The sequence below is a fragment of the Schistocerca serialis genome, chromosome 5 (assembly GCF_023864345.2).
Source record: "Schistocerca serialis cubense isolate TAMUIC-IGC-003099 chromosome 5, iqSchSeri2.2, whole genome shotgun sequence".
Classification (NCBI taxonomy): Eukaryota; Metazoa; Arthropoda; class Insecta; order Orthoptera; family Acrididae; genus Schistocerca; species Schistocerca serialis.
Window position 1 is genome coordinate 396,074,645 of NC_064642.1, and position 72,089 is coordinate 396,146,733.

Here is a 72,089-nt window from a genome sequence, read left to right on the forward strand (position 1 = left end):
GGACAAAGGGTGCTCGTGAAGTCTTTCCGTCTCTCGAACAAACAAAAAATGAAATGCCAAAAATTCTATTCTGTTTACAACGGCCCGTACCGTATAAGGAGAGCAGCTCACCACAATGCTTAAGAATTGGAGACGCTGAAAGGAAAGAAGTCCATAGGACTCCACCACATCTCTCACATAAAGGAGTTCGTGGAATAGTAGTAGTGTAAGGGGTGTACATAGTAGAATGGGAAAATACATGAACCTTGCTGTAGCAGTAGTGTAAGTGGTGTACATAGTAGAATAGACAAATATATGAACCTTTCTTCGGGGAACAGTAATCGTTGCATTAATGGATTAAGATTGCTAAAGTATTAACACGCTGCGTTCTCTCGCATAAGAATTTACTGCTGCTATCCTTTTTGGTTTATGTTCGCGACTTACAATGTCGATGGAGTAGGAGGCACTACCATTCCACGAGCAATGTTTTTGTCCTTTCCCGTCCGGTGTCCATATTGAGGGATGATGATGAGTGAGGAGAGGTCGAATAAATGGGCGCATAAAAGAACGTGCTCCTAGAAGCGTTCTGGAAAGTCGTGATACGCTCCATAGCGGCCACAACCAGTTCGCGAGACGTTCATAACAATGCTTGCAAGCACGCGTCAGTGCACTGCAAGATTGTCGTATATTGCGCGATTTAGAGGATGAATATGGGCAGTATTGTTTTTACAGTGGTGCGCCAGCATCGTTGTCTTGCAAGTCGGGGTGAACCAGTGAGCGTTCGACTCCAATGGTGCACCAGACGGTAGAAATGCTGGCATAAGGCCTACCACGCCAATGTGCTGGTTGGGGACTTAGCATGCTGCTCGTGACTGTCACAGATGAATAATCAAGAAATTATACTTGGAGATTCGTGACATACTGTGTAGCTGGTGTGTGGTGGGCGACGGAATCCACAAGAGGAACCATTCCTGGCTTGGTCATATTACATTGCCTCTGGAAACGGGTGCTTTGATCGCGAAAACCGCATCACATAGAAAAAGAAGTTGTAACTATAATTTTACTGTCTTGTATAGCCATGGCTAACCCAGCCTCAGGAGTTTCAGTGAGGCGTAGTGAGAACTCAGAGGCCATGTCGTACGACGCGCACATCACTGTCGTCAATAGCGGCGAGCACCGAGACATCTCAGCATAACAGGAATTATGTAAGAGTATTGTATAATGCAAAAAAAAGAGTACCATATACTAGGATAAGTTAAACTTTAAGATTTAACAATAACTAGATCCTTAATATTGTGGGGGGTTTTCTACCACAAGTGTCCGGCGCGCGCCTGTTGGGATGCTATTTTTCAGGCCACCAAACCACAGACCCAAGATGGAGGGACGACGGGCGAGCGAAAGTAGAATAGTTGCATGTTCTTTATAGCTCAGTAAAACTTCAACCTGCATAATAGTATAATTTATTCAAAAGATATAGAATGTAAATCGTTGGCAAATGGTAGTTAATTCTTGAGCATGTCTACTATCGATTTATATAGTAATATTAGTGCGCACCCGCACATTTAGTTGTTCATCCAATATAGCGTCACACTCCATGTACAGCAGTGAGATCAGTCTCTACACAAATATCAAGATAGATTATTTCCACGTCTGGATTAGATATACCAAGATTTTGTTATAATGATAGCCATAGATTGATAACTATAAAATTAAGAGTGTCTGAAATGACAGACCATCAATGTATCGTTATGTAAATTTATTATAACTTAGAAGGTCATGGGAAAAAGTTAGGCATAAGATTTTTGTCAGAATTGTGCAGATGATGGGAATCGTGCAATGCAGAGGCCAGCCGGAGCAAAAAACAAGAGGTCATCGGCTATCTGCAAGAAGGGGAGCGTCAGCGCGCCACCTGACGAGAAGGGTGTGGGAGCGTCCGGTCCTACAAGCTGACAGTCACCGGGCCGTATACCTGAGGGATTAGGCGGCAGACAGTCCTCGCCGGGCCACAAGCGAAAGTGTGGTTGGCCGTTGACACTGACACGCGACCAGCACGCAACAGCCAGCTAGCTCTCCGGACGCGGCAGCCGTTTGGAGGGATTCCCTGCGGCAGACCACGTTGTCGTGAGTACACGAAGATCACATAAAGTGTCAGAGCCTGTGCCTCATGTGCCTCAGGACAGAAAGGGACGCTATATAATCACCTATTTGAGTTTATACAGCTCACTAGCATTGGCCGATCTGCATACACAAAGCAGCATCGTACCACAAACTCTAATAAATGAATTGTCTCGTTTCTAACTTCTCCTCTCACTTAGAGAGCAGTTGTAGCAATTGTCACTCCTAGTTCGACCCTGTCTGGATGACCTCACACACTTGTGGAGTCACACCACGTGCCATCATCCCTCGTCGAACTGCAATATTGGGAAACGTAAAGTACTGTCCAGGGAGAGAAGAGACCTGGACTAGTGATGTATCCCAACTAGTAGACCTCAGAGACAATTAATCGACGTGGGGAGAGCCTATCACTATGTCTTCCTACCGTACTGCCCTGATCATACGCGTGGGTCTTGCTGCAATCTCAACAGCGTACTGCAGATGCTCCAGCACACCCTATTGCTGTTGCAACAACGTAGCAACAACACCCGACGTTTAGCCCTATGTGATGTCAGTATTGTGGCCCCATCCCAAGAGCCCCCCTCCGATGCTGAAGACATGGAACCACGTGAATCAATGCATATGACTCAACATATCAACCCCCTCAGAGATACTAACGAATTTGTGAAGTGCTTCGAATATTTCTAACAATGTGATTTAGTACCTCATTCTCAGCACAGTCGTGAACATTGTGCAATGTGCAAGCACAACTTGACACCCCATGAACCTTGTTTTTTTTCCTTAAATTTCTTTCTCTAGTGTTGTTTTTGTAATGTATGTTATACCTTGTGTGTGTTTGTGTTTTGCATTGTAATTCTTATGTAAGTAATAGAGTAGGGCACACAAATTACTGTATTGTTCTCCGCACCATGTTTTTTTGTATTCTGTATTTATTGTTGTGTGTATGCAAACAGTGTGCCTGAAATCTCCATAAACTGAAGCATTGTGAATGGACCATCAGTTCAGGGAACATTTTGTAAAGGTTATTCTTGCTGCAGGGACACAGAATGAATCGGAGGTTGTAATTAGATTCTGAAAGCTCACAAAGAGATTGTTAACTTAAATAGTAACATGTGTGATTGAGTTCAGGTTAGTTTAATGATTGATATTGTTGTAACATCTTGGGCATTTAATTGCGGAGCACTCCAACTCTGATTGTAAAGAATAAACTGCTCTATATTTGGCACACATGCCCGGGCCATATTTAGAGCGTGAATGTCTGTATGAATCGGTGTTTGGAAGGGGCTCCCTGGGTATGGATGTGTGATGTGAGTGTTAGATTTCCATATTAAGAAGGTGAAGTTGGCTACATCACAAATTATCCTCCCTTTATGAGCTGCATTTTCTGTTGCAGTGATTTTTGTATAGAGTGTGGCTTGTGGAGTCAGTTTGCAAGATTGTTCTTTAGCAATTGACTCACTACCTTGCTCCTAAGTGAGCCAACCGCTCACCAATTACAATCTAAAATGGCGTAGGGGCTATGAGAGGTGGCATGAGCCCCCTCTCATATTTATCTGAGCGATCTTCCTCTCTAATTGCATGCGATGAAAAGTCGCTATTCCTTCACACGCAGACTTCCCACGCAGCGTCTCTCGTCACCCGGATGGTCTGGTGACAGGCGGGCACTGCTGATATCGAAAGGGTTAAGGTGACGGGTGTGAGGGAGTCGAGTGAATGCTTTCCAGACGCCGACATTGTCATAAAAGCGGCAGCAACACGCCCACAGGGGCCTGACGGAGCGGCTGGGCTAGAGATTCCGTTACTTCGCAGAAACTTAGTGAAAACCGTTTCTGGCTGGCTACCAGTGAGGCGTGGGAAAGACTTGTGTTCCTAGGCAGTCTTGGCGGGCCAATTCCCGCGTTTTCTGCAAAATCGTAACTGTGATTGGCTTGCTCAGGGTAAAGCTCCGTGATGTAGCAAAATCGGCGCTGAAATTGGCGCCAAGAATCTCCATTCGCGGAAAGGCAGTGCTTCGGCAATAGAGTGGAATTTTCCGCCGGTTTTCGAGTTGCTGATTGGAACGTTTAACCACAGCCACTGACGTGGGGGCGGGAATGTTCTGTGTTCGGTTTGTACAGGTGCTCTTGGGAGAGTCGGCTCTCGCCTTTCGGTCGGAGCAGGCTACAAGACTGAGCTCTCGCTGCTCTGGACTGCCTGCCTTCCGTTGACTGTCTAATATACTTTTATTAATTGTAACTCTTTGACGAAGTTGCTAAGGTTCGACTTTAACGTAACTTTCCGAGTACAGTTGGCAATTGAGCGTTCTGCGTACAAGTGGCCTATGTTGTCTGTCTTGAGCAGTTTTGGCTAAAGTTGACTGTACTGGAGTTACTGTGTGACTTCGCTTGTTAACATCAATCACTGTACCGTCAGTGATTGTGCGGCGAGCCTTCCTCGTCTCCCTCAGAGGCGCATTTGTATTGCTAGGAAGTCTTTAGCCTGGAACAACCAGACCATGATAATTTGTGTCGGGCTATACTCGCGACTTTATCATCACCACGGCGGGACATCAAAGCAACCAGCCATCGCCTCCGGTACGCCAGATCGTGTTCTTGCAGTTAAGAAAGCTTGGTAATGTATGTCCTCAGCACTGGCAGATTAGGGATTTTCCTAGGTGATAATCAGAGCTCAGCAGAGCGCGCCTGTTCGTTTTTTTTTCTAACTTTGTCCAGTCTTGGATGTTCATTGTCTGAGTTCTCACTACTGTAGCAGCAATTAATGTTGCGTTGGCTGTGTGTTTCTCTTAAGATTTGAGTTGCAAGGAATTGGCTCCACATACCATTTCGTCATAAATGTCACAATCTAGTTTAGGGACAGCTTCACCTTCACAGCATTTATTTGAGTATCCAATTTGAGCCAGTTTGATGTATTGTAAATGTTCCATGTGTCTTGTTTATTATTTTAAGTTTAGTCATAATAAGTCATATTGTTATTTTGAACAGAACTTTCATTCTGTTAATCGGTAGAGCAACCCTTTCATTTCTCACTACATCAATGAAACTTTCCTTTATTTAACTTGTTTATCGATTTAAATTATTGCAGGTGCCAAACTCTTTTCTACTCCACTTGCAGGATCGATTACAGTCAGTTCGCGTTTCTTTTTAATCCATGTGCAACAGCAAAAGTCGGAATTAGAATAGGGGGGGGGGGCTTAGAGCATCATTTATATATGAAGATTGTAGAAGAATTTAGCGTTAAATACATTGCTAGCCCCGGCACCTCGCAAATGTATTGGGCGAGCTCCAGCAGGGGCTACTGTCAGACAGCCTGCAGTCATACAGACAGCTTCTGGGCCTCTGTCCACATCAGTATGAATTCCGGTTGCACAAGTGTACGCAGTAAATAGGGCTTCACGGATAACTCAGAGCACACAAGTCATATATGTGGTGGCTCGATGTATTGATTGCTTGATATAGCTGACGCTTTTGACAACCTTTGGTGGCCTGCGCTATTCGCAAAGGTATGAGAAATGCATATCTCAACAGCTTTATAGGAGTATGACAGCTTCTTCGACTATTGGGGATACAGAATTGTAGAATGGTGAGCAGGCCACCGAAGAGTTGTCAAGAAAAATCACCAAAGGGTGCCCATAGGGGTCCATATGTGGACACATATTCTGGGATATTGCTGTTGAGCCGCTGATAGACACTCCAGACAGAGATGATAGAGTGTAGGGGATAGCAGCGTACGCTAATGATTTGCTCGTGTTGGAATCGGGAGACTCAAGAAGACACTTAGAACAGAAGACTATGCAGCTCCTCATACACGTCAATGAATGGTGTAATAACAATAAACTTACAGTTACAGCTAATAAAACGGTGAACTTTCTACTGAAAGAAGAACTTCAAACAAACGTCAGCATCAAGCTAAATAACACGACATTACAATGCAAGAGAGTGACGAGATATCTAGGTTTACACATTGACAACAAACTGAAGTTCATTGAATATATCAGAATTACCGAATCTATAGTCCGCTTTGCAGCGAGCTCCTGGGTGCATTGACTGAGGCTTCCAACACCTAAAATCATTGTGGGACGTAGCCAAAGAAGTGTTCTGCTCAGGATGTCGTTGGTCTCCGGAACAACTTCGGCGGAAGCACTATGCGAGGTGATGGCAGTGTGCCCCGTTGATATACCGTCCGTCAACGAGCAAGCATACTGATTGAAGAAAGGCAGGCGCGACAAGGTACCTGAAATTGTAGGAGAGAACGTCACAGAAAGGCACCAGCTAAACGGCTGGCGAAATTATACCTGACAGAGAGGACGGGATTCGACAGAAACCCGGCCGCAGTGGCCGAGCGGTTCTAGGCACTTCAGTTCGGAACCACGCTGCTGCTACGGTCGCAGGTTCGAATCCTGCCTCGGGCATGGATGTGTGTGTGTGTGTGGTGTCCTTAAGTCAGTTAGGTTTAAGTAGTTCTAAGTCTAGGGGACTCAGACCTAAGTTTTTAAGTCCCATAGTGCTTAGAGCCATTTGATTCGACAGAAAAGTGGCATCACGTCTGCACTTTTTCCCCAGACATCAAGGAACGAATGAGGCTAAAATGTATGGATCCCACACATGGAACGGTCCATTTCCTCACGGAGCATGGTCCATATTCAGAACACCTCGAACGGTTTAGTCTCAGTTAAACACCCTTGTTCACTTGTGGAGAACTAGAAACTCCTGAACAAGTCACTTTACACACTGACGTCTCACACACATACGACCCCGAACTGAGTATGACAATACAAGGTAAAGTCTACGACAGCCGGACGATTGGAGCACACTGAATTGCATAACCGATAATGTGCCACGTACGTTACACGAATTATATAAAGAAGAACAAACACATAGAGAAACGAGACAAACACACGAAAACGGGGGCAGGGTACTAGGAATGACACAGACACATACTCAGGCGCTGAAACAGATGCAAACAGTGATGTTAACATACAGACCTATATGTAAGATAAGACTAAATTAAGGAACACGTGAATGGGTCAATTGCCAGTTCAATGTATTTAGAAACTTGTTGAATAACGTAAATGATATAATTGTTTGTTATGCCTGGGTAAAACAATAAAAAAATGGTTCAAATTGATCTGAACACTATGGGAATTAACTGATGAGGTCATCAGTGCCCTAGAACTTAGAACTACTTAAACCTAACTAACCCAGGGACATCACACACATCCATGCCCAAGGCAGGATTCGGTCGCGCGGTTCCAAACTGTAGCGCCTAGAACGGCTCGGTCACCGACGGTAAAACAATATCTGTAATCAAAATTATGTAGTGAGGTAATATGAGAGCAATACAACACATGTATCTACAAACAAATTACCAAATGAGAATCGAAGATATATTTTGCACGCTCCCCCGAATGTGACAGGCTCGATGATTTGCCGAGCCTCACTCTCGAGACAGATAGATGGTGGGATCTCTAACGCAAGTGTTATCTGTTTTCCTATCATCTTTTATTTCTCCTTCTTAAATGCAAGATTATCATTTTAGAATTTTTTCCGAAATTATAATATACCATAAATTGATAGTATGTGATAACCTCTTTCCATCTTCCAAAATTTCTTTATTCTGTTCATAACTCTTTAATTTTAAAATTTTAATTTCTTAATTACTTTCAATTTTGTAAGTATTTAAAGCTTAAAGCTGCTTTATTATAAACCCTATTACAAATAAGAAATATCAAATAAGTTCCACTTTCTGAACATGCACAATTTCATATTGTGAAAATACGACTTGTCTTAATAACTATGTGGAAGGTCATTTGTAAATGTTAACAGCAAATAAAATAAAAATAAATTTCCGGGGTCGGCAATTTAAGTGATGACAGGCGTAACTAGAACCAAACCTAGACCCGTACCTGCCTGAAGAAAGTTGTCGACTCACACAGTCAGCAAACTAACAATAAATCCATTATCTGGGTTGCGGGTGGTTATCACTTGATTAGACTGAGGCCTCTGTAGGGTGACTAATGTTTCTGACCTCTGCGGTTACTGAGGAAAGCTCCTTGAGAGAGAAAAGCTTGTGTTCGTAAATCACCACGGTTTTAGGAAGCATCGCTCGTGCGAAATTCAACTGAGATCCTGCGAACAATGGATAAACGACAACAGGCGAATTCCATATTCGTAGATTTTCGTAAAGCATTTGAAACGGTGCTACGTTGCTGACTGTTAACAAAGGTACAAGCATACGGAATAGGTTGCCAGGTATGTGAGTGGCTCGAAGACTTCTAAGTAACAGAATCCACTGCGTTGTCCTCGACGGCGAGTGTTCATCAAAGACAAGGCTTTCGTCAGGAATGCCCCGGGGAAGTGTGTCAGAACCGCTGTTATTCTCTGTATAAATAAATGATCTGCCGAACAGAATGAGGACGAAATATGCGGATGTTTGCTGATGATGCTGTGGTGTACGGGAATGGTTCAAATGGCTCCGAGCACTATGGGAATTAACTGATGAGGTCATCAGTCCCCTAGAACTTAGAACTACTTAAACCTGACTAACCTAAAGACATTACACACATCCATGCCCGAGGCAGGATTCGACCCTGCAACCGTAGCGGTCGCGTGGATCCAGACTGTAGCGCCTAGAACCGCTCGGCCAGGTGTACGGGAAGGTGTCCTCGTTAATTGCTTGTGGGAGGATACAAGACAACTTAGACAAAATTTGTAGTTGGTGTGATGAATGGCAGACAGCTCTAAATGTAGAAAAATGTAAGTTAACGCAGATGGTGGATTGTAGTAGAGAAGGCGAATGGTCGACTTCGGTTAATTGGGAGAATTTTAGGGAAGTGTGACTCACCTGTAAAGTAGACCGCATATAGGACAGTAGTGTGACACGTTATTGAGTATTGTTAGGGAGTTTTGGATCGCCACCAAGTTGGATAAATGAAGGTATCGAAGCAGCTAGGAGGCGGGATGCTAGATTTATTACTGGCAAGCTCGAAAAACACATATTACGGAGATGCTTCGGGAAAATGGAAATTACTGGAAGGAAGGCGACGTTCTTTTCGAGGAGCATGGTTTTAGAAAATAAAATTTAGAGAGCAGACATTTGAGGCTGACTGCAGAACGATTCTACTGCCGCCAACGTACATTTCGCATAAGGATCATGAAGTTAAGAATAAAGGGGTTAGGGATCTTACGGGGGTTCAAATGGTTCAAATGGCTCTGAGCACTATGGGACTTAACATCTGATGTCATCAGTCCCCTAGACCTTAGAACTACTTAAACCTAACTAACCTAAGGACATCACACACATCCATGCCCGAGGTAGGATTCGAACCTGCGACCGTAGCAGTCGCTCGATTCCGGACTGACGGATCTATTAAGGCGCTCAGTCCGGAACCGCGCGACTGCTACGGTCGCAGATTCGAATCCTGCCTCGGGCATGGATGTATGTGATGTCCTTAGGTTAGTTAGGTTTAAGTAGTTCTAACAAGGGAACCTCCCCATCGCACCCCCCTCAGATTTAGTTATAAGTTGGCACAGAGGATAGGCCTTGAAAAACTGAACACAGATCAATCGAGAAAACAGGAAGAAGTTGTGTGGAACTATGAAAAAAATTAAATAAAATATACAAACTGAGTAGTCCATGCGCAAGATAGGCAACATCAAGGTGAATATATGATCACGAGCGCCGTGGTCCCGTGGTTAGCGTCAGTAACTGCAGAACGAGAGGTCCTTGGTTCAAGTCTTCCTTCGACTGAAAATTTTACTTTCTTTATTTTCGCAAAGTTATGATCTGTCCGTTCGTTCATTGACGTCTCTGTTCACTGTAATAAGTTTAGTGTCTGTGTTTTGCGATCGCACCGCAAAACCTTGCGATTAATAGATGAAAGAACGTGCCTCTCCAATGGGAAACGAAAGCATTTGATCGCAAGGTCATAGGTCAACCGATTCCTCCACAGGAAAACACGTCTGATATATTCTATACGACACTGGTGACGGCATGTGCGTCACATGACAGGAATATGTTGTCGACCAACCTAACTTGTACACTTAGCGAAAGGGTAAAAAGATTCTTCTACCGTGCCCGATTTAGGTTTTCTTGTGGATGTGATAATCATTCTCAAAAAAGTGATGAAAACATAAGAGTTTGTCACATAAACTGAAAATAAAAATTTAAACTTTTCACTCGAGGGAAGACTTGAATCTAGGACCTCTCGTTCCGTAGCTGCTCTTGCTAACCAGGGGACCACGGCGCTCCTGGACTCCCATTGTCCTTGATGTTGCCTATCTTCGCATAGACTACTCAGTTTGTATATTTTACTAATTTTTTTCATAGTTCCACTCAACTTCTTCCTGTTTTCTCGATTGATCTGTGTTCAGTTTTTCAAGGCCTATCCACTGTCCCAACTTATAACTAAATCTGAGGGGGGTGCGATGGGGAGGTTCCCTTGTAAGTTCTAGGGGACTGATGACCACAGAAGTTAAGTCCCATAGTGCTCAGAGCCATTTTTTTGAAGCGCCTAGAATCTTACGGAGGCATTTAGGCATTTTTCCCTCGCTCGATTTGCGAGTAAAACTGGAAAGGAAATGCGTAGTAGTAGTAGTATAGGGGGACAACATATGGTGAGTTGCGGAGTATACAGGGTGAGTCGCGTAAGACGTAACACCCCCAGTATTCCGTTGGCGATTGCACGTATCGACAAGCTGTGTTCGGCGAATCATAGCCGACTATGGGGCACATACTTTGGTACATGCACAATAATCACAACGTTTATATTGACCGAGACAATGAGGCAAGTACATGTTTTTTAAATGGGACGCTATACTTTTTTACCATCATTCGATCGCTCTGGAAAAGACGCGTATAGTGATGTAACGCATGTTGCTATTGTGATTAAAACTTTGCTTAAAAGACACTGGGAAATATTGTACGACTCGCAGGCCAAGTTGCCGTGCTCTATCAACACCGACCCAAAGGAAGGCCTCGGCGCTTGCTGGTGACGTCACGTCAGCTAGGTCCGGCGAACGCCAGGTCTGTTGCAGGCAGAAACGCCTGGGCGTGCTTATCACTATAAATCTCTTATTTTTGGACTAAATGATTGGTATTGTTTTGGATTCTGCAGCTTTATTTAGATGAAAGATTTTCTTACTATCGTAAAGCTACAAATGAAGATCATAGTTCTGTATTACTGAATCCTGTCGAAACAAACGTAGATCAATATGAGAAGATACTTTGCCCCAATGCAAGCTTCGGAAACGTTGCATCCAAGTAACTATATTTACTTGATCCATTTTGATATCGAAATTTACCCCAACCCCCTTACAATGAACTCGTTTCTTTTATTTATTTATTTATTTTCGTTTGACATCGTCACTGGAAATGTGAACTATTTTACATGTGTAAATGTCCAACTGTTGCCAGTCATTAGACTACAGTCATTTTCAACGAAAGGAATTCTAAACAGGAAACAAAATAGCTTCATACATTGAAAATACTGCTGAGCTTAAACTTTTTTAAACATGCACATTAGAAAAGATAAATATTCCCCTTTTGCAATTGAAAGGAGAAACTTTATAAGATAAAAAAATTTTATTTGATAAAACAAGTATCTCTCTTTTGCTTCTTCTTCTGTCCCCCACCCCCTCCCCCTGCGTGTACAATCGCAAGATATTTCATTAACATTCAGTGCTTTTCACCCCATAGTCAACCAAGATACCTAAAGAAGAGCACCAATATGTTCACAATTTCGTTTAAAAGCAACCCAGTACAAACGTAACTTCGTCAGATTTACAAATAAAGTAAAGAAGCACGAATTCTGTTGCTGCTGGGCCATGATTATTATTATTATTATTATTATTTGTATGTCAATCCTTAAAACAGGTGGAGATTGAAGTTCAGGAGTACACTATTTGTAAAGAAGTGTAATGAATTGCACAATTAATTGATTGCAGAATATATCTCAGAAAAATGTGTGTTGGTCAACTACCGCCAATAGTTTCACATTTTCCTGTGTCAGAGAGAGAGACATCACCATTATGAGTATGCCTGCAACAGACCTGGCGTTCGCCGTGCCTAGCTGACGTGACGTCACCAACAAGCGCCGAGGCCTATGCTCTATGCAGCATGTACGGCCTATGCGACGTAGGTAAATCCTCATCCACCCTCTTTTAAGCAAAGTTTGAATCACAACAGCAACAAGCGTTACATCACTATACGCGTCTTTTCCAGAGCATTCGAATGATGGTATAAAAAGGTATAGCGTCCCATTTAAAAAACATGTACTTGCCTCATTAATTCGGTCAATATAAACGTTGTGATTATTGTGCACGTACCAACGTATGCACCCCATAGTCGGCTATGATTCGCCGAAAACCGTATGCCGATACGTGCAATCGCCCCCGGAATAAAGGGGATGTTACGTCTTACGCGACTCACCCTGTGTATGTAGATGAACTGGCCCTTGGCTTTCCATTCCGCCCCAGATAACTGATATCCTCTTTTGTGTGTGTGTGTGTGTGTGTGTGTGTGTGTGTGTCTTTTAGCTCAAAAAAAGGTCAGAGACAGAGTGAAAGGGCCACAGGGGGAGACAGGATGTGGAGGGTCGCCGGTGCGACGCGGCCCCGGCGCAGCGCTGCCGGTCGTGCCGCCGTGTTTAGAGCAATATTTGCTTTTAGCGTGCTCGCCGCCACAAAGTGGGGCGCTCAAACACACGAGCCGGCCACTTATGTCGGTCGGCGGCGGCCCCCACTTGCAGCTTTTCAGCTCCTGAAACCCGCGGCCCCTCCCCGGGGGTCGCCGCCGTTGTTCCCGTACCGTTAAAAATAACCATTTATCGGCGTCTGTTTAGACGGCTAGCTGCTAGCCGCTGGCCACTAGGCGCTCGCTATTTAGGCTGCTGAACAAACACGGGCCGTGGCACGCGCTGAAGCCCGCCGGTGCCGGCACTGTGGCAACGGGGAGGCAAACACAGCCCCTCGTGCAGCACCGAAGCGGACCGCTACATCGGCCAAACCGGCGTATTTAAACTGAATGAGCCGTTTTCGTTTCCAGGCAAACATTTCGTTTGAAGCTGTCCTCTGGCGGCTGGATATACGGGCTACACCGTGTCCAGCCGGCAGCTGAGGGCCATGTTCCGCGGTCCCTGCGACGTGCTGCGGCTTTTATACTCATTCGGAAGCACAGAAGCATCCAATATGTATTACATTACACTTCTCTCTCTCTCTCTCTCTCTCTCTCTCTCTCTCTCCAAGTTACACTGGTGACTGCACTGAACAAATTTCGTGAGCTGTTTGGTCCGTTTCGACCGTAAACTCATGTATGCATTGCAACCACTACCGTACCTGTTTTGTCTGTTCTCACGTTTTCCGAATCATATAACGCGAATTAGAGGTACGACGGAGAATCGGTGATTAGAGGAGCATACCCAGGATTAGAGATTGCGTGCGGAGGGGTGGAGGTGCAGGGTAAGCTCATATTTCTTTTGTTTATCTTTTGTCAAGGGACCCGTGTCAAACTTTCGCACGTTTATAGTTTTAAATATTGACTTTATTTGGAATAAGTGTAGTCGTTGGGATGAAGGTAGTTGTGGGAATCCCGCCTTTCTCTCTGAGCAGTTGTTGGAGCTTTAGGAGGACTCTTCTCACAGATAGCTTCTAATGTTCTTTTCTTTGGAGTGGTAAGCATGCAATTTATTGTTTTTTACAGTAGTATTTACACCACCCTGTTTTGAAAAAAAAATAGTATTCAATGAGCATATACAAACACAAAATAAAAGAATTAAAACATGTAATTTACTGCTCATGATAATATGTGACTCATCTAATTTCCGATAGTCACATTTACATTTACCTGTTGTTGAAGAGAAGTTTAATGAGAAATATGAAGAAGTAAATAAATTCGAACTGTGTAGTTAGAAGTGTAACGTTCTTTTAAAAATCATTTCTGTTGATTATGTAGAATGACTGTCTGAACCTTGGAATGAGTATTGAACTCGAATTATCGTGTTGCGTGTTGTAAGTGTAAGTGGTCTGTTTATGTTATTGTTAGCAAAACCTTACGCGAACTGATTAGGCAATGCAACTCCCAATACCAATGAAGAAATACAGTCACTGCAAAATACGTTCAGCCCCTTAGGCAATGAATCATCTGGTCCTGTTCAAAACTGATTACTTTGGTCCCTGTGCACGTAACAAATAAATTAAATTGTCTTGCCGCAGCAACGGAGTAACGCGATATTTTCTGGTCTCTCATAAAAAATATAAATATGCTTGCTAAGACTCAGCAAAGTGCAGTGCTGGACATAATACTTGAAATGCGCATGGAATTATTTCGGCTGATAAACGAGAACAATTAAGAAATTCCAACTTCTTTAAAAAATATATGACCAGGAGGCGGTACTGATTTTGGTGAATTACTAACACAGAGACTATTTTAGCAAAATTAGATTACAAATTAAGTTTGGCTTTTCAGAAACATCTGACAGTTGAAGTTACATTACTCGCAATTGATTCACAAACAATGAGAATTAAACAGGAAATATTATCTAGCTTCACTAATCCAACATAAATGCAAAACACCAAATTACAACAGCTGTGTTAAAAAATCTTAGAAACATTACAAAGTGAAATATCTAACTAGCCTTTTTTATCAAAACGGTTTACATACATTCTGGGGATACTCAACAATTACAAATTATCAGCCAACTCATTTACACAAACGCACAGGCAAAAAAATAGAAATCATAAATATTTAATATCTTTACCTTTGTTGCATGAAGACTTCTGCTTCCATTTTCAACAATACTGACATACCTACATTAATCTAACTCTTGGTGGCTTCACACAGCACACCACAAAAACTGCCTACTCCATCGTCTTTCCCTCACGGACAGCAACCTACAGCCGTGCGCCTAGAGCTCTCATACTCCAGCATTATAATAATCTCAGGCCAGAGATCTTCGGCTCTGCGGTAGCGCATAGTCAGCGATCCGCATTATCGAGCCTATCAGAGACTTTCATCGTTTGTAGTATACTAGTTTCATTTTAATTTATTAATATTCTTATCTTATTCTGGTGCCACATACAAGTGCGCTCCACTATACTCCTTTCAGAAGTTAGTGTTCTCTACTTACCTGGTATATCACTAAGGACACAATAACCTCTAACTGTATTTTGAGATTTTAATTGCACTTGGTACTTTAAGTAAATACGTTAGTCCGTAGTAGCAATAGGTAAATCACAATTCAAAGCGACAAAGACAAGGCATGACGGAGAATCGATAGGTTGGGGAAGGATAAAAGATAACACAAAAACCAGCCACACATTGAGGCAGATAATAAACTATTAGCATTAATGATTGAAAATCATGTTGCTTCCATCACACTAGAAAATGGGGACATAAATTATTTAGTTTTGGAGTACAAAGGCTCTTTTCATAATACTTTTACACTCCTGTTTGTTGTTCACTTCCTTTCCAAACGATTAGAACATGACATGCTTACGGGTGCATTTCATTTCATTGACGATGACTACCTGCCTGAAGATGAAGCCATAAATGGGTTTGGAATCTATTGCAGATAAAGTAAAAAAGTAACAAAGTTGAGTAGAAAATTCGTACGAAATTGCCTGTGTGCTACGAAGATAAATTAATGACGGGGACATTTTTTTCATAACCCTTTCGCAAACGTTTTCTGTATTTACACATTTAAACTTTTTGCCATCTTTATGACACAGCTGTTTCTAAATTTCACGTACGATACTGAATAAACAGAACACTTGTCCGCTTTTAAGAAATTTTTGGATTTGCTCTGCACGTTTCGTTCACAAATAGTAATAATTAACTAAAAAGCGAACAAGAACGAACCTAACTTACCATGAAAACATGGATTCATGGCACTTTAATTTCCAGTTAGCTTGGTGTTGTCCTAATACAATGATACCGACAGGGTCTCGCTGTTTAGTTATCGTAGGTTACTTTGGTTGTTTGGTTGGTATGTCATACCTGTGGCTTTCGGATAGATCTGCCCCTTTTGAAAAGAGATAACTGTCAGGAGCTTCGTATTGACATCTACATGTCAGGTTCAAATGGCTCTGAGCACTATGCGACTTAACATCTGAGGTCATCAGTTGCCTAGAACTTAGAACTAATTAAACCTAACTAACCTAAGGACATCACACACATCCATGCCCGAGGCAGGATTCGAACCTGCGACCGTAGCGGTCGCTCGGCTCCAGACTGTAGCGCCTAGAACCACACGGCCACTCCGGCCGGCACATGTCAGGGATCGATACTGCACCGACATGAACATATGAAGTTAACACTTTCTCGATAGCTCTGGTTCCGTCAGGAACCCATTGTGCTCGCAGCATGTTGGTATGGCTAAAAGCTGGTTGTTAATCGATACTGAACTCGAACGAATTACATAAAAAAGGATACGAAACTGAAAAACTTACCGTGTCACTCACATCATTTCGAAGTTTGCAGTTTCTTATTTGAATGACTTTATTGAGCGTTGGTATATTACGAATCGGATCTTTCTGCTCCCCAAGTACAAGGTACTATAGACGAATGAAAATTCTTAGCAGTAAAAATGTTTTTAAATATCGCATTTAGTATCTTATCCTCTTTGTTACTTTTTAAAACTTTCTATATTTTTGCTATGATATTCTTGTGTTTTCTGACTAAATATTGTGATCTTCTTTATTAATCCTACTTTTCAATTCTTCGTTTGACGAAATCGCGATTTGCCACACTTCTGCACCGATACTGCCATGAATTCGGTTCCCTATTAGACCAGATGCTAATTTCATCACACAGTAGATAGAATGTCTTTCTCAGGATCAACATTCGAGCTGCCCTCTTGTAGCTCTCTGTTACAGTACGCCAAGAAGGTGGAGCCACAAAATGTCGCACACTATTCTGCTAGGCCATACCAGCGGAACAGCTAGGGTTGCTGAAACATCTCACTAACTGGTCAGCCATTAGTGGAGCTGGCTGCAACATCTGAATAAATGGGGCAACCATTAGTGGAGTTCTTCCATACACGTTACAACAAGATGTATGCTGGGTCCTCATCATGCTCATGCTCAGTCTCCAGTCGCTTCATTTGCACCGTTGGGGATGTGGTGAATGGCACATTACCATGTCATTTTGTGCCAACTGGCTACTAACCTAGTTAATAAGGTCTGTGCGGGCCACACTTGCGTGCAAAATCAGGTGACTCCAGCTCATCGTTTTTCCCCATGTCATACAATTCGGTGTGGGACCAAATGGATTTCCCTAGACCATTTAAAGGGCGTCTTCTCAGATTTTCTGTATGGTTAGATGAAACCTCAATGACTTACACTTTACTGCCCATGACTTAGTTACCGTTTTCGTGATCCAGGACGCACTCTGTACACTCAGTGTGATAATGGGCCTCACTTAATCTTTTCTGGGTTCTAGAGTTTCTGTCAAATAAATGATGTCGAGAAGATGACCGCTCTCTCTTTTCGTCCTGCGTCTGTTTCTGAGATGGAACAGTCGACAATCGATAGGAAGTTTAACACACAAATGACAAAAATAATTGTTGTTCTTGTGGTCTTCAGTCCTGAGACTGGTTTGCTGCACCTCTCCATGCTGCTCTATCCTGTGCAAGCTTCTTCATCTCCCAGTACCTACTGCAACCTACATCCTTTTGAATCTGCTTAGTGTATTCATCTCTTGGTCTCCCTCTACGATTTTTACCCTCCACGCTGCCCTCCGATACTAAATTGGTGATCCCTTGATGCCTCAGAACATGTCCTACCAACCGATCCCCTCTTCTGGTCAAGTTGTGCCACAAACTTCTCTTCTCCCCAATGCTATTCAATACTTCCTCATTAGTTATGTGATCTACCCATCTAATCTTCAGCATTCTTCTGTAGCACCACATTTCGAAAGCTTCTATTCTCTTCTTATCCAAACTATTTATCGTCCATGTTTCACTTCCATACATGGCTACACTCCATACAAATACTTTCAGAAACGACTTCCTGACACTTAAATCTATACTTCATGTTAACAAATTTCTCTTCTTCAGAAACGCTTTCCTTGCCATTGGCAGTCTACATTTTACATCTTCTCTACTTCGACCATCATCAGTTATTTTGCTCCCCAAATAGAAAAACTCCTTTACTACTTTAAGTGTCTCATTTCCTAACCTAATTCCCTCAGCATCACCCGACTTAATTCGACTACATTCCATTATCCTCGTTTTGATTTTGTTAATGTTCATCTTATATCCTCCTTTCAAGACACTATACATTCCGTTCAACTGCTCTTCCAAGTCCTTTGCTGTTTCTGACAGAATTACAATGTCATCGGCGAACCTCAAAGTTTTTATGTCTTCTATATGGATTTTAATACCTATCCCGAATTTTTCTTCTGCTGTGGCTTATTAAACTGATTGTTCAGTAATTTTCACATCTGTCAACACCTGCTTTCTTTGGGATTGGAATTATTATATTCTTCTTGAAGTCTGAGGGTATTACGCCTGTCTCATACATCTTGCTCACCAGATGGTAGAGTTTTGTCATGACTGGCTCTACCATGGCTGTTAGTAGTTCTAATGGAATGTTGTCCACTCCCGGGACCTTGTTTCGACTGAGGTCTTTCAGTGCTCTGTTAAGCTCTTCACGCAGTATCATATCTCTCATTTCATCTTCATCTACATCCTCTTCGATTTCTATAATATTGTCCTCAAGTACATCGCGCTTGTATAGACCCTCTATATACTCCTTCCACCATTCTGCTTTCCCTTCTTTGCTTAGAACTGGGTTTCCATCTGAGCTCTTGATATTCATATGAGTGGTTCTCTTTTCTCCAAAGGGCTCTTTAATTTTCCTGTAGGCAGTATCTATATTACCCCTAGTGAGATAAGCCTCGACATCCTTACATTTGTCCTCTAGCCATCCCTACTTAGCCATTTTGCACTTCCTGTCGATCTCATTTTTGAGACGTTTGTATTCCTTTTTGCCTGCTTCATTGAATGCATTTTTGTATTTCCTTCTTTCATCAATTAAATATTTCTTCTGTTACCCATGGAATTCTACTAGCCCTCATCGTTTTACCTACTTGATCCTCTGCTGCCTTCACTACTTCATCCCTCAGAGCTACCCATTCTTCTTCTACTGTATTTCTTTCCCCCATTCCTGTCAGTTGTTCCCTTATGCTCTCCCTGAAACTCTGTACAACCTCTGGTTTAGTCAGTTTATCCAGGTCCCATCTCCTTAAATTGTCACCTTTTTGCAGTTTCTTCAGTTTTAATCTACAGTTCATAACCAATAGATTGTGGTCAGAGTTCACATCTGCCCCTGGAAATGTCTTACAATTTACAACCTGGTTCCTAAATCTCTGTCTTACCATTATATAATCTAACTGAAACCTGTCAGTATCTCCAGGCGTCTTCCATGTATACAGCCTTTTTTCATGATTCTTGAACCAAGTGTTAGCTACGATTAAGTTGTGTTCTGCGCAAAATTTTACCAGGTGGCTTCCTATTTCATTTCTTAGCCCCAATTCATATTCACCTACTACGTTTCCTTCTCTCCCCTTACCTACTACCGAATTCCAGTCACCCATGACTATTAAATTTTCGTCTCCCTTCACTATCTGAATAATTTCTTTGATTTCATCATACACTTCTTCAATTTCTTCATCTGCAGAGCTAGTTGTCATATAAACTTGTACTACAGTAGTAGGCGTGGGCTTCGTGTCTATCTTGGCCACAATAATGCGTTCACTATGCTTTTTGTGGTAGCTTACCCGCACTATTCATTATTAAACCTACTCCTGCATTACTGCTATTTGATTTTGTATTTATAATCCTGTATTCGCCTGACCAAAAGTCTTGTCACAAATTCCCACTATATCTAACTTTAACCTATCCATTTCCCTATTTAAATTTTCTAACCTACCTGCCCGATTAAGGGATCTGACATTCCACGCTCCGATCCATAGATGCCAGTTTTCTTTCTCCTGATAACAACGTCCTCCTGTGTAGTCGCCGCCCGGAGATCCGAATGGGGGACTATTTTACCTCCGGAATATTTTACCCAAGAGGACGCCATCAACATTTAACCATACAGTAAAGCTGCATGCCCTCGGCAAAAATTACGGCTGTAGTTTCCCCTTGCTTTCAGCCGTTCGCAGTACCAGCACAGCAAGGCCGTTTTGGTTAGTGTTACAAGGCCAGATCTGTCAATCATCCAGACTGTTGCCCCTGCAACTACTGAAAAGGCTGCTGCCCCTCTTCAGGAACCACACGCATGTCTGGCCTCTCAACATATACCCCTCCGTTATGGTTGCACCTCCGGTACGGCTATCTGTGTAGCTGAGGCACGCAAGCCTCCCCACCAACGGCAAGGTCCATGGTTCACGGGCATAATTTTTTTGAGTAAACTCTGACGACCTTCCTTTCTATATATCAGTCGACTGCAGTGATGGCCACAGGCTGGCACAGACCTTAAACATTATTCGACCTCTAAGTTCGGCCTCGTTAGCCAGCACTCCATACTCGAAACAGTATTCGGCGGATTCCCAGGATTCGGCTCGGGTCTCCAGCCAGCCCCTGGTCATAGGACGCCAACCTGTTTGATATCACAACGTGGCACCCATGATTGATTCACCATCAATATCAGCCGTGGCAGCGGCACTTATAAGAACATGCTGTCCCATCTCAGCACCCCATGGTCCCCAGTAGTCCCTCATTCACCTATAACTCAGCCGCAATTCTATAATTTACAATCCTGCTATTGGCCAAAGGAGTCATGGAGACTAAACCCATTCCATTCCCTAAACTCGTCAGACAACGGCCACAACCCAAGTGGTGCTTCAGCTTCCACTCTCAAATTTAAAACGGATACGCCACCAGACGCCTCGGAGTCACACGCCACTTGAGACACGGACGGGACCTACAACCCAGCTCTTCTACCCTGGTCACTCCGACATCTTGGTCCTGTCGTTTTCGATGCTGCATGTATGTTAATGGGGGAGGGGGGAGGGAGAAGAGGAAAGGAGGAGTTAAGTATCTCTGGTTATCGATTGTGACGCCACTGTCAACGAGCATAAGAAATATGCAAGCAAGCGATAATGTTTACAGATCGTCTCGAGGGTGGCGTTCCAAAGCAGTGATGTGGTTCTGATCGTCAATAAACATCTGTGTACAAATACAGAGCCACACAGCCATCAGTCTCTTACTATTCGTGTATGAAACCTGTGATGATGCGCCGTATCGATACCAGTATTACAACTGCCAGGAATTACAATAGGCCGTTTTAAGAAAAGAGATCCCATCTGCTTTGGCCTTTGTCAACAAGCTTCAGACCTCTGCCCTATACTGCGGCAGTGATGGGCACTTTAGTCAAAGCTGTGTCAGCTCCTATGGCCTTCGGATTCCTCTGGAAACACTGATGTCGCTGCGTCTTCCGAGGCTCATCATGTGACTGCTTTGTCCTCAGCCAAACATGAATGGCGGGCAATGTTGTGTTCACACCTACTGATTAGAGATTGTCTTGTTAACGCTTACCAGGAGATATAAGATGCTATTCACTGAGCCAGAACGAATAGTGTCGATTGTAGCGCTTGTGGTAGATTATCCTGAAAATTATAGACAGGCACAGCGGGTGGGCGGGTTGTTAACCGGGAGCTGCACTACTAGGCCGGTAGTTGACCTCCATTAGCGAAGCAGATGGCAAGTCGGCAAGGAAGGCTAGTGTGCACTCGGTATGCTTGCCAGGGCTCCTGTTTTTTTTTTTTTTTTTTTTAATCTTATTGGACTTAACTACTAACGTCATCAGTCCCTAAGCTTACACACTACTTAACGTAAATTATCCTAAGGACAAACACACACACCCATACTGGAGGGAGGACTTGAACCTCCGGCGGGACCAGCCGCACAGTCCATTACTGAAGCGCCCCAGACCGCTCAGCTAATCCCGCGAGGCCCAGGGTTCCTGGTTCCTGTCCGAGATTTTCAAGAGATGGTGCTGGTGGATATTCAGCACCTTGAAACCACTTTCGATTTGTTAGATGCGTAACGGAAGCGTTGAAGACAGACTCGTACACACGGCTGAGGCACTGCTCTCTATTTACAGATTTAGAGCCGAGCGGAGAACTTCAACCACATGCTCAGACGATTTCATGACGACCACGTATGCGGATTTTTTTCTCCACTAGTGATTGGGGAGTTGTAGGGACCCCTGAACAGTTCCAGCGCTACAGCTATTCGAGTACGCAGAGTACCTCGTCGACAAGCTCAACGACGAACTGAGTGCTGTAATCGTAGAAAGAAACAAATCAGGCGCGTTACTCACTCAGAATAGCGATCCGCGCACGTTAGAAAATGAAAATATTAACTGCTGGAGCGTTCATGGTAAGGTCTCAAAATTAGACTCACTTATTAAAATTAATAGCCTACGAGAAACAGAAAACTACTGAAAGTCAGTTACAGTTGCATCTGTATTAAGACCCCAGAGTTAGTTTCGTTTAAAAAAGGGAATAATGTCCACATAATATTAGGAATAGAAGCTGAGAAGCTGTCTCAAATGAGAACTCGTAATCGGCTCCTTCTGTAGTCCCCCTGCCTCAGGAGCTGCTGTGGCAGAAAGTTCTAGAGAAGGACTGCTCATGCGTAAATTTCCTGATCATGTTATTGTGAAAGGACGAGATTTCAATTTTTCAGCTATACAACGGAAAAAAATTGATTAAAATCGGCGCCCTAGGCAAGGGTTCATTGAAAGTTGTTCTGAACGTCTTTTCTGAAAATTTCTTCGAGCAGTTAAAAATCGGTTTGTTAAGGCAACATCTTAGATGTTATAATAATTATCAGACCTTAACTTTTCGAAGCAGTTAGCTGAGAACGAAATCGTCGGGCATAAGGCTGTTACAACATCAGTTATGAATGTTACGGAAGGTAGGGAAGCATTTTTTCTAAGCAAGTGTGACATTAAAAACTTTGTCGATTACGTGAGTAGTGAACATTAAACATTCACCTTATGCAACGAAGGCATCGAGTTACAATGGGTAAAACTGTTGTACAATACGCCTTACACATTATGTACCGAACAAAACTGCGAGGAATGCAAAAGATCTTTCTAAGTTCAGTAGACTATTACAAAGTCGTTTGAAATCAGAGAGGGCCTCGCTACATGAATCAGAGGCTTATTGACAAATGTGAGTCACTACAAGCGCTAGGAGAGCAGCACGAGAAGTGCTCAGTAATTTCGAAAGTAAAATGTTGATGACCGATCTGATGAAAAATAGTAAGACGTTTTTGTCTCATGTAAAGTCAGTGAACGTATCAGAATCATCTTATCACTCGCATACTGAAAATTCTGAAACCGTAATAGATGATACTGATGCGTCAATACTGAATTCGGCGATCAGAAATTGTTTCAGTCTTCCGTTGTCGCACGAAGCTCGAAATAGCAGATATTGACATAAACGATATCGAAATAATGAATCAACTAAAATCGTTCAATGCAGGAAAGGTAACTGGCCCTGAGGAATTACAGGATGTTCCATAGATCCTATTACAGACATTTTAGACAAATAATGAAACCATTCCGTGGGAAATTGCAATATCAGTAGTCGTACGTACGTACGATCTCTCCACTCTAAGTCCACACATTCAAATACTATAACATTTCAGGGCTCATTAGCTACTGAAAATACCAATTATCATAGAATTTAATTTTCGTCTCTTTTGAGTGGAATTTGATCTAGGTCGATGAAAATCTTAGTGTAGCCAGGTTCGGATGACAATTTGGTGGACTATATCAGTTACCAAGAATAACTAAAGTCCACCCGATAGCAAAATCGCCACAAGCTATTTCCTGGCTAGGGTAGGGGGTTTTCTTTGAATCTGGCCTAATAGGGTTGCACCTCTAGACGACAACCTTGTCTCTCAGCGACGTGTCTAATGGAGTTTGTAGGAAGCTAAACCGTTTGCTTTGAGGCGGGGATGTGATGGGCTAGCTATCCGTAATTCGCTCAAAGTTGTAAATCGACCCCTGATTCTTGAATATCCTTTTATTTGGAAGTTATCACTAGTCTTAATGTTACTTCTGGGCCTTGGGTGTTTAACGTGACTGAAAGTCAGAGAAATTAAGACCTTGGATCTCTAATCGAGAGGGCGTCAGGGTACAGCTCCAGGTTCCAGGCGTGATTATTCCGGCTACATAATTTAACATTTAGGAACATTATGAGACAGAAGCGACACGTATAAACAAAGGAAAGCCGAGAAGAATCGCTGTCAGATTCAGAAAGACAAAATAGACTGTTGAATGAAACATTGTGACTACTTACAAAACAAGCGACTGCGTATCATAATTCGTCTAGTCCTTGGAGGTATGCGGATGTTTTCAGCGCCAGGTACCTTTGTACAAGTCACGCAATTACCGTTACCGGCCGGTGGTTTCTGGGCCCGGATTTGGCACCAGACAGAGTCCCAGACGCGTTCCGTCGATTTCAAATCGCGTGACTTTGGTGGACAAGTCATCAACGACTGTAGCACGATTCTGACCCTGTAACGCAGCCGCTTATCCTGCTGTCCTGATGAGTCATGCCGTCGTCATTGGGAAAGATATCAAGCACGAATGAATGCAGGTGGGCCACAGTAATATCATGATGCTTTCAATTACTACCACACCTACAATGGAAGCCTGTTTGAATGCCCTCCATAGCATAATACTGCTCCCACCAGCCTACATCCGTGGCGCGGTGTATGCTTCGTGAGCCGTTTGCTTGGCTGACGTATCTGGACACGACGGGCGACTCAGCTTAGCATGAAACATGATTCATCCGACCAGGTGACACGTTTCCATTGAGCCACGATCCAATGTCGATATCTCATGCTCACTGTAGCCGAATCCAACGATGTCGTTGGATCAACATGGGAAAACACAGTGGTCGTCCGCTGTGGCGACAGCTGTTCAACAATGTACGCTGAACGATGTGCTCCGAAAGACGTTTGTCTACGCAAGCACTGTACCCTGTCGTCAGATCTGCCACAGATTGCCGCCTATCCTGATTTACAGTGTAAGAAAGCCGGCGACCTCCATTTCCTGTGATGAGGATATCACCGTCCTGCAACCACTTGTCACAGATGCTCACGACAGTAGCGCGGAGAAAGCCGATCACCTTCGCCATTACGGAGATGTTCGTTCTCAGGCATCAGGTTTAACGACCTGTCCTTTGCCAAACTTGCTTATGCCACTGGATTTCCCAAAAAGCGACCCGTATCGTCACTGGAAAGATTTCCCCGTCATCTCAGCTCCGCATATGCACATTCCTTACTGCGTCACGCGCCCACAACACCATCACGTGAAATTCTATCTCGTGTTGGGCAGTGATCAAGATGTCTTCGTTCGTCAGTATATTTCCCTCGTTTCGCTAGTTGCAGACTGGCCCTTTATCTTATGCATAGCGTTTCAGCGAGCTTCCAGGAACAACTTTTTCACGTTCCCTGATTTAATGCTCTTTTTCGACACATTTTGTTAGCATAACTTTCTGGTTACAACTCAACTATTCTCTTCACTTACTTGCTGCGTTTTCGTAAAGAAACAGATTAACTCATCTCTCTTGGTCCGTGAAACATTTTTCTTCAAAGTAACTAGGATTCCAAAGACGAACACAAAATAGGAAACTAAATTTACTCTGTACCTCCTTTATACTGGTACGGTGGCGGTGCAACACTTTCTTTTTCTTCTTACCAGACGTGACGTATTCTCTTATTTAGGTACCGGTATGAAATCACGAACTTTCGCAGAGTAGAGTGCGGAACAGTTGAAAATATAATAATATTCCTACGAAGAGAACTTTCGTGAAGTAAAGTGAAGTAAACGAAAATACGACCAAAGAAAAAGCATATTTGATCTGATGATGCTTTCCCAGCTTACTTTCAATTTGTAGAATTGTAGGGTGACAGGCCTGATAACGTCGTATGAACTCCACGACATTGCGGCAGACTAATTACCAGTTTCAGGTGGTCACTGATGACATATGTTCTACTGTTGACGGAGTCCTACATGGGATGTAATGGGTATAAGCGCAGATTTTTTATTGGTGACTGAGGACAGTGAGTATTTACTTCATTTGCAGACTAATAATTATAGTCGTCAGGATTAGTATGTTCTTAGGTTGGTTTGTATCTCCAGGTATATGTGGCAAGAGCAACCCATTAATGCTTGTTTTCCCAGCGGCAGCACGTCAGGTGTGGAAGTGTGGACGCATGAACGGTTGGCCTATGCTGCAGACTTGGTGGTGCTGTTATGACCGTGCAGAAAACATTAGGTACTACATTATGTGATGTGTTTGCGGGAAGACTGTTACACCCACAGAAAAAGCAACCAACACACTGGTGTGTGTTCATATTAAGGTACCACATATAACTGCACTTATACCCGTTACAGCCTCAGTAGAACGCCACGCCGCCAAGAGTGGAACGGCAGTCATCTGTCACCAACGCCGCCAAGAGTGGAACGGCAGTCATCGGTCACCAGCTCAAGATAGTCTGTTTGGCGAAATATCGTCAAGTAATTACAACGTGACCCTGACAGATATCCGATAATTCTACGAAAATGTGTATTCGTAAAAGTGGAAAAATCGTGAATGGTCAATGTACAGCCAACTTTTTTTTCACTTCAACCTCAGCTAACAACGTAGGAAAAGACAGTGGACTTTATAACTTGTAAAAAAAGAGAAACGCCGCAAGAAAATTGTACACCACGAACCTGTTACCAGTTTATAAACAGAAAAATGTATTATCTCTGTTTGTATGTTTTACAGTGTATATTCTGATGATGCTCTTCTTCATTTGAAACTGGTAAATAAGAAACACTAAGTGCGACTTTTGGTTGTTTCCAAAAACTTAAAATGTAGAAACACATTATTATGTGGGAACTATAACTTGGCACGCAGGCACCCTAGTCTGATAGGTAGCAAATAGCGGCAGTCGAGGGATTTTGTGCCACAGTGATTTGCACATCATGTTCGTTGCAAACTTTGCAGTGCGTCGTAAGCCGGTGTTGACTATATTGTTGTCCGCTTTGTTGCTTAGCTGTCCTGTACCTCTCTGTGCTTTGATGGGATACTTTCATTGAGAATTTTTGGAAAATGAGTGGTAACGCGGTTGCTTTTCCATTACGGATGGCCTTGCCCTCTACTCCATTTCGAAAAAGGAAGTCGGTTATCAGGAGCTCGTGCAAGCTCAAAACTCATGTTTCTGTTGACTGCACTGCGTAATTACAGAATATTGAGGCGGAGTTTGTTCCACCCCCCCTCCCCGCATCCGCATTCCACTTCTCTCCGCAGCATATCCCATCCGTTCTCCTCACTCCCCGCATCCGTCACTCGTCAGAAGAAAAGTTACAATTCGCGAATAGTATATGTGCTATTTTTACAGAATGACCACTTTAGATAATCTGCAGATAAAATACGGAAAAAAAGATTGAAAAACTAAAAAACCTGAGAAGTGCAATGTGCATGATTGCAGCTATGTTTACTAAACGCGAAAGCTGTACGGAGATGATCATCCAGTTCCACTGGTAGACACTAGAAGACAGGCGTTATTTACCATAGCGTGTTGTACTGTTAAATTTCCGATAGCTTAAGTTGCTAGAAGAGGTAACAAATACGTTAATTCAACGTACGTACATTCCGTGGAAATACCATAAAGTTAATTTAGAGAGATTACAGTTCACACGGAGGGTTATCAACACTCGTTCTTCCCGTGCACGATTCGCGGCTGGAAAATGGAGGCAACTGACAGTACTACAGAAACTACTCTTCGCCACACACCAGTGTTTGGCCTGTGGAGTATATATATGGATGCAGCCCAAGTAAGTACAAGAATACATGTCCTGTAACGTCATCCATCGACTCTACATAGTGTCGAATTTATAGGGGCAACTTCTTCTAGGTTACTCCTTCGCAGCTTATGAGAGTTTGCTCGGCGACGCCGCGCTTTGGAGTCATTACAATGTGGGACAGACGAATAAATGTCCGACGTCATCTAACGTTATTAATTCCTCGAGGCACAAGGCTAGAATTTTCGCTTGCGTTCTACATTTACGGTGGTGCTTCCACCCTAAGACCATTGCCCAACAGGAGTACAACATTGTCAGAAGAGAGAACAAATGGCTCTGAGCACTATGGGACTTAACTTCTGAGGTCATCAGTCCCCTAGAACTTAGAAATACTTAAACCTAACCAACCTAAGGACATCACACACATCCATGCCCGATGCAGGATTCGAACCTGCGACCGTAGTGGTCGCGCGGTTCCAGACTGTAGCGCCTAGAACCGCTCGGCCAACCCGGCCGGCGAAGAGAGAACATATTGTTAGTTTCCCGAAGATACAGTTCTGCTGTGGTACGGATAACAGGTGTACCTGCTGCATGGAGTGAAGTCGCGCTTCTGATAGAAAGGCAATCCAAAGCTGAAGTACGCGGGACAGTACGATTCTTGCGGGAAAACACCTAAATTGCACTCAGATTTACCGTGAAATTCTGGCGGTTGCTTGGTTGGTTCAGGGGAGGAGACCAAACAGAGATCATCTGTCCCAACGGGTTAGGGAAGGTTGGGGAACCTAAATGAGAATGGCCGGACGCGGGCTTGAACCGTCGTCCTCCAGAATGCGAGTCCAGTGTGCTGACCACTGCGTCACCTCGCTCGGTACTCTGGTGGTATATGGACCAAATGCAATATCGCGTCCAATCGTAGTGGAATGAGGCCAACAATTTGATCAAGACCCCTCGGACAAGGCTGATGAAGATTGGGAAGAAAGGCTATCGACATCGACGACAGGTGACGATGTCTAGTTAATCGAGAAAATGGTTCGCAGCAGTCGCATGTTTTTGGAAGGTGGGGACGTTCACGCTGCTATTCCCGTATGGCTCTGTGGCCAAGGAGCGGATTTCTGTCGTCGAAGATCTGAGTGACAGCTAGAACGTTCCGCCGGTTGTTTACAGAGCTCTGATGATGATATGAAAAATTGTGTTTGTGTCACATTCAAATGTGATGCAGTATTCAGTACGTGTGTGTACGCATCCACAGGAGCCCTGCTTTCTCTTGTCCTTATGGTCCTTAGGCGAGACGTACATTATGTGGTCAAAAGTATCAGGACACTCCCAAAAACTCACGTTTTTCATATTAGGTGCATTGTGCAGCCACTACTGCCAGGTAGTCCATGTTAGCGACCTCAGCAGTCATTCGGCATCCTGAGAGAGCAGAATGGGGCGCTCCGCAGGACTCACGGACTTCGAATGTGGTCAGGTGATTGGGTGCCACTTGTGTCATACATCTGAACACGAGATTTCAACACTCCTATGCACCCCTAGGTCCACTATTTCTGATGTGATACTGAAGTGGAAACGTGAAGGGACATGCACAGCACAAAAACGTACAGGCCGACCTCGACTTTTCACTCACAGAGACCGCCGACAATTGAAGAGGGTCGTAATGTGTGGTAGGCAGGCGTCTATCCAGACCATAGCATAGGAATTCCAAACTTCATCAAGATCCACTGCAATACTATGACAGGAGGGAGGTGAGAAAACTTTGATTTCATAGACGAGCGGCTGCTCATAAGCCACACATCACGCCATTAAATGCCAAACTATGCCTCGCTTGGTATAAGGAGCATAAACATTTTAAGATTGAACAGTGGAAAAACGTTGTGTGGAGTGACGAATCACGGTACACAATGTGGCGATCCGATAGCAGGGTGTGAGTTGGCGAATGTCTGGTGAATTTCATCTGGCAGCGTGTATAGTACCAACAATAAAATTTGGTGGCAGTGGTGTTATGGTGGGTTCGTGTTTTTCATGGAGGGGGCTTGCACTGCTTGTTGTTTTGCGTGGCACTATCACAGCACAGGCCTACAATGATGTTTTCAAATAAATGGTTCAAATGGCTCTGAGCACTATGGGACTTAACTTCTGGGGTCATCAGTCCCCTAGAAACTTAGAACTACTTAAACCTAACTAACCGAAGAACATCACACACATCCATGCCCGAGGCAGGATTAGAACCTGCGACCGTAGAGGTCGCGCGGTTCCAGACTGAAGCACCTAGAACCGATCGGCAACTCCGGCTGGCCATTGATGTTTTAAGCACCTTCTTGCTTTCCACTGTTGAAGGGCAATTCGGGGATGGCGACTGCATATTTCAACACGTTCGAGCACCTGTTCATAATACACGGCCTGTGACGCAGTGGTTACACGACAATAACAAATAACATCCCTGTAATGGACTGGTCTGCACAGTGTCCTGAGCTGAATCCTAAGAATGCCTTTAGAATGTTTTGGGACGCCGACTTCGTGCCAGGCCTCACCGACCGACATTAATACGTCTCCTCACTGCAGCACTTTATGAACAATTGGCTGCCATTCCCCAAGAAACCTTCCAGCACCTGATTCAACGTATGCCTGCGAGAGTAAAAGCTGTCATCAAGGCTAAGGGTGGGCCAACAGCATACTGAATTCCAGCATTACCGATGGAGGGCGCCACGAACTTGTAAGTCATTTTCAGCCAGGTGTCCGGATAATTTTGATCATATAGTGTATATTGGTGGGCCCGTAAACCTCATTTGTGTTCGCCGACCACCATTTCACCACTACTCGCATGTTGATCGAACTGATTAGTAACAAATCTGGCAACACCCCTCCGAATTGCTCCAATGTTTTCGTTTAATCTGATCTGGTGGAGATCCCAAACACTCGAGCATTATTCGAGAAACGTCACACTGGTCTTCTGTAAGCAGTCTTCTTTATAAAGGGCATAAAGGGCGCAGAAAGACAGTGACCAAAAGAGTAGGTCAGAGAGACAGCATCCAACGAAGGAATTTGAGTATAGGAACTAACGGTCGCAACTACACGTTTTCTGCGCTACGTGAATGTAATTGGAACCTTGCGTAAGGACGTCTTTACTCAAAATGAAAAGAAAATATATACCTAAACGAATTGTTTGCACTAACTTACTGTCACTATGAGAAAAGAAAGACTTAGAGGACACACACACACACACGTTGTGATGTAACTGGTTAGTCACATGTCATTAATATAGTTATTATTGTTATCTGAAATTTTCTAGACTGAGGAACAGAGCTTGTGAAGTCTAGTTTATAAAGCTCTTTAGATTCCGTGGTAAGAAACGCCAGCTGATAGGACATTCGGTAGGTGAGAAATGGATTTTCGGGGTGTTTCCCTGAATTCCTCCAAGGACGTTAGAGCAGCATAAGGAGGCTGTTCGAGGTATAGGCGCTTCCAGGCCGCGGTACTGCAAGATGCTTTCTCAGAGCTGTGTCAAATACTCGTACAAGTCGTCCCTGGGAGCAGCCAGAAACGCCTTCGACCCTTCCTGGAATCATAAGCAGAGGCTACCGTTGGCAGCGTGGGAACGAGCTGCATTGTACACCCAGACGAATCGGGGTGAAGCCCGTCCAGTACCAACTTCTAGTCAGTTTACGGACAACAAGTCCTTTCGGAGAAAATTCTGCTGGCTTCCCCTGGAGTCCTGAATAAGTGGAGAAATTTTCAGCTGTCGCAGTGGTAAAACTCGGGATTCCACTCCTCCACCGATAGCCTAGAAAAGCAGTGACGAATATAGGAGAACGCAGTCAGACGAAGTCGAGTTCGAGGCCATGGTTTGAGCTGTTTGGGGGACGTTTCGTCGCGGAGATATGGTGTTCGACCCAGCCTGCCGCTTCTTTCACTGTTCTTTTCGACTAAGTGCCCCACATAGCATTTTACCTGCTTTACTTCTGAGCAACTCACAATTTGCGTGTTTATTTCACGATTTGAGTTTCCTTTTTAAAGTGAATTTATTGTATTTGGATCTTGAATATATCTTCTCCACTAATGTTGCATTTGCGAACTGCTCAGACTTTGAAAGGTCATTGGTCTGTTGAGAAACAGTCTTCCGCAGAGCATTCAAGTACCTTCAGCTTTTATTCAGTGCAGTCAAAAAATGTTCAAATGGCTCTGAGCACTATGGGACTTAACTTCTGAGGTCATCAGTCCCCTAGAACTTAGAACTACTTAAACCTAACTAACCTAAGGACATCACACACATCCATGCCCGAGGCAGGATTCGAACCTGCGACCGCAGCGGTCGCGCGGTTCCAGACTGTAGCACCTAGAGCCGCTCGGTCACCCCGGTGCAGTCTATATAGAGAAGAATTTTAGCCGATGACTAGATAATTTCTTTCGGTTGGTAATTCCATGCCCAGTAACTGCATTATCAATGACATTGTGAATTGTCACTATAGTGTCCCTTGATCTTCGATGCTTATTAATTTTGAATCAATAAACTAAATTTTCACTCTAACGAATACAATCGTCTTTTCTGTCTTACTACCATTTGGTGAAGCAACCCTTTTTCTCTAAATAAGTATTATCCTCGGCTCTACATGCCGGAATTGGGAGTTCGCTGTGTCGGCGTTCCGGTGTAAGACAGTTGACATTATCTGCAACAATTTTTTGATAACCAGGAAAGATAATTGTTTCATTCCATTTGTTTATGAATTTTTGGGGGTTTACTGATTGGTAATTAAACTTCACCTGTATATGCACTAAGCAGCTCGAATAGTTACCATTGGAAGTGTCGTTCTGTGTTATGTGAACCTACAAGGTGTCGAAGAGCTGGTAGAAGTAATGGTGTTTTAAGTCCGTAAGTGTGGCAGGCAGCTTGCACTCACTACTGCCGAACCCCGGACGCTCACACGAAACTTGAACCAATACAGTCACAAAGATCATAACATTACAACGTGTATCGTACTTAGCTGACGTACCATACATCACTTGCTTGGAAATGAAAACAATCGCATGCCCATGTTTCCTTTTTCATCATGTCCTAAAAAGATCAAAGTAAATGAAAAATGAGTATGCTCTCGTATACAGGTTGTTACCACTTAATTAAGATGGGTATGTCGTAGCAAATATTCAGAGTCACCATCGTTTTCATGCTGGCATAGAACATAGCAGCGATGCAGGGATTGGTGTGTTCTTTGAAATATACCAGCAGTAAAGACGCATAGGAAGTACAGACAAAGGCTGCGAGTTGGCCTTGATTTAAATCAGTAGGGAAAGTTGAAACATTTTTGTGCCACGGCCGGGACTGGAATCTGGATCTCCTGCTTACTAGCTTACTAGGCAGACGTGGTAACCGTATTTCTTTTCGTTGTTTTTCTTTTTATTTTCCTCCAAAGGAAACTTCCTGGCTCCGAAAGGGAAGGGTGGGGGCAATGTGGGTAGAGGTTATAGTCCGAGGCCTATCCACCATTTTGCGTCCTCCCACCTATCCCCTTCAAAAAAAAAGGAGTAAAGCGTAGGGAGCGGACGGTAGAGGTGCAAAGAACATCAATGATTTGTTTATTTATGAATTTTCCGTTTTTAAATTAATATCACAGAGAAACCGACGGTGGGATGACTATATGGACGCTTAGTTTTTTTTTTCGAGAAGAACATTACGATGACCGGAGAATAACTGGTTCTAAGAGTGGAAAAGGCGAAGATCAAGTCTTCATTGCAATAACACACTAATTCTGGGGTGGGTGAAGAAAGACACTACAAATGGGAGAAAAATTGTCTGTTTTTCGGATTGCGGGCAGCTGCACAGTGGCTTTCACTACGGAAGTGGCACAAATAATTTCACTCGCCATTAACAAACAACTAGTGAACTGCATGCCCACAAATCAACATCACGGAGTTCTTCTTCGTTTGTGGGCAGTATCAGGAAAGAGGATCAGGTGGGTTGGTATTTGATGAGGAGTCGTACGGCTTACTAGGGGCAGCGTCTGCCGCACAAAGAACCAGACGCCTATCACCGGTCCGCACACCAGGTGGTGCTCATCCATCTCTAAAACACCACAGATGACACACAGCGGGTGTCTGCAAGCCGTGAAGGCGTGACTGGCATACTTGCTTCCCATTGACCGTAAGATATCATGCAGACTGGACGTCATTGGCAAGATAAGGGGCGCCCACCAATCGCCAGACTGGCAGCCAGTCGCTGTGGGAATGCTTCGAGTAATCACATTCGGTGACCTCTGCTCCTGAAGAAAGCCATAGATCGCCTTCGTGGATGTCACATGTGTTGGTAATATACAGTACGGACATATCTCAGTTCGAAAACAAAAAATCGCCGAAGCAAAAGGAGGGAGGCGAGATTTCCGAAAGCTGGATAGGAGATGAGGAGTCCGTGGTGCAAGGGCCTCCAGCAACAGGCTGCTAAGGCTTATAGGACAACGGTGCCACAGAACCATTTGAGAGCTGTCGAAATGGCCTACTGCTGTGTCACGGACCTGATACAAGGCTAAAGCGTACCTGCACCGCGGGAGGGTGAGGGTCTGGTGCATTACGTTGAACAGCAACCCGTGGCAAGCATATGAACCCAATGCCGTTAGCATGCAGCACGCCGCTCCCCCCTTCTATATCCAATCCACGTCTTGTAGAGGACACCCCTTGTGCAGAGCACCCGGCATGACAGGTGAGACTGATATGCATCATAGGTTCGACGACAAGCTATCCATATGTTTCGATAAGCCGCCGGCACTTTGGTAAAATAAGATGGAGAGTGTTTAGTTTCCACAGTCCCCAGCCACGCCAACCCTTTGGCGGCAGAGGTGGATGGCTATGCGTCATGGTGAGAGAACACGATGAGTCAGACTTTAGAAGCCTGCACCCCACTGACAATATCGCAGGAGATACAGACACGATCGAGGTGACTGGAAGAATGGCTAGTGAAATGCGTTAGCCCTAGACAATCACGATGAACATGCCCCCAAAAGACCAAATGCTTGAGCTGCTGGAGAATTGCCGCCAGCACCGCGCAAGTAGACTGACGTGACAGTTGATCTCTGAGCGACTGGGTGGAGCTGAAATCGCCTCCCATGATGAGGGTATCCCGCCGACACAGAAAGAGAGGCGATGACTGCCTCAGCGAAGAAAATGGAACGTTCACGGCGGCGACCCGAACCAGATGGTCCGTAGAAGTTGATGATACTGACGCCACTAATTGCGAGAGCCATACCTCTGGAATCAGTGAGATAGGCAACTGTATCAGAGAGGATACTATCACGTAGGAGGATCGCCACACCAGTACCAGCAGGGAAACAATGGGACACATGTGCCGTAACGCCATGGGAAGCACAAAAGGTTGCAACATGCTCCTCCTGACGGAAGACAGTGTCAACGTTCGCAGTGTCAGCATTTCGTGGCATTTTTTGGCGTGTGCGAATTATATTGACATGACGATGTCAATGCGATTAATTTGTAAAGCTATCATCGGCAGGAAGACGGACGATTCAAATACAGGGGAAGCACAGGGTACTCCCTGTTAGACCCTCGTCGAAGGGCGCATCACTGTGATGGGGAGGGAGCCGACTACAGTAAGAGGGTTCCATTACTCTGTACACCCCAGGACGTCCATCCTCAGCATCGACATCGTCCGCCCAGCAGACAAGCGTCTCACTGGGCCGCTCCAGTAGAACACTATCAGAAGAGCGTCCACAGGTAACGTCAGACACAGAAAGGGAGGCAACAGCTTGAAACCCAGATGGAGGAAGGCCGGAATGCCTAGGTGGACGCTGACTGGAGAGGAACGAAGAGAACGACGTCGCGTCGTCTGATGACAGGGCGTCAGAGAACAGCGCATCATCAGTATGAAGGTCTTTATCAGGTGCACACATCCGATGTAGGCATTCTGTAGATGAGCTACACTTTCCCACGATTCTGCCAATAAACTGATGAGAATTCGTCTTCATTACAAGCGATCTTATCTGCTTGTTCCATTTCATGTCTCTCTGCAACGTAATCAAAGTGATTGTTTCAAGCCACACAGCACTAATACTGTATTCGAACATTGCAGGATTATCATAGTCATCTGAATTAAGTTCCATTTCAAATGTTCAAATGTGTGTGAACATCTAAGTGATCGAACTGCTGAAGTCATCAGACCCTAGACTAACATTCTATTTAAACTTCCACTAACTTCTGCTAAGAACAACACACACACACCCATGCCCGAGGGAGGACTCGAACCTCCGGCGGAAGAGGCCGCGCATTCAGTGGCATGGCGCCTCAAACCGCGTGGCCACTCCGCGGGGCTAATTTTCATTTCTCCACACTTAGGGGGAGCTGCCATTCATCACACCAAATACAAATTCTATCGAAGTCATTCTGTATCTTTCTGCAGCCATTTAAAGACGACATTGTCCGGTACATTACAGTGCCGTCACGACCCAACCGCAGATTTTTGCACACACTGTCCAATATCTTGTTTATGTACAGGGTGTTTCACAATTCATGTTTCACACTTCTAGACGTTGTAGAGGGAAATCAGTAGCTGGAATTTTACCTGTGAACCCATGTCTTTAAACCTCATCCAACGTCGCTACAAAGCGTCAAAGTTATAGGCTCCGCCGCCTGTAAATGTCTGTATATACATGATGATTCTGTGACGATGTTATGATCTTTCAATAATTATGGACAAGAATAAAAGTATTAGTTTGAGGTAAGGGTCTCTGTACCGTAAACGAACGAGTCGAAAGTTACACGGGATCATCATTCTGACCGTGACCGCCACTGTAGCTGGGTGGACGGTGCGCCGGCTTGTCATGCCGGGGGCTCTGAGCACTATGGGACTTAACATCTGAGGTCATCAATCCCCAAGAACTTAGAACTACTTAAGCCCCGAGGCAGGATTCGAACCTGCGATCGTAGCAGCAGCGCGGATCCGGACTGAAGCGTCTAGAACCGCTCGGCCACAATGGCCGGTGGTCATGCCGGGTGGCCGGGTTGGATTCAAGGCTGGGTTGGGGATTTTCTCCGCTCAGGTACTTGGTGTTTGTGTTGTCTTCCTCATCATCATTTCATCCTCATCGACGTGCAAGTCGCCAAAATGGCGTCACCTCCAAATACTTACCAGGCGATCCGGTCTACCCGACGGGAGGCCCTCGCCACACGACATTTCATTTCATTCTGACGGTGGAATGCATGCATCGGTATTGTTGCTGCCAAGATTGTAGTGTATCTAACTTTCAGAGTAAACATCGGCTCTAAAATGCGTACCTGAGTGCTTTTGAGCACTTGTTCGCCTCCGCTAGTGTGAAACACATCTCCTCTATTGAACAAGTGCTCATAGCTTTTAAGGTATGCATTTTAGAGCCAATCTTTACTGGACGTTTCTTCCTTGTTTTCGTCCATAATACTACCCTAAACTGTTAGCAACAACAGCACCAGTACATGTATTCCACTGTGACACTTATCAGCATGGTTTTCGCTTGCAACTTTCGACTCGTTCGTTTCCGGTGTAGGGACACTTCCTTCAAACTTATACACTTATCCTTCTGCATGATCCTCGAAGTTTGTAACATTATCGCGGGATCAGTCTGTACATACATACATTTACAGCGCCTATAACTTTTATTCTCTGTTGCGTCGTTGGATGACGTCTCCGGACACAGGTTCCTATGGAAAACTTGATCTACTAATACCCCTTTACAACCACTAAAAGTGTGTAACATGGATTATAAAACACCTGTATACAGACAACAAGACTGGTCCCATCATAGTTATCTCCGCACTCCAGGCCTGAACTTTGTCTTCGATGAGGGCTCACCTTCGAGGCTAGTATAATGGGTTCTATTACTTAAAAAGTCTCCCACCCGCCCACAGATCTGGGAACCCATTTCGTATACACAGTCTGCATTGTGGGACTGTGTCAAACGCATTGGTGAACTCTGTCGTCCTTCATCCACGGTTCGCAGAATACCGTGCGAAAACATGTCAAGCCGAGTTTTCCACGAGTTAGGCTTTCGGAATACGTGTTGATTTGAGGACAGAAAGTTTTATGGCTCAAGGAAATTTGTTGTATTCGAACTTAGAATATGCTCATGAGAGCTGGTGCAAAGCATTTGCAGCTGAGGCGGCTACCTCGAAGCAGGCATTGGCCTTTTTAACTTCGACGTACTACTGTGTCGTTGGGTGACATTTCCGAACTTGTGCTCTCGTTCTTGCTTTGTCTACAACACTTGGCAGTTTGTCGATATCCTTTTATTATATTCTGTACAACTAGGACGACAATCTTTTGATCATGGTCTTAAGGGAGATGACCAATATCTGACAATGGTCTGAAGGAAGGTTTAAGGGAGATTTAGTAGCAATGAATTTGAGCTGAACAAGTACATAGCATTTTCTTGGAATGGATGACAAAGAGAAATGTCCATATATTTTCAAGAGAAGCGTTTCAGTACCTACACATAATGCATCATATGCAAGTTTTGTTCCATTATATAGAATATGATTCGAGAATTTTGTATCGCCAGATGCTTGTTGTATTGTTGAACCACTTTAAACACAAAATTATGCTGTCCATAATTTAGATTTACAATCTCTGCACAGTATGCAGCCATCTAAATTACTGCGTACTGCACTTGCTGTATCATTAATCTCTTCATTAAACTACAGAAGCTTATTTCTTCTTCCGTTTTCAAGATCCAAATATCTTGCAAATAGAGAGAACATTTTTCTGTTTTTGTGGTTGAAGGCATCAACTCCAACAGAGAAAATGTTGCTTGCTGGGTCTTTCAAGAGGTAAGTGAAGTTCTGAACATTTCTTGGAGACAATATTTTTTTTTTAGAATCGCTTCTGCATTAATTCGACCACATGACAAAATCTTAGCCAAATTAATCATGGAAAACATCCTTCGATAACTTATTTCCACAATCCATACTTCTGCAGCTGATACTGTGTTTGACAGAACGAAGAACGATTGATAGCTCACCAGCAACGTTTTTAATGGCTTGATGCCATTATCAAAATATTTGCCGTAAATTTGAAGACGCCTTGGCTTCTCTTTCGTTTGGCTTATAAATTTCTGTACAAGAATGTTGGCTGCAGTCGGCATTACCCCCATGAGCGATGTAAAGTCACGCTTACATAGCACACGATAAGTTTGTGTCAGTCAACTGAAAACTAAATGCTGTAACGAGTGTGTTTAGACATGAGCGTCTCTATAATACACTATCGCGAGTCCTTATTACTTCAGCGCTTTATTTATACCGTGACCGGCACGAGGCGAGTGCATCCATGGATTAGCTGTACTGACCGAGAAACAAGTAAACTTCCCTGTCTCACGATCCCTTAACAAAAAATAAATGAATAAATAAATAAATAAAGATGACCTTTAGACATGTAGGTTATGTAATTCTGTCTCCGCCCCTCGCGTTGTCTGGAGCCAAGCCGTCTTCTTTCAATAGACGGACGAACAAAAAAAATACTACACTACTGGCCATTAAAATTGCTACACCACGAAGATGACGTGCTACAGACGCGAAATTTAACCGAGAGGAAGAAGATGCTGTGATATGCAAATGATTAGCTTTACAGAGCATTCACACAAGGTTGGCGCCGGTGGCGACACCTACAACGTGCTGACATGAGCAAAGTTTGCAACCGATTTCTCATACACAAACAGCAGTTGACCGGCGTTGCCTGGTGAAACGTTGTTGTGATGCCTCGTGTAAGGAGGAGAAATACGTACCGTCACGTTTCCGAATTTGATGAAGGGCGGATTGTAGCCTATCGCGATTGCGGTTTATCGTATCGCGACATTGCTGCTCGCGTTGGTCGAGATCCAATGACTGTTACCACAATGTGGAATCGGTGGGTTCAGGAGGGTAATACGGAACGCCGTGCTGGGTCCCGATGGCCTCGTACCACTAGCAGTCGAGATGACAGCCATCTTATCCAAATGGCTGTAACGGATCGTGCAGCCGCGTCTCGATCCCTGAGTCAATAGATGGGGACGTTTGCAAGACAACAACCATCTACACGAACAGTCTAGTCCAGCAGCATGGACTATCAGCTCGGAGACGATGGCTGCCGTTACCCTTTATGCTGCATCACAGACAGGAGCGCCTGCGATGGTGCACTCAACGACGAACCTGGGTGCACGAATGGCAAATCGTCATTTTTTTTGATGAATCCAGGTCCTGCTTACAGCATCATGATGGTTGCATCGGTGCTTGGCGACATCGCGGTGAACGCACATTGGAAGTGTGTATTTCGTCATCGCCATACTGGCGTATCACCCGGCATGATGGTATGGGGTGACATTGGTTACACGCTTCGGTCACCTCTTGTTCGCATTGACGGCACTTTGAACAGTGCACGTTACATTTCAGATGTGTTACGATCCGTGGCTCTACCCTTCATTCGATCTCTGCGAAACCCTACATTTCTGCAGGATAATGCACGACCGCATGTTGCAGGTCCTGTACGGGCCTTTCTGGATACAGAAAATGTTCGACTGCTGCCCTGGCCAGCACATTCTCCAGATCTCTCACCAATTTAAAACGTCTGGTCAACGGTGGCCGAGCAACTGGCTCGTCACAATACGCCTGTCACTACTCTTGATGAACTGTGGTATAGTGTTGAAGGTGCATGGGCAGCTGTATCTGTGCACGCCATCCAAGCTCTGTTTGACTCAATGCCCAGGCGTATCAAGGCCGTTATTACGGCCAGAGGTGGTTGTTCTGGGTACTGATTGCTCGGTATCTATGCACCCAAATTGCGTGAAAATGTCATCACATGTCGGTTCTAGTAAAATATATATGTCCAATGAATACCAGTTTATCATCTGCATTTCATCTTGGTGTAGCAATTTTAATGGCCAGTAGTGTATATGTCGACAATAATGTCGATTATTATGCGAAAAATTTTCGACATGGTTCGCTCAGGGGATCCGAACTGCGGACAGCACTTCGCGCGGTTAATATTTAAGCACTGATCACACGAAATATGCGGGAGAATCGGGCGATCGCTATAGTAGACGGGAGAATTAAAAAGAAACTGCTATGACACAGGAGACCCCATGAAATGCGGGAGCGTTGGTCTCCCTATGTGCAACATGCCTAGAGTAGAAAATCTGAAAAAACGGTAAAGATGTATGTGAAATAGTAAAGTAATGTGGAGCGCCTCTATCTGTTTCAACGTTTCTTGGAGAAATACAGCTTAACGTCGGCTGCCGTGACCTGCGCATCTGGTTGCTCGGTGTGTGAGGTCGCGACAGATGGAAGGCAGACGCCTCGGTAAATAACTGTCAGCTGGTGGAGGGGGCGGGGTGTGGGCCGTGCCACACGCCAGATGCCTCGTGTCAGCGCGCCGCAGTCAGCAGCGCACAACCACTGTGCCCATAAATAAAGCGCAGCCCAGACCGCGACCGCTGCTGAGGGAAGGGGTCGGTAGGACACTCTACGGTCACCGCGCTGAGCCGTCTGGCCTCGTAAGGCAGCAAATCACCAACACCCTGCTCACTCTACTTTATTTACATGCGCTAGGCTAGCAGTGGGTGTGAGTTTGACGTTTTTAATTCTTAAAACGTAAAAAAAAGTAGCAACCGAGCATTTTTAATAACGTAGTCTATTAAAGAATAACTGTGCTACCGATTTCATAATCACAACTTCATTGTAAGATGACTTTCCACGTTTATTTTTGTAATTTAAATTAAGCTGCAAACAAAATGCCGTCCTGTACAGGTTGGTCAGAAACAGCCTGAAAAGTTTGTAAGGGTGTTGCAGAGAAAGTTGTGCAGAGAGAAAGTTGTTCAGGAAAAAAATTGATACGTTGCGCCGTTTCCGAGTTAAATAGCATTGAAGTTAGCCTCCCAGGCTGTTGTGCGCGGGTATTCAACCAGCCCGCCATAAGCAAGTAGTGTTCACGTAGCGTAGCCGGTATCTCACTTGACCGTTCAGCCACTGCCTCGGACTCGATCCTTTCTACCATCCCGTTTTCAATTTCAGAATCGCTCTCTCGTTCGGATTTAGAAAACCAAACTAAGAGCACGTTTGCCGACATTTTCTGTGGCAGGCCGTTTGATTTTGTGCGTGCAACGCCTGTTTGGCTATTAACTCGGAAACGGCAGACATATCGAATTTTTTCTTAAAAATTGTTTTTCAGCACAATGTTTTTTGCAACAGCCTGGCAAGCTTATGTGACTGTTACTGTGCACCCTGTATACATTGTAGGATCAGAAGTATGTGAGGCCGGCCGGAGTGGCCGAGCGGTCCTAGGCGTTACAGTCTGGAACCGCGCGACCGCTACAGTCGCTGGTTCGAATCCTGCCTCGGGCATGGATGTGTGTGTGATGTCCTTAGGTTAATTTGGTTTAAGTAGTTCTAGGGGACTGATGATCTCAGATGTTAAGTCCCATAGTGCTCAGAGAGCCACACATTTCTGCAGTCGGTGTTAAGCGACGTTTCATGTGGTGTAAAGAGTGATGTCACTGCACAGTGGACGACTGGGAACAAGTGGTTTGGAGTGATGAATCACGCTATACTTTCTGACAATCCAGCGGAATGGTTTCCGTGGCAATGCCTGGAAAATGTTGCTTGCCAACATGTGTAATGTCAACAGCGAAGTACGGAAGAAGTGGTTTTACGATATGGGAATGTTTTGTATAGCTAGGATACGACTATTCTATTGTCCGTAAGAAAAAGCAAATGCGGAAGGATACGAACACATTTCACACAGTTGTCTACTTTATAGAACAGGGGAACAGTTCGTAGGCGATGACTGCTTCAGCACAACAATGCAACCTGTCATAAAGCAGCATCTGTGGGGCAACAGACTGTGGACAAAATCATTCCTATAATGGACTATCCTGCCCAGATTTATGACCTGAAGCCAATTGAACAGTTTTGTGGTGAGTTAGTACGTCTGCTTCGCTCGAGACACCAGCGTCCAACATCACTACCTCCTCTGGCTTCGACTGTTGAGGGGAAAAAGGCTACCATTCCTCAATAGACATTCAAACACCTCACTGAATGCGTCTCCAACAGAGTTCACGCCGTCATAGAAGCGAAGGACACAACCCGCATTAATGTCCACTAATAGTCGTCCGAATACTTTTAGTCAGATAACTAATGTAAATCTACAGCATTTCGTGCTCCTTGCTAGTGATGATAAAATATTAGGCTAGATCACATTACTCTTCAAATTGCTTCACTGCTCGACTTTTTCTGTCTCTCTGTAGGATCATCTTCAGGGTTCTGGTGGTGGATCACTGGATACTGTCGAAAGATAGCGCCGTGTTCTCTTATAAAATGTTGTTTTCCTTTCCTCTTTCGGAGAAGTCGAGTCAGTGAATAAAAGTCATCAAGCTTCTGATGACCCGTTTTCATCGGGCAAAACATTGACAGACAGGGGTAATTCAAAATATCATTGTCCTTGTGCCGCCTCGGTTGTTTTCTCATAACCGTCTATGTCCTTGGTCGCCAGGGTGGGATGTTTTCTTCCTTGACAGCGGCCAGGGACGAATTCGGAAGCCTATAGCCAAAGCTGTATCGAGCCTACACTAACTTTTCGCTATTTCAATTACTTGCATAAAATATGGCCATGCCTTTGGTTCAAATGGTTCAAATGGCTCTGAGCGCTATGGGACTTAAAAGCTCAGGTCATCAGTCCCCTAGAACTTAGAACTACTGAAACTTAACTAACATAAGGACATCACACACATCCATGCCAGAGACAGGATTCGAACCTGCGACGGTAGCGGTCCCGCGGTTCCAGACTGAAGTGCCTAGAACCGCTCGCCCACTCCGGCCGGCGGTCATGCCTTTAACAGACCACTTGGGAGTTAATTTTCGCTATTTTTTTAGCGGAGTCCGTACAGCCAGCCAGAAAACAGTCTGGCTTGCACATTTTCGACAAACCGTTCCATCTTCTGCTGCGTAGAAACTAAATGTTTCTCAAGTGAAAATTATTGACAGTACGAAAAATCTGACTTACAATTTTCGTGCTGCAAATGCTGCTTCTGTATTTCACATATACTGAAGAGGTAGCGTATCAGCTGGTACAACTTACTTTATGCGCTACTGAACCATATGTGACATCAGGTACTAACGGAGGTTATTTGTATATTTATCATGTGGCGTCTACAGAGGAAATCAATTTCATACATTCTACTGTAAAACATTTATGTATTAAGCGCATTATTAATTAAATTTTAAAGATAATGAATGTTTAATAGTGATTACATTATTTAAACATTTATTAAAACTGAGCGAGGTGGCGCGGTGGTTAGCCCACAGCATTTACATTCGGGAGGGCGACAGTTCAAATCCGCGTTTGGCCATCGTGACTTACATTTTCTGTGATGTCCTTAAATCGCTTCAGGTAAATGCTGGGATGGTTCCTTTTAAAAGGGCACGGGCGACTTCCTTGACCATTCTTCCCTAACCTGATGGGACCGATGGCCTCACTGTTTCGTCGCCTCCCCTAAATCAACCAACATTAATTAAAATCTAGTTTGTATAAAGAACATTTTTACATTCGTGTCTGCTACAGTGCGATGCCCAGTGAATCCAGCCATTCATTTGCCTCAGTTGTTGCTGCTCTTGAAATTCCCTGCGTGGTCACTACATTACTGTCGACGTCTGTGGCTGAGTGGTCAGCATAGATCACTGCCCTGCGGAGGACATGGGTTCGATGTCCGGCAGTGTCAGGAATTTTTCTTTGGTGGGAGGACTGGTACGGGATGCACTCACGCTCGTAAGACCAACTGAAGAGCTGTTTGGCCGAGTAGCAGCGGCTAAGCGGTTTCGAAAATCTCCAAGACGGCCGGGAGAATCGTGCGCTCTTCACATGCCCCTCCATACGGCATGTGCATGACGCAGCGAGGTAGAGGATGGCACGGCGGCCAATAGACATCACTTCCACCGTCACGGCCCTGACGAGCAACTCCTTTTTTTCGTTCTTTCTATTTGATTAAAAAACCTCCATTACTACGTGCTGCACTGTTTGTTCCTGAGCGCCACAATTTCATTGAGGATTTTTAGCCATCTTTCTCTTAAGACGTCTTCACAATTTCTGAAGCAAATGCAGAAGAAGTTTGATTGGATCTGTGCAGGCCGAATAGTTGTCGTTATAAAAGAATGGCCATTCTGATCTCCATTGTTCTTTCACAGTGTAAGTGGGTGGAATGTGATCCCAGATATGTTTCCTAGATTTGTGCCTATTACGGGATAAGCAGATAAGTATGTTATTAATTGGCAAATCTTTGGAGACCAAGAGGTGGCTTATCTTGTTCCACTCTCGAGTCATTTTGTTACTAAAGTGAGGAAAGGTAATATTCAAGAGAACAGTTAACGATGGTAGAGGATTTGAATGTTCCAGGTATTAGCCTCATTGTGCGGTTAAGGTGTACGTCTATCTTTTTAACATGCCAGCTTACACTCCATACAAGAGAGAAATAATCAGCAACAACAGGCCCGTGACGCTGTGCATAGTCTATTTACGTGTGCTCCCCAGCTCCTTCCAGCGATTTTTCTAATCTAGCTGCTACTGGTTTTTCAACCAAAGGAGTGATCTAGGTATACACTAAGATTTTGGGAAATGACTGGGTTTTACCTATCTACCACAAAACAATACCTTTAACTCTGTACTTGTTGCTTGGTTGCTCATCTGGAAACAGTACACTTCAGTTTACTGAGACTACGGGCAATGCTTCTGCCCCTTGTCATATTTGTTTATGGTATCTAGATCATTCTTCAGTATTCGCTCGCGTTGCTTATACACCTTTGACTCTGTCTCTATTGCCATGTCAACAGCGAGTGCCATGAAGTGGTTCCTTCATCCTCGGAATCAAGTGAAAGTCACAAGCACTAAAGCCCCGGAAGTATGGTGGATGGCAGAGTACTTCCTAGTCCCATAGACCGTACAGAGCAGCCACAGCTTGCGCTGTATGCACCCGCGCATTGTCGTGCAAAATTATGGGTGGGTTACGCAGAAAGGGTCGCCGCTTCTTCCGCAAAGCTGGTCTCAGGTGATTCTCCAAAAGAGAACAGTAATACTGTGCACTGACGGTCTGCTGTGGAGGAACGTAATGCGTTAGGATAACACCATCACAGTCGTACACGAAAATCACCATAATTTTAGATCGCTCCATTGCACCATCAACACCGAGGAAGCACAATTGAAAATGATTAACTCTTAGTCAAGTACTTACTATTTGAAAGATTGAATTTACAGCCTTTCGAACGGAAAGAGGCACTTCACAATTAACTGGCTGATGGTACACTAAATTCATAACACGAAAACAATTTTCAAAAATATTTAATGTACAATACATTTCAGTGATAGTAGAGCATTGTATTCTTCACTTACACCGCACTGAGAATTGTTGACTGGCACATGACGCATATACTTAATTTGATTGATGGTAGACAACTTTGGCAGCCAATCTTGACGTAAATCCATTCCATCTTTCTACATATCACAAATTTTGCCACTTCCCTCTTCATACTTGTCATCTCTCTAAAACAACATTATTACGTAACAATCTACTTGCTTATTACTTTCAAAGTAGAGTATCTTTTGGGACACAGTCAGTTTCGAAAGCTAATTAATGACAATTTAACGAGAGGAACTGTGAAGTTGAGAACTATAAAAAAAAACGTAATCCACTGTGAATGGTAGATAGATGCATGATGAGCATCTATAATGATCTACCAGGTACACAAGTAAAGTGACTGAAGTTTTTTATTTTTATTTTTAAAAAGGTTTAATATTTTCAGAAGAAACTACAAATAGAAATGAAATAAACTGTAAAGAAAACTGAAAACTAAAACAATTTGCTCAAATAAAGAATGGTATAAGAATCGGAAGAAGAAATATCTGTTCATACGATGGAAATATGGGCGTGGTCAGCATGCAAAACCACTGAAACATAACGTCAAACATTATGTTATCCTCGAAATATTTTCCCTGCTTCAAAACACTGTTCCTTCCAGAAGTCGAAGAAGCAAACGATTAAAAGTTATGGCAACAACCTGATGTTTTGAATTATTCTTTCATTTTTTTCGTATATAGCATACGAAATGAATTACTACTTGACCCTCAGAGCAAAAGTTGTAGTTTTATAAAATACCAGTCCGTTGACTCGTTTATCTCTGCTAAAAATATACATCGTCGCAAATTAATGTATGGGTGGAAATAGCTGGAAAAGGGAAATAGAAAGTTAATTAGGCAGACACCTTTATAAAATAGTATCCTATGATCCGGTTGCACGGTTGGATGGCGCTAAATGTGGGATTTTTCAGAGCAGGAAGGTAAAGAGCAAGTCAAAATAAAATATTTAAACACTCTCGTGTGGACGAAATTGCATCAGTAATGGAATTCCGGTGTTTCAGCTGTTGCTTCCGCGCTGGCGCTACGTGTGAAAGTGTTCAGCAAACAGACATATATTTTCGTGGCCACGAAGTCCAAAATAAACAAATACGTTTGTTTAACATTTTCCTGCTGCCAATATTTTTAACCGTTATATCGGATATTGTACTTCGCGGTAAAAGTAGTGGGCAAACAGTTGACACAAGTTAAATAGAGAAACTTTTATTCTACCATACGTTTTTTTGCTACCTACCTTCGACATTAATTCGTGTTCTGTAGCAAGATTAAAGAACTTCTACATTACCTCACAGGAAAAATATTAATTACCCTCGTGCCATAAATGTGTAACATTTTCATTAGCCTTGAGAGTAGCTATGATTTCTTCTGGTATGGGAATGTCAATGTTTAAGATGCTAGGCCGTTATGTAATGGTATTCGTTAAAATGGCAATTAACGACGAATTGGTTATTTATCCCTTCATGTAGCCTTTCTATGTCAAGCTATTTTTCAGTTTAGCAAAAGAAGTTGAAAATAGCGTCTTTATTTGACAGTTTCATTTTTATGCAGCAAAAGAACTTGAAAACTGCCTGTCCATTCGGCATCTTCTGTTTTTGCTTTTAGTAGATTGTGACAGTTACCTTTACAAGACTTTGCGTGTCTCCCCTATACTCATCTTCGACTGCCGGAATAAGCCCTATGAGCAACCTCTTTGCGTGTCCACTGAGACACTTTCCCATCTTTGCAACGTCAGTTTGTCTATTAGCCAATGGGAAGCCTTCACAGTTTGGAAGCCACGATGTTCCCCTTGGTTTGAACGGGTTTCCGCCATTATATTTCTGTTTGTTGTGCTGTACGATTCTCTGTGGTGACTGGGGAGCATTCTGGTCTGGCAGGAAGAAAGGCTTTGCCCGGTGTCGATCAGATCTAACCTGAAAATGCGATAATCATGAAGAAACTGGGTGAGGTTATTTCAATTACTTGTCGTGGTCAAGCAAAGGTGAATTGGTTAGATTTTCGGAGCTGCTTGCTACACTTCTGCACGGTTTGCTCACGTTTATTCCGCGGCCAGGCCTTCTGCAGGATAGTCCCGCGAAATGGAAACTCACAGGTTGTTCAATCCTGACTGAATGGAAGTTGACTGTAGTGACGTATGTTACTTTTCAGTCCGTAGTGCTTTGAGTAAAGGTTATTGCTCTCTCCTGGAATAAGAGTCAGTTTCCGTCTTTTTAAAAGTTGTGCACTGAAAACCTATCATCTGACTGCTCTTTGTGAAATTGACGCACTATTGTCTTGGCTTGTGAACGGTTGTGGGATTGTGAACAATTTCATCGTTTTGTTTGTGTGTGCTGAGGGGTGGGGGTTTGGGGGGGGGGGGGGGTATTATCTCGTTGAAATGTAAGATCAGGATTGCTTGCCATGTGGGGCAACAAAACAGGGCGCAGAATATCGCCGACGTACCGTTGTGCTGTAAGGGTGCTGCTGATGATAACCAAACGGATCTTACTATAAAATGAATTGGCACTATAGACTAACACTTCTGGATGTCGGGTCGAATGGTTGGCACCGCTAAAACTAAACTAGTAAGAAGTAAACTAATTTTGTGACATTTTATAAGTTCCTGACCAGGAGAGATTATTTGGTCTCATCTGTGTGTCTCATCTGTGTGCTTTTATAGTTTAGTTCTTGAATATTTGCTTGTTAATCTAGTTTATTAGACACAGTTCTTACGTTTTCGTCATTGTCTACAGTAGAGTTTAACAGTGCATGTTGATAGTCATTTGTTTGTCTGTGTAGTGCTTTTTTCCACAGTCTTTAGTATGGATAGGGACTGTGATTGCTGTGTGCAGATGTAAGCAGAGATGGTGAGACTTAGCTCTCAGCTCCAGGCTGTGTTGGCTTCGGTTACTCCGCTTGAGGCTGCAGCAGATGGGAATCATTTTTGTCGCCCAGCCATGGGGATCCAACAGACGTCTATCACGACCCTCGAATACGCCAATCGGTGTGCACCGGTGGCCAGCACAGTTACTGCTTGCTTTGAGGTTTACCCTTTTCACCTGTGGTCCACAGGGAGGTCGCCTTGGGGTCCAACAAACAGGTTCCAGGTGTTTTCTGTGGCTGACACTGTCCCTCAGCCAGATGCAGTCGCTTGTCCGGTTTCAGAAGAAATCTTTCAACAGCCATTCGCAGAGTGTGGGATTATTGATAGTTGGGAGCTCCGATTTTAGTCTCGTTATGGAGTCCCACAGGGACATGGCTGCCAAGGACAGGATGGGATTCACTGTGCACACAGTATGAGGTAGAATGAGTCCTTCCGTATGCTATGAAGAGAGCAGTGTCCAGCCAATTGCAGGTGGTGCGTCATGTCGGTACCACAAATGTGTCTCACTTTGGATCGGAAGAGATTCTCTCTGGTTTCGAGCGGCTATTTCAAGTGGCGAAGGCTGTTAGTCTTGCTTGTGAGATGAAAGCGGATCTCACCATTTGCAACAAAATCGACAGGACCGATTGCGGATCTCTGGTAGAGAGCCGAGTGGAGAGTCTGAATCAGAGGCTCAGACTGTTCTGCGATCGTGTCGGCTGCAGGTTCCTCGACTTGCACCATATGGTGGTGGATAGGTCAGGAGTCAATTACAAGCAGGAAGTGGATACACGGGTAGCGGGGACTTGGCGGTTTTTTAGGTTAGAGGCTCTTGCGGAAGCACGAAAAGAACTTCGGTCTCAAAGGGTGCGGGTCGAAAACAGGAAGAACGTAGATCTATGAGTCATCTGTATGACACTTGTAAATTGCTAGCTGTGTTGGGAAAGTACCAGAGCTCCAAGCGCTAATACAAAGCACTGATGCTCAAATCGCTATAGGCACCGAAAGCTGGCTAAAGCCGGAGATAAGTCCATCAGAAATGTTTGCAAAGGACCTAACGGTATTCAGAAAGGATAGGCTAAAGATAGTTGGCGCTGCCGCGTTTGTTCCCGTTAGAAGTACTTTATCTGTTAGGGAAGTTGAAGTAGATAGTTCTTGTGAGTTAGTATGGGTATAGATCATTCTTGGCAACCGAAATAAAATAATAATAGGATTCTTTCACCGACCTCCCAATTCAAGTGACACAGTTGCTGAAAGGTTCAAAGAAAACTTGAGTCTAATTTGAAACGTGTGCCCTACATATATAATTATAATTGGTGGTGACTTCAATTCATTCTCGATATGCTGATAAAAATACATATCTGGAGCTGCGTATAAATCATCATCCGAAATTATGCTAAACGCATTCTTTGAAAATTATTTCGAGTAGTTATTTCATGAACTCACTCGAATTGTAAATGGATGTGAAAGCACACTTGACCTCTTAGCAACAAATAACCCTGAGCTAGTAACGAGAATCAAAACGGATATAGGAATTAGTGAACACAGGGTTGTGATTGTGAGACTGAATTCCGTAATTCCCAAATCCACCAAAAATAAACGAAAAATATATCTATTAAAGAAAGGAGATAAAAATTCTGTTGATGCCATACTGAGAGACAGTTGCCACTCCTTCCAAATTATGTAATTGTAGACCAAATGTGGCTTGAATTGGAGGAAGCAGTATCGTCGGCAATTGAGAGATTTATACCAAATAAACTAAAAAATTTGTTTCCCCATAGTACACAGAACTGGTCAGAACACGGTTGGATAAACAACGAAAAAAAAGCATAACAAATTCAAACGAACGCAAAATCGCTAAGATTGGCGCTCTTTTACAGAAGCTCGAAATTTAGCGCGGACTTCAATGCGTGATACCTGTAATAGTTTCCCCAACGAAGCCTTCTCTCGTACCCTGGAAGAAAAACCAAAGAGATTTAGATCTTACGTAAAGTATGCTAGCCGCAAGACAATCAATGTCGTCCATGCGCGATAGCAATGGAATTATTATCGATGACAGCGCTTCTAAAGCAGAGCTACTATACACAGCATTCCGAAATTCCTTCACCAGAGAAGAAAAAGTAATATTCCAGAATACGAATCAAGAACAGCTGTCAACATGAGTACCTCAGAAGTAGGTATCCTCGGAACTGTGAAGCGTCTTAAATCATTTAATAAATGCATCTCTACCGGTCCATACTGTGTACCTACTAGATTCCTTTCAAAGTATGCTGATGCAATAGCTCGAAACTTGACAATCATATACAACCGCTCGCTCGGCGAAAGATCCACACTCAAATACTGGAAAGCTGTACAGGCCAGATCAATATTCAACAAAGGCAATAGGAGTAATCCAATAAATTACAGGCCCATACTATTAACGTCGTTACACAGCAGGATTTTGGAACATTATGAATTACGTTGAAGAGACCAGTATCTTGACACATAGTGAACACAGAACTAGAAAACATCGTTCTTGTAAAACACAGTTATCTTTTTATTCACACGAAGAATTGAGTGCTATCGACAAAAGATTTCAAATTGACTGAGTATTTTTAGATTTTCAGAGCAGCCGCCTTAGGTTGTTACCAGATGATGCTGTCATTTATCGTCTAGTACAGTCATCAGAAGATCAAAACAATTTGCTAAAAGATTTGGAATAGATATGTGTTTGTTGAGAAGACTGGCTGATGACACCAAATAACGAAAAGTGTGAAGTCATCCACAAGAGTGCTAGAAGGAATCCGTTAAACATCGGTTACACGATAAATCAATCAGTCCTCTTTTGGAGTACTGCTGCACGGTGTGGGGTCCTTACTGGATAGGATTAATGGTTTGCATCGAGAGAGTTCAGAGGCAACACGTTTTGTGTTATCTAGAAGTAGAGGAAAGAGTGTCATGGACATGATACAGGATGTGGAGTGGCATCATTAAAACAAAGGCGTTTCTCGTGGCAGCAGGATCCTCTCGCGAAATTTCTGTCGAATGCGAAAATATTCTGTTGACACCGACCTACATATTGAGAAACGATCATCATAATAAAATAAGAAAAAATCTGAGCTCGCACGGAAAGATGTAGGCGTTGGTTTTCTCGTGTGCTGTTCGAAAGTGGAATAATGGAGAATTATTGTGAAGGTGGTTCAATGACCCATCTGCCAAGCACTTAACTGCGATTTGCAGAGTAGCCATGTAAAAATGTAAATGTCGTGTGACTAGAACCTCCCGTCGGGTAGACCGTTCGCCGGGTGCAAGTCTTTCGATGGGGATGAAATGATGATGATGAGGACAACACAACACACAGTCCCTGAGCAGAGAAAATCTCCGACCTAGCCGTGAATCGAACCGGGCCCTTAGAATTGACATTCTGTCGCGCTGACCACTCAGCTACCGGGGTCGGACAGTAGCCATGTAGGTGTAGATGAATAAATCATCAGTTTTTTTGAAATTATAATCATTTGTCTCTCTGTGTATGTACATCACATCTACCGATTTCCCTCCCCTAGAATTTTCTATATAGAGTATGAGCTGCAGGCGGCTGTCTGGCAGCTTCATGACCCATTTAATGGGAGACATTACTTTTGTGATGGTCACAGGGATTTGTTACAGAAGGCACAAAAGCGGACGCGGCGGGCCTTATTGAAAAAGCATGTACGGTGTATAAAGGACTCTCCTACGGGTGTCGAAAGGGGACACTTCGCTCAGGATGCGACTTAGAGCCTTTGCTGACAAGAGCAAATAATCTCCCCCTCCCACAATTTGTTGTTGAGGTCACTACTATTGTCTATGGTAAAGCCTCGTTTTTCAAAAATACGAGGCGCGTAAGATTTAAAATAAACTTCTTACTTATATTTTTTTCTGGTACTTGGCTCCACCTCTTTACGTCTAGGGGCTGATTCTTGAAGCTGACGTTTTCGACATTTTAGGTTCTCATGGTTCCAACCGATTTAAATGATTTTGAAGTAAGATAGTGGAATTCTTTTGTTTTCACGATAATTTTTCCTCTCACATTTTTCTATATCACATTGTCTTTTGAATTTTCACATTGACAAAGCTGAAATTACATTGTTCTTCCAAAATACAAGAACACGTCCGATCACATCAGAGGCATGCCCACTACTACTTCACTCTGCGGTACTAACAATATTCCAAAGGGTTTACAAATTTTTTTGACAAATGAATTTCTATTAATTTATATTATTATTTTATAAATTAATCCAGATATAACATAATAAATAGCATCAAATTGCGTAATTAGAAATAGAAATTTTAAGTCTGCCAAATATTTCCTAATTTCAAATGTTTCTAAAAAATAATTTTAACTGTACATTCCAAGATAGCACATATCGATTTTAACAAAAAAAAGAATAATTTTTATAGATTTTAGCTTGTAATATAACACATCATATGAATTTTTTTATAAAAACAGCTGAGACAATACTGACCTGTTCAGAATTCGAAAATTGGTTCTGGTATCGACTACTTCTGTTGAGGAAAAGTAATGCTAGAGAAGAATGTCGCTTTACGAGTACAAGCAACAGTGAAGAGTCTCACTGTTAGAACTTGCAAAGTGTCGATTTCATCATTACGAGCGAGGTAAGTCGTTTCTCTGTAAGCAGAGTGACGATTCTTTGCCTCTCTGTGGCGTCTTTGACATATTGAAGTGATTTTTTTACGAACTAATACTTGAGTTTCTGTTATGGCTTATGAGAAAACAGAAATCTTTTCTTTGTCGTACTGAAGTAGTTTCAGCTCTAGGAGCTTGCAGACTGTATATTAGGTCCACCGTGCAGACAGAATTTATAGGTTTGCGACGTACATCCTCTGCACGGCAACAAAAAGCACCGAGCACGTCGACGCCGCAGCACCATGTATCCAAGTACTGTGATCAGTGAGATACGCACCACGGCTTGGCAAACATGGAAGCAATCCCAGTAAATGTCTTGAGTTCATTTGCTTGTTCTCTGAGGTCGTTGCAGTCACTGGCAGTCAACGCGGATGACTTCTGTTTCACAGGGCTAATCAGTATCCACCAACTTAGTGTGTCCGTCTGATAAACAGGGGTGCGATTTTGAGGAAAGTCTCTGATGCTCTGCTCCCAGCTCAAAGCTAACTTAAGAGTAGAATCTGACATTCTATATACATTTTTGCATTTTTCTGTTGCTTGAAAATAAATAATTTTACGGTATCTAATTGTATTAATTTCAGTAAGATATCTATTCAACTTGATCGATCTCCTAAGTAAGCTATAGTAGAGTATCATCACGACTTTGTGTGACGGCCCTAGAACATATGAGTGACATTTTCTAAAATTTCCAGTTTTATTGAAATTTTGGTAATTTTGAGTGGTAAAGATGTCTAAGAAGATTTCTTGACAGGTGCTGCCACCTAGCGGAGCGCCCCTTCACCAACTAACAGAGCACCACTTCACCAACTAACAGATATAGTTCATTAGAGTGCTAGGGGTCTATGTGTCATTTGGATCCCTTTCGTTCTAGCTTGTTTCGTTTCGTCGGTCAAATGTTACAACTTGCTTCTGACTTCAATTAGCCCATAGGTAGTTAGGCCTAGTTTTGTCCAAGCCGTTTCAAAGTCTCTCAATAAATGTGATGTTTCAGTTTCACATAAGGAATAATAATTTTTCAGTGCTGTAATATCTCAACTGTGAACGAAAAATGGATAACTCAGTGCCTGTTCCTGCTAGACAAAGAGCCAACATTGATGATAACCTTTCTGACTCAGATACAGTAACTACACACTTATACTGAAGTCTATCGACAGTAAACTTACCTTTTTAAAATTAAAATAATTAGTAAATAAACCCATAAAATAACACTGAAAGCATTGTAAAATGAGGTTAAGTGAGGTGAATTTTTGTTTACTAAGCTTAATATTGCGTTGTGCTTTGTAGAGAGAGATCACTCTGATGATGACAAGGACTATGATCCTGGCTAAGACAGTGTTACAAGCAGCGAAGAATTGTCAGGTAATTTGATTTATTTTATCTCTCCATTATAGATTAGAGCTCGTCTTTGCTGCTATTCAAAGATCTTCGAGATGATAGTACTCCTTGGCTCAGGTTCCTACTTATTTTGTTGGTTTTATACCAAAAGTAGTAAATTTGTCTATAGCTTCTGGTAGATCTCCAGCCACTCGTCGTGCGCCAATCAAATATACTCTGTAAGTGACCAGAGCAGGATAAAGGAAGCATGTTTGTGTATTATGCTATTTTTACTAGAAAAACTTTTTGAACCCTTTTTAATAGTCTCCTTTTAAATCTATTTTTTGTTCCCAGAAAGTGGTGAAGAAGAAGGCCTCCCTGACAACGCCATTCCTCCAGAGCCTCAGCGAGGCAAAAAACGAGTAAGAAGAGTTCACGATTGGCAACAAATACAAAGAAAGAAGCTAAGAAATTCAGGTCAGTCACATATTGACAGAAAACACAAAATACACAGGAAAAAAGAAATGCAACCATACGACCACAACTGCCGGTATAAATGTACTGGTAACATCCCTTCACAACAAAGACAAAGCATTTAGATTCATTTTGGAAACTTGGAAGTTGGGAGCTGCAAACAGCATCTTTGAAAGTAGCATATGTGTTAGAGCCAGTAAAAAGGAGCTGCAATCAAAAAATTTGTTTCATGTATATTTAAACTAGGTGTATACAGAGCATGCAAAACATTTTTTTCTCGAAACCATAGATGAATTAATTAAAAGAGTGAGAAATGTAATTGTAAAGCGAAGGGGAACAGCTGATTGATTGCCTTTACGGGAACCAGTAAATAAAATTTCGTACCATAGGATCGAAATAATCAAGGAACATATCAGAAACTTCCCTCGTTATCAAAACCATTATAGTCCGAGAAAGACACTAAATGTGAGATATCTTAACCATTACTTAATTTTATCTAAAATGTATGATTTGCACATAAAGTTCTGTGAAGAAGAAAGAAACATCGAGGTTAAGAAAGAAAGTTTTTATAGAAAAATTTTCAACACTGAATTCAAACTAAGTTTTCACAGACCCCAAAGTGACATCTGTGTACCTGTGACGGGCTACAAGTTGTAATAGAGAATGGTACCAATGAAGAAAAAAAAGCTGCAGAAACAGAAAAAGAATTACATCAGCGAATAGCGGAAGTTGTTATAGATATAAAAAGGAAATATAGCGAATTAGATGATAAAGATACAGCTTGTATCGGTTTCGTACTTCAAAATTAAGAAATTCAAAGGCTTACTACATGCGGCAATTATGGACATATAATCTGGATATTTACGATCTTAAAACCCAAACGGGGCATATGTAGATGTGGCATGAGGGGGCAAGCTGGAAGAGGGTGCGAAGTATATCATTAACCTGCCTCCCAGTGTGAAACACTTAGTAGCATTTAGTGGTAACTGTGGAGGGCAGAATAGAAGCCATTTGATCTTCAAATTTGGGCTTTATGTGGTGAGAAACACCCAAATTCAAACGGTGATACACCTTGTTTTGGTGTAGGACCATTCGTACAATGAATGCGACCAAGACTTCCAGCTCATACCAATTAAAAAGAAAAAGCTCCAAAGAGACATGTATGTCCCAAACGACTGGATTGACTTGGTTGCATCTTCAAGCCGCAAGTTTATTGTAAAACTGCAACTCAACACTTTCTTTCCCAAAGTAGTAAAAGGAATCCGAGGAATGCAATTTCTTCATCTTAAAAAGTCAATCCAACCACTCTGTTTTACAAGAACACGTCAGGAAGTATTGAGACATTCAAAGCGTTTCCAATGATTCCACCAAGATCAGATTGTCTTCCTGCACAGCTCCCAGTTCTTCAAACGGCGGGTATGAAACCTAACCTGAAGAAGAAAAAATATGACAGTCTTATGAAACTTCACCAATTTGTCCCGCCAATCCACCATCAATATTATATTAGGCTGCCCTATTACAACAGAAGCAAACAACACCAGTTGTTGAAGAAAGAGAGGAATCAGAACCCTACAATGTTTATGATACAGAGATTGATGATTAGGTTGTCTTATACATAACAATTTTTCAACGTACCCTAAACCTTAAGTTAAAGTGTGTTTTCGTAAATTTTTATAATAATAAAGGAATTTCATTAAGCTACTGCTGTGATTTTACTTTCCATTTCTTGAGGGGATCCAAGTGATGTCTTCGTATTCGTGCAAACATTGTTTCTCAAAAAATATTTAAAAAAACGCAATGTTTAGAAAATCGAGTAAGGTTTCAAGTGATATCGAGTGTCTGAGAGTTGAATAATAGTTTGAAATAGAAAAACATAATTAACCTTTTTATTCCACATAAAAATAATTTTTTGAAATTTAACTTTGATTTACTCAAAACTAATAAAATTGCACTTAGATCTCTTGTGTTCTAGGACCCACATATCACACCTAATGTATTCGCCTAGGTGTAGGTTGTCAATTGCAGGGCTGTTTTTAATTCATTTATAGGCGTGATATTTCCGATGTGCACACAACATTGGGCAACCATACTTACAGACGCCGTATGTACACAAAACACTGTGAGTTTACTCTTTCAGTATACATTAGTTTCACACTGTTCTTTACTTTTAGTAACGCTATACTATAAGTATAACTACACTATACAGTGGCTTAGCTTCTCGACACTATTTTTTGCGCTACTATGCTCGTCTCTGCTGTCAGCAACGAGCTTCGTCGCTAGACGTATCTGTGTAGCGGAAAACGCGCTCTTCCATATAAAGAGAAAATTACGGTATCCCATTAGGGGATTAGCAGGTACTTGCTCGACCTTTCCTGAACTGCAGATTTCGTGCCTAGACCTTTGAGTCATATATAAATATGCCCGCTGTGGGGAAAGTCTTCGAAAAAAATGTTCAAATGTGTGTGAAATCTTATGGGACTTAACTGCTAAGGTCATCAGTCCCTAAGCTTACACACTACTTCAGCTAAATTATCCCAAGGACAAACAAACACACCCATGCCCGAGGGAGGACTCGAACCTCCGCCGGAACCAGCCGCACAGTCCATTTTTGCAGTCGGCTAATCCCGTGCGGCTCTTCGATAGGGCCCTAATATTTTTTTTTTTTGTCAAGTATTATATTCAGTAATAATAAAAGACAGCTTACGAAAGTAGTGCAATACGAAACCTTGGAGGAGACAATGTTTAACGTTAACTCTGAAAGGAACGTTGCTGTCTGAGAAGTATGACTACTGCACTAGTAAATGATATGTTTAGCGTAGTTTATTCTAAATTTCGTTACCAAAAACTTCCAGAATTCTGACGTTGGTTCTGTAGCTTTGAGCATTCTTCTAAAAACAGTTTTCCGACGTAATATTAGTTCCTTTTTCTGCTGTTGTTGCTGAGGTTTGTAGGTGATGACTTGAAAGCTACTGGTACGTGAACATTAGTTATCTAAACTCACTATCGTAACAGAGTCTCCAAAATCTGTCGCTGCCTCTGTTAATGAGTGACAGCAGTACGAGAACTGGCGATCAAACTCGTTACATAATATACTTTTCGACACGTTATAATAAGGCTTGTGGGAGTAAAGCCTTAGTAGATCTGCTAATATGTAGAGATTTCAGAAAGTAGGTTACATATGTCATCCCACGCTAGGTCAACTGCGCAACGATAGTGGCGCATTGTCAGAAGAGAGAACATGTTCCGGGACTCTTCGCAGACAGTTCTGCTGCAGTTAGGATAACAGGTGCACAAGGATATGCGGGAGAGTGGGCAAAACGTCTAAATTGCATAGAGATTCGCGAAGTCCAGATTTTGCAACATGCGATGTCTGCCTTTTCGGCAAACTGAAAGAACATCTGCGGGGAAAGAGAATTTCAAATGACAGTGACCAAGGAGTGGTTTTCTATCGTCGAGGATCTGAACGATTGATAGAACGTTCCAGCTGTTATTTACAGCCGGCCGCGGTGGTCTCGCGGTTCTAGGCGCTCAGTCCGGGACCGCGCGGCTGCTACGGTCGCAGGTTCGAATCCTGCCTCGGGCATGGATGTGTGTGATGTCCTTAGGTTAGTTAGGTTTCAGTAGTTCTAAGTTCTAGGGGACTGATGACCACAGATGTTAAGTCCGATAGTGCTTAGAGCCATTTGAACCATTTTTTTGTTATTTACACAGACTTGATGGCTATTTTGAGAAATAGTGTTATGTACCTCTCTAACTCTGAAGTGTAGTGCACCTTTCAAAGAGAGTTCCTTGGTCTGTCGTAATAAGAATGTGTAACTTACCTTCCGAAGTTCCTCCGTATCTTGGCTAGCTTCTGCCCGGAACGGCCGACGCGCAGAATGAAGAAGTAGGCTGAAAATGTGACATTTACGTTATAATTCGTATAATGTTCGGTCGCCACGAGTGCGACCATACCAGTAAAACTTCTGATTGTATACATTAAGGTTTATTTCATCTAAGTTACTTAAGTGTGATCAAAAATAATTTTTTTTCCTCCATATACGATGGCACCTTCCAACCGTGTATGGGTAGTGTGTCTTAAGTATAGCTCTTGAGAGTACGTAAGTATAATGGCTGCGTTTTTAGTGTGGTGTCATGTTTTTGTTGCAATCTCATGGAACTAGCACTAAAGGGACCGTCAGACTTAACGTCAACATTAGGATCATCCACATGAGGACCACCGTCATCAGTGTCAGACGCCTTCACTCTACGATGCACTGGTTTGCAATTTATTCAAGGACATTAGCGAGAAATCAATTGTTCAGTTAAATACCGATGGTGAAAACTCTTTTCACATGAGCATGTGAACTAGCTAGTCTCGAGTCGACAGCGACCGCACAAGGGAGTGTTAGCGACCTCGGGTCCAGTTTGAGTAGCAGAACAATATTAAAGACGTCCTTAGTGTGAGGATAGGGCGTAATGGGCAGAATGTGATGTGAAATTAGAAAAAGCATAAAGCAACGTTGCTCTTGTCACCAAATTTGTTGATCTTTTTCTTAGAGAAAGCTACTAAGATCTTGAATGTAAAAGGATCTGGACATAACATGGTCGGAATTTCCATTCTGTACATTAGATTCGAGGACAGTATTGCCGTAACAGCCAATCGTAAAACAAAACGTTTACAGAATTACTGTCTAAATCCACAACAATTAAAAAAGTTCAAGATTAAAGTTACTGGAACATGTTTCAATTAAAGAAGATAAGTATTATTCGACAAATAGTTTAGTGTGTTCAACCAAATTCGCCAAGACATTTAATTGGAGTCTGATCCGGTATGAAAGTAAAACTTGACACTGTTGATGCCTAACGGAAAGTGTTTAAAGGTCACGGAAATGTAGCCTTGGAGAAGGGTAGGACCGTGTGGACAGAAAGAAAATCATCGAAGGTATATTGAAAGATATCAATAAGTAAAGGAACCTCAGAGTGACTATTGAAAAAGAGAATCAACATTGACGTTTGTGTGGACATGAAACATTTTAAAGAACAACAACAACAAGTGCAGGCCAATAAAGAAAGTAGTAGATTATCTATAGGAGGTAATGAAAAGTCAAAACTATCAATAAATTATTAGGAAAGCGCAAAACACAGAAGTGTGGTTGCAGCGACAAAGCATAACCTAGTTAATCAAAATATCCGCGGGTATGCTGCCGGTCTATAGTGTCCAACGGGCCCGTTGGACACTATAGACCGGCAGCATACCCGTGGATATTTTGATTATCAAATACGCCGGGAGAAACTCAAGAATCACATAACCTAGTTGATCGTTGTTGTACAGTGAGCATCGACAATGCTGTGACCTCATTGTATACGTCACCGCTTAGGAACTACTTCATCGGCATGTCACCTTTATGGTACATTGTTAATGGAAGGTTCTGTTCGAGAGAAATGGATAAGGCTTAGCAATGATTTTTCAACCAGGATGTTTGTATTAAAATGGGTGTTTTACCAATTTATTATATATTCGTGTATGAAAAAGGAATATCTCATAACAAATTAAAAATGGCGGCTGCAGCCCGTGTCAAAGCATGCATCCTGCGGCACCTCCTGGTCTGTGCAAAGCGTTGTAGAGACTCGCCGCTGTTTCTGAAACCCATAAAAATGGAAATCGTTAAATCAGAATTTTAGAGGCTGTCACTATGACGTTATGAAAAAGAACCCAAAAATGGCAGCTATTTGAAAAAATATGTAAATTTCTTGGCACGTTTTTCTACTTTCAAATGTTTAAAAGAGTATTTAAAAATCGGATACAGAATAGAAGCTCTCGCTAAGGCCCTCTTAAATTTAATTATCCTTCGTTATAGAAAGAAATGAATAAATCAGTTAATCTGTCGTAGCTCTACAGCGGTACGCGCTGAAAAATGTTGTTCGAAGAAGAACGTATTTAAATTTTGGAAAAAAAACACGTTGTTTCAAAACTTGCGGTTAATCTACGGCCTCAGGACCATAGTGGCATCCTTCCTCTTCCTCAGACATGCTCTTTTTCTGAATTTGATGCTGTATCTATTGAATCTGGGCTCTTTTAACAAACTGAGACATTCCTCAGTCTGCGGCGGCCAAGCGTCTCTTATTGGATGACTCAGCAAAGTTTTTTCGGTTCATCCCGAAGACGATTCGTGACACGTTCGTGGTCTTTAGAATAGATGAATATCCTTCTTTGAATATATCAGCAGCTATAAATGCTGTTATTACGACAGTTTCTGCTCCACAAAGAATATGTTTCGGTACCAGTCTCCAAGTGCAAACATCTACATCTATCTACATCTACATCCATACTCCGCAAGCCACTTGACGGTGTGTGGCGGAGGGTACCTTGAGTACCTCTATCGGTTCTCCCTTCTATTCCAGTCTCGTATTGTTCGTGGAAAGAAGGATTGTCGGTATGCCTCTGTGTGGGCTCTAATCTCTCTGATTTTATCCTCATGGTCTCTTCGCGAGATATACGTAGGAGGGAGCAATATACTGCTTGACTCTTCGGTGAAGGTATGTTCTCGAAACTTTGACAAAAGCCCGTACCGAGCTTCTGAGCGTCTCTCCTGCAGAGTCTTCCACTGGAGTTTATCTATCATCTCCGTAACGCTTTCGCGATTACTAAATGATCCTGTAACGAAGCGCGCTGCTCTCCGTTGGACCTTCTCTATATCTTCTATCACCCCTATCTGGTACGGATCCCACACTGCTGAGCAGTATTCAAGCAGTGGGCGAACAAGCGTACTGTAACCTACTTCCTTTGTTTTCGGATTGCATTTCCTTAGGATTCTTCCAATGAATCTCAGTCTGGCATCTGCTTTACCGACGATCAACATTGTATGATCATTCCATTTTAAATCACTCCTAATGCGTACTCCCAGATAATTTATGGTATTAACTGTTTCCAGTTGCTGACCTGCTATTTTGTAGCTAAATGAAAAAGGATCTATCTTTCTGTGTATTCGCAGCACATTACACTTGTCTACATTGAGATTCAATTGCCATTCCCTGCACCATGCGTCAATTCGCTGCAGATCCTCCTGCATTTCAGTACAATTTTCCATTGTTACAACCTCTCGATACACCACAGCATCATCTGCAAAAAGCCTCAGTGAACTTCCGATGCCATCCACCAGGTCATTTATGTATATTGTGAATAGCAACGGTCCTATGACACTCCCCTGCGGCACACCTGAAATCACTCTTACTTCGGAAGACTTCTCTCCATTGAGAATGACATGCTGCGTCCTGTTATCTAGGAACTCCTCAATCCAATCACACAATTGGTCCGATAGTCCATATGCTCTTACTTTGTTCATTAAACGACTGTGGGGAACCGATCGAACGCCATGCGGAATTCAAGAAACACGGCATCTACCTGTGAACCCGTGTCTATGGCCCTCTGAGTCTCGTGGACGAATAGCGCGAGCTGGGTTTCACGTGACCGTCTTTTTCGAAACCCATGCTGATTCCTACAGAGTAGATTTTTAGTCTCCAGAAAAGTCTTTATACTCGAACACAATACATTGAAACTCTCGCTGTCATTTTGCGTATTGAAACTGGCACATATTTTAAGCAAATCTTTATTAAACTGCAGTTGGTGTACTAGTCGAATAGTGTGTTGAACTAATTCATTCAGCGGCCACGGCTGCCTGTATTCCGGTTGGCGAACTGTTCCATTCAACATGCTTTAACTTCTAAAGTACTTTCACAATTAAAAATACTTTTGCAGGCATAAACTATATACTATAGGGTTGAAAATTATGTAAAAATCGATTTTGTCATCGGTCTTGACAATAACTACCTCTTGAGAACCGATTGTTGATCTAAAATAAAAAAAGGGCTCTGAGCACGACGGGACTTAACTTCTGAGGTCATCAGTCCCCTAGAACTTAGAACTAGTTAAACCTAACCAACCTAAGGACATCACACACATCCATGCTCGAGGCAGTATTCGAACCTGCGACCGTAGCGGTCCCCGCCTAGAACCGCTCGGCCACTCCGGCCGATCTAACATAATATTTCATTCGCCATGTGTATTCACAAACTTTACAATAAATTTAATGTTATTTATTTAGTTATCAATGGATATGCTTATGTCCTTTAGCAGTTGATGTACCTTTATCAACTTAGATTTACAGTGAATAAATCAGAAGTTTCATTAAAACTAGTCTGCCGTTATGACGCCTGGTATCCTCAATAATCATCGACTGACTTTAGTTTTATAAGCTGCCTAGTTACTACCACAGAAGAAAAGGAAATAGCGCACAGAATTCAGACCACTTACAAAACAGGCAAGTACTTAAATACGATCACTCGCTCCTGACTCCAAAATAACTACAACGGGATAATGAATTTATGTCAGCGGCATTACTCGTCTGTTAATTTAACTGTACCGTAACTTCCAGTCTACAATAGTCAAATAAAGTGATAGCATTGCGTTACTGCATCACAGAATGCGTGTCATGAAGTGTTTTCTGAACGCAGCAACCTGTGCTAACAAAATTTTCCGCTCTCCAAGTTCCGGCAGCAATCGGAATGCTAACCTCTCTTGTACAGTCACTGGCCTACCTAACTTTCTGATAACGGGAGATTACACTTGTCACACGCCTTACTTCAAACGAGAGAGACAAACAACAAGTATTGCGTACAGATTGTCACTTTTTTTGACCTACTCTTTCCTCACGACGGTATTGGGTGGTAGCTAACAACTTCGTAACATTTTGGCAAGTATCTTTCTATGCATAGTACCCTCAGTTCTTTTCATAACTTCACGCAGAACAGTTCATAAAGGATTTGTCATATACGACGTAACAACATGGTACAGTGCTTAATAAACATTACTGTGACCATCATTCTGATGAATTGAACGTTCACTAGACAACATTATTCAGCAGAAGACAGACTCAAATTCTCGTTCGGATATCCCCATTTCAGATTCTGATATTTCACGTAATAATTTCATGTGAATGGTGGGATGCTTCCTGAAATTATTTCACTTCGTTCACCATTCCCACTCAACAGTGTGAATCCGTCTTATCCATGAGCTTCACACTGAAGAGTCGTTGGCGTCTAATGGTCCTTATTTTCGTTTTTACGTGACGAACTAACTGCATGTAACTGCTTTAATTGGTAAACTGAAAAAAGGATTGTCTATGTAAGTGCCACTTTCAGTAGTTAGAAGCTGCAACAGTTCAAAGAGAAACGTTCATTCAACAACATGCGGCTATCAGACGAATTACAAGGTTGTTAGATTATAAGCACAGATGACATGAAAAACTTTGCAGGTACCTAGCTGACCATTTTGTGTTCGTCTCACACTAATATGTTCACGAAATGGGAATCAATAGTCTCCAACTTTGGCTGTGCTTCTTGGCGATATGATCAGAACACTTTATGGGTCATAATCACTCGTACACACTCTGACGACCAATCGTAACTGAATTAGTCACATGCCTAACACATCTGACTCAATAGTCCGCATTCGCATATTTGCACGTATCACGCTTTCACATTCCATCGTTAAGATTACAGTTACCCAAGTCGAATACTCCGTTACAGAGTAAACGTTACCTAATGAAGAAACGTTTCTTGCCGTAAACACAATGAATTCCACACTCACGTGATTATATCGCTCCACACATTAATAATCAAAACTTCTGATGCCATTTTGACTATTTTTCGGCCGTGACTGTCCCAAGATATACGTAAAGGCTTTTTAAATTACAGCTATCAGTCACAAACTTTCTCAACTATTGTATTATTTATTTATTTAGCGACATGTTTCGAGGTAAACCACATCTTCAGGCTAAATGGCATTACAGAAACAACTTTAAAATAAGGCCGTACTGTTGTTACATAGTCTTTTCCTAAATGCTGTGGGCATCCTGTTGAAGAAGAGAAATCTTAGTAAGGAGTGCTGTCACTTTGGATGCTGCACTGATCAGTCCAGCTTCCAAAGTGACAGCACTCCTTACTACACTACTGGCCATTAAAATTGCTACACTACGAAGATGACATGCTACAGACGCGAAATTTAACCGACGGGAAGAAGACGCTGTGATATGCAAAGGATTAGCTTTTCAGAGCATTCACACAAGGTTGGCGCCGGTGGCGACACCTACAACGTGCTGACATGAGGAAAGTTTCCAACCGATTTCTCATACACAAACAGCAGTTGACCGGCGTTGCCGGGTGACTCGTCGTCGTGATGCCTCGTGTAAGGAGGAGATATGCGTACCATCACGTTTCCGACTTTGATAAAGGTCCGATTGTAGCCTATCGTGATTGCGGTTTATCGTATCGCGACATTGCTGCTCGCGTTGGTCGAGATCCAATGACTGTTAACAAATATGGAATCGGTGGGTTCAGGAGGGTAATACGGAATGCCGTGGTGGATCTCAACGGCCTCGTATCACTAACAGTCGAGGTGACAGGCATATTGTCCGCATGGCTGTAACGGATCGTGCAGCCACGACTTGATCCCTGAGTCATAAGATGGGGACGTTTGCAAGACAACAACCATCTGCACGAACAGTTCGACGACGTTTGCAGCAAGATGGACTATCAGTTCGGAGACCATGGCAGAGGTTAACCTTGACGCTGCATCACAGACAGGAGCGCCTGCGATGGTGTACTCAACGACGAACCTGGGTGCACGAATGGCAAAACGTCATTTTTTCGGATGAATCTAGGTTCTGTTTACAGTATCATGATGGTCGCATCCGTGTTTGGCGACATCGCGGTGAACGAAGATTGGAAGCGTGTATTCGTCATCGCCATATTAGCGTATCACCTGGCGTGATGATATGGGGTGCCATTGGTTACACGTCTCGGTCACCTACTGTTCGCATTGACGGCACTGTGAACAGTGGACGTTAAATTTCAGATGTGTTACGACCCGTGGCTCTACCCTTCATTCGATCCCTGCGAAACCCTACATTTCAGCAGGATAATGCACGACCGCATGTTTCAGGTCCCGTACGGGCCTTTCTGGATGCAGAAAATGTCCGACTGCTGACCTGGCCAGCACATTCTCCAGATCTCTCACCAATTGAAAACGTCTGGTCAATGGTGGCCGAGCAACTGGTTCGTCACAATACGTCACTCACTACTCTTGATGAACTGTGGTATCGTGTTGAAGCTGCATGGGCAGCTGTACCTATACACGCCGTCCAAGCTCTGTTTGACTCAATTCCCAGGCGTATCAAGGCCGTTATTACGTCCAGAACTGGTTGTTCTGGGTACTGATTTCTCAGGATCTATGCACCCAAATTGCGTGAAAATATAATCACATGTCAGTTCTAGTATAATATATTTGTCCAATGAATACACGTTTATCATCTGCATTTCTTCTTGGTGTAGCAATTTTAATGACCAGTAGTGTAAGTTTTCTCTTCTTTCACAGGATGACCACAGCATTTACTAAAAGACTACGTAACATCAGTACTGCCTTATTTTAAAGTTGTTTTTGTAATGTCATTTAGCCTGAAGATGAGGTTTACCTTGTAACGTGCCGCTAAATAAATAAGTAATACAATTGTTGAGAAAGTTTGTGACTGGTAGCGGTAATTTAAAAAAAAAATCTTTACATAAATCAGATTCATAATGAAACGAAAATACGCCCTTGAACACTCATCACAACAAGTGTAACTATACTAGCACAATAAATATCATGCAAGTTATTTCTAAGCGTGACGTGCTTTATCAAGGTACGCACGGTAGTGGTACGTCTCCGACAGGAATCCTAGAGTTCTTCAGTGCAGCCTATGGCGAAGTAACCTGACCCCGTTGTCGATGACACCAGACAATTGCAAAACTGGCGGGAAAACGATGACGCCCAGAATATTTTACAAGGACAGAAACACCGCATCTCTCGAAATAAACTTCTGCGACTGTCAATGGTCAGCGTGCCGATAGTGACAAACTTAAAGAAGAAAAGACAAAACATAGAAATACTGTATTTCCATTTCGCACTTGTAAAGTGTAGTAAAGGTATTGGCTCATAACGGCATGTAGTGGATGAGACACGTAATGAGCGAGAGAACGTTCACCTTGTATCTACATCTGCATGCATACTCCGCAAACTACCCTGTTATTTACGGCGGAGTGTACCTTCTGCCACTGACAGTCATTTCCTTTCCTGTTCAAGTTCCTGTATGGATATTAATTTCTCTTACCCTGTTTTCGCGGTCCTTATGCACAATATTCATTGGTGACAGTATAATCGATCTTCAGTCTGTGGAGAATAACTATTCTCTAAATTTTGTCAATTTATTTGCTTAAATTTACCAGGCTGCATGGAATTTGAGGTCTGCGACACTATTACAAAACTTGTAAAATAATTTTTGAGCATCAGTCCTTCTTATATGCCTACATCTATCAGCATGACGCATTTCGGGAGCTTTCTGCTACTATCAGGCTCTTTGCAGTATGAGTACATTAATTTTTACTTATAGATTCCTCTGAAGTGTGATGAGGTGTGCCTGCTTTGTGTACTGGTAAAGTTGTGTGGGAAAATCTGCCCATATTTGTTGAATACGTCATTATTTGGCACACAAAGCACAACAACGAACACAGCACCACATATCACACTTTCACATACACACCATTTTCTTCATGTCAGCGTCCGTCTACTGGACTGAACTGTAGCTAGCGGAGGCTAAGATCGTTCAGGAAGACAGTCTGACCATAAGCGATTTGAAAGAATAATGTGAATGCATCTAAACTCGGAAGCCCTGTATATCAAGTACTAACAATAATGTATTATGATCGCAGAGAGACAACGCAAACCCAGGCTCATCTTCGCTCTCTCTTCCCTGAAGGGAATTTCAGTGTAACGACGCCAGACTCCTGAAGAGAAAACCTGGAAAATAAAGTGGAAGTGTGAAAGTTTTGATTTATGGACTTAAATAAAAACTTCATGGATGAAGATTACCTTGGAACATATCCAAACCTTCTTTTGTTCCATATCATGATGTTTAGAGTGTGAGTGTCGTAAGAGGGGTCTGCACTCCTCACTGATTTGATGATATGCTCGTTGAACCCGCACTCCTCCGAGATAATTTCAGAGATATTCTGTGGCATGAGTGCCACATATCGCAACGGGTTGTTGTTTCATTGTCGGTCACAATTTCGCAGTTACTTTACTCACAGCACTGGGGGGTGTTTGCTAAGGAGGAAAGTTTAATGTATTTTTCGCTGTGAAGGTGCACTACTGGCGTAGTCTGCTTGTTGCCAGAAGGCGGTCAGTCAAAGTCCCTGGGGAACTGAGCAGTTTTCGCAGAACTGGACCTGCAGCCCGTTCTATGCTTTTGTCGGCGAGAGGTGGCACGTGCCCTCGCTGGGAGCAAGGACCGACAACCCATCAGTCGTGTTAAAAATCAAATAAAAACAGTCTCGATCGCGTTTTCAGAGTTTTTTATTTGTTAACAACCCGTTTCGTCTCTTTCTTCAGACCGTCTTCAGGCTTTCCCCAGCTATTATGGCTGCTGCCAGAAGTAAGGTTGTCACTGGCGTCTAACACCGTCTTCCGCCACCAGCAGCCATAATGGCAGGGAAAAGATTGAAGATGGTTTTCTAGCAAATAAAAAAATCTGAAAACGCTATCGAGATTGATTTTACTTGATTTTTAGTATTTTATACCGATAGCTGTGCTAGAATTACAGAATGCTTTCTAAAATTTTAAATCACCCCGGTCCCCAGACAATAATTGCTGCTCGAAACGTGCAACGCGTCGCGAACGCAGGCTGGTTGGAGCAATGTTATGCTATGGAAGACCTTCTCCTGCACTTGCATGGGACATGTGGTAGTAATCGAAGGCAGGCTGACAGCTGCGAACCACCTGCATCCCTTCTGCTTGATGTCTTTCTCGACGGTGACGTCATCTTTCAGCAGTACAGTTGCCCGTGTCTCGGAGCCAGAACCGTGCTACAGTGATTTGAGGAGCATTACAGTTAGCTCATGTTGATGTCTCGGCAACCAAATTCCCCTAATGTAAATCCTATGGAACTCCTATGGGTGACTAGCGTGTGCCATCACCGCGTTCACAAATCAGGGACCCGTTATTTCCGTGAATTACACGACCTGTGCGTAGACATCTAATGCCACATACGTCCACAAACCTACCAACAAGCAGTCGGATCCACGACACGTAGAATTAGTGATGTATTTTGTTCCAAAGACGGATAAACAAGCTATTAATCAGGCGGTCATAATGTTTTGGCTCATCAGTATATTTTGTGTTCAAAGAAGGTAAAGAGCGTTGCACCCGGTCGTGTAGTGTGATAATAAATTTGCCTACTAAGCAGTGGGAAATGTTTTCGATCTTCCTTCGAACTGAATCTTTGTTTTAAGCTTTTCGTGATAATTTTGGTTAAATACCCCGCTGCTCAGATACAGCAGAAAGGAACATTTTTATAGCAAGTTCTAATAGGATCAAGGGCATATTGCACCTTTGACTCAGATGTATTCCACAGTAAGAAAGCGTTTAAATATTCTAATGTTTTTGGTACAAGGGGAACGCGGTGTCTGGTGGCGCGTTACGGAGTAATTTCATGTCATTTGAATTCCTAATCTTTGTATCTGTATTGTACCGAAAATATGTGAGCAACAGCGCAAATACCAATGGCATGCGCTGTGGGTCTTCATTCAAAAAAGGTTTGTTTCAGTTAAGCATTGCTATTTGTTGTTGACAACAGCAGTACTCACTTTACCATTCGCCCTCAGGTTTTCTCCCTGTACTACTCAGTTTCTATTGCGTCTGTTTTCTCTGATGTGTCAGTTGTACATTAGCAGAGATTCTCAGCAGATTGGATAATTTTACTGATAAAGAGTACTTAGTTTTGAAGCTTAATCACATTTTACAAACTAAAGTATAGCTTCATTATATAACACAATGTCGATTCAGTTCTTCTTTTGACTGTTGTATGCTGTGGAAGCAGTGTCAGACAGCCAAACGTGGACTGTAACTCGGCAAATTGTACCATAAATTTGTAGTGTATTTCAAGTAAAAATTAATCCTCAGACTTGCCGTTACATTGTTACCAGTGCTTTAGATGCAGAAATGGCGAGAACGCGACAGTGATTTTCCCATGTCAGCTAGAAGATGTTATCGCTGCTTCTTGACTTGCCACAATTCTGATGCTTTGTTAATCTACTATTCTTCTCTTGCTCTTCTATTTCCTGATTTAATCTCGTGAATTAAATACCTGAATACACATGAGTTATAATTGTTGTATTACCCACGAAATTCACATAATATTACAATATCACTTTGATTCAAGGTATGGAGGGGAAGTGGGCAGAAGTAAGACTTGGCATGGGCTTTGTTGGAAGGGGGGGGGGGGGGGGTGTCTAATATATTATTCCAATTGGCTGCCAAAATTCGTACCAGCAGTCATATTCTGTGTAAACAATATGAATGTGTAAGAGATAAATAAACATAAAAAACATTTGTAAGCTAACATGCCTAGCATAAAGCAATGGGATTCCCTTGAAAATTGCTTTTCTTGGATTGTCTCCTACGTTTGTCCATACCATCTCTTTTCAGCAATAACTGTCTGTCAGTGTACTTCCCGTGTTATTTCTTTTATATCAGTTTCAGTCATGATGGAATCGCTCGTCATGCACTTGCATATTCACTATGTTTTTCGAATATATCGTCCGTCGATAATTACAATACGTGAGGGGCTTTAAAAAGGGAAACTTAGTTTTTTTCAGGTATGGCTGCGGTAAACAAGTACTGACATCCATTTTGAGGTTGAAGCTCTTTTGTCTGTGTTTGCTTTAACATTAACATTAACATTTGTTTTTGGGTGGGGTAGACCTTTAACAAAACACAACTTTGTTTTTTGTCCCAGACATGTTTCACTGCAGTTGCAGCATAATCAGTGGGCTTCTTTATTGTTTAAATACATATAAATATTACTTTCTAAATTGTAATTACAGATTTTACCATGTGGTAAGAAGGTATGAATACACAATTTTATGTGCTCTTCAAAATCTGTAATTACGATTTAGAAACTAATATTTGTATGTATTTAAACAGTAAAGAACATTCCTTATGTTTAACAGCCATGATAATAAAAAGCCCACTGACGATGCTGCAACTGCAGTGAAACATGTCTGGGACAAAAAACAAAATTGTGTTTTACTAAAGGCGGACCCTACCCAAAAACGTATGTTAATGTAATGACATCATTTACTATCCCGCCTTTAAGATGTCTAGAAGTGTTTCCTTAGCAGAAGCTCGCTGTGTGAAGTTGTCATCAGTATTTTCGGAAGATCATTCAGCGAAAGTATAACTTAACATTATCTGGAATCTCATTCACATATAAAGCAAACAAATTTGAAGTTGCCTTCTTGTCGGGCCAACAATATTCCAAACACCCTGAAATCCATGCAAACGCCATTCTGATTATAGCGTCATACAGATAAAAAATTCATTTTTGTTACCAGTTACGTATTCATGTTGACATATGTCTTGCACATGCCTTCCGTACC